Source organism: Nicotiana attenuata, chromosome 7 (assembly GCF_001879085.1).
Source record: "Nicotiana attenuata strain UT chromosome 7, NIATTr2, whole genome shotgun sequence".
Lineage (NCBI taxonomy): Eukaryota > Viridiplantae > Streptophyta > Magnoliopsida > Solanales > Solanaceae > Nicotiana > Nicotiana attenuata.
This window is the reverse complement of record NC_031995.1, coordinates 60,668,090-60,736,744: the sequence shown is the minus strand read 5'-3', so window position 1 is coordinate 60,736,744 and position 68,655 is coordinate 60,668,090. Positions and strand designations below refer to the sequence as shown.

General features: G+C 39.3%; 2 protein-coding genes and 1 long non-coding RNA gene across 4 annotated transcripts; all 3 read left to right on the top strand.

Moving 5' to 3' along the window:
- LOC109230084 (uncharacterized mitochondrial protein AtMg00810-like) lies at window positions 2,623–2,979 on the top strand. Its single transcript, XM_019395615.1, has one exon. It carries the CDS (start codon window positions 2,623–2,625, stop codon window positions 2,977–2,979), a length of 357 nt encoding a protein of 118 aa, XP_019251160.1.
- On the top strand, window positions 27,455–59,881 carry LOC109229185. Its single transcript, XM_019394532.1, has 8 exons — window positions 27,455–27,662; window positions 55,943–56,266; window positions 56,368–56,603; window positions 57,357–57,560; window positions 57,642–57,734; window positions 57,814–57,930; window positions 58,032–58,461; window positions 59,630–59,881. The coding sequence occupies exons 2-8, from the start codon at window positions 55,954–55,956 to the stop codon at window positions 59,677–59,679; spliced, it is 1,443 nt and encodes a 480-aa protein (XP_019250077.1). The 5' UTR covers window positions 27,455–27,662; window positions 55,943–55,953; the 3' UTR covers window positions 59,680–59,881.
- Window positions 28,003–36,227, top strand: LOC109229186. Of its 2 annotated transcripts, XR_002068518.1 has the most exons (3): window positions 28,003–28,596; window positions 35,138–35,207; window positions 35,921–36,227. It is a non-coding gene; the product is annotated as an uncharacterized LOC109229186 (long non-coding RNA). The 2 variants fall into 2 exon arrangements; XR_002068519.1 differs by lacking the exon at window positions 35,138–35,207.

Sequence of the window (68,655 nt, the reverse complement as noted above, 5' to 3'; positions counted from 1 at the left end):
ATTGATTAGGTTGAGTCATAAGAAAAATCCTTTGTAACCGTAGTGTGACAAAGTGGCTTGTGGTGGAAACATCACAAGTTAGTCAAAGCCTTTGTAACCGTAGTGTGATAAAGTGGCTTGTGGTGGAAATACCACAAGTTAGTCAAATTCTTTGTAACTAGGATAGTTATAGAGTGGCTTGTGATGAGAGCATCACAAGTTAGTTGAAATCTTTGCAATAGAGTTATTGTAAAGTGGCTTGTAATAGGGAGATTACAAGTTAGTGAAGTTAAAAGCCTACACGTGTAGGTCGTGATTTTTTGATCCCCTTGTGTGGGATTTTTCCACCTAAAAATCCACGACCTTATTTACATTCAGCTTTACTAGCATTCACTGCAGAACCCGATAAAGGACCAGGTACTCTGCTATTTGGTGGACTCACACAAACTTAACACTGTACTAAACTGATAAAGGACCAGATCCCTATACAGATTGGTTCATCAGTACTTTCAGAAGAAACACATAGAGAACCCGGTTCTCTATACAGTCTGGTGGACGCACAGTCTCTAACAAGTGGTATCAGAGCAGGTTTTTCCTATCGGGCTAACACCTAGGAAGGATTCTCATGGCTGCTCCACCAACTCTTGAAAGGAGAAAACCAAAGAAGGAAAAGTATCGGGTACTTAAAGCTGCTAACAATGATTCGAGTGAGGAAGATAGTTACATGGCTTATTCAGAAGGTGGTCAGAAGAAATGGAGAAGTGCTAGAAAGGGACAGCTCTAACAGATCAAAGAACAATGATCTTTGTTACAAGTGCGGAAAGGGTGGACACTTCATGAAAAATTGTCCTCTCTTGAAGCAAGAATTCTCCAAGAACTTCAAGAGAAAAAGATCAGCTGAATATGACTCAACCTTTGCATTGATGGCTCAGTCAGATGATGATGATGATGAAGAAGATGAAGACGATGAGGTAAACTTCAGGGATGTTCAGAGAAATCTGAAATGCTACTCTTCTAAGAAGCTGAGGTCTTTATCTAATGTCCTAATTGATGCCTATTATAGCCTTATAAACGATAAGGAGATCCTGACCGTACAACTAGGAGAGGCAGAGCAATCTAGAGATGATCTAGTAGTCTATGTAGTGGACTTAAATGAGACCATAGCTAATCTTGAACAAGAAAAGGAAGCCTTGAATAAAAGAATAACTAGTGTGGAAAATGAGAGAGACAATCTGATGGTAGTAGTTGTTGATCTAAAAGAAACAATAGAAGGCCTTAACAATGAGAAACACACCTTAGAAGAAAAAGTTGCATCTACTGAAGAGGAAAGGGATGACCTGTTAGTAATATGCACTGATCTAGAGAAAAACATTGAGGGACTCAATAGAGAACATAGGAATGTAAGTCTTGGGAAAGGGAAGGAAGTAGCCAGTGAGACGCACATCATGCTTGAAAAGGAGTTAACTGTTGTGAAAACCAGTCTCTGCAGTGAACTCGAGAGAAAACAGCAACTTCAAGCTGAATTGGAGAAAGTAAGAAATGATCTTGAAAAATCTCTGAAGTGGACCTGGTCCTCAGATGCTGTCACTGCCATGTATCTCAACAACAGTGGGAACAAGCAAGGCATCGGTTTCCAAAGGGAGAAAACTCCCTATAACCCGCACAGCAAGTATGTCACTGTACCTGATAACTGGCTATGTACCCACTGTGGGAACAATGGGCATTTTAAGGAAAATTACCAGGCCAGGGTTCAGTCTGCCCAGAAAAACAAAGTGTTTTCTGATGGAGTGACAACTGAAAAGGGACCAGGTACCACTCGCAAAAAGCGGATGTTGCCTGCATGGACTAGGAAATCCCTCATTCATCATTTTTATCATAACAAGGGACCCAAACTAGTTTGGGTTCCTAAATCTAAGCCTTGATTTGCATGAGCAGGGAACAGTGAGAGGAAGCAGACTGCGATGGACTATGGACATTGGATGCTTAAAGCACGCAGCTGAAAACATCATGAATCTCTTCTCACTGAAAGCCCTGCAGGAAGGGAAAGTATCCTTAAGAAGGAAGTAAAGGGTACATTCTTAAGTGAATGAAAAGGTAAAAGGTTTGTTTGCCACTCAAGTGGGAACGTGCACTATGTGAATGGCCTAAAAAGTGCAGTCACCAATCTGATAACCCGCCAAATGGTCTCAGTGGACAAAGGAAACAAGAACATCCACTCCAACTAAGTATGAATCTCCACAAGCTGGTGGCATGAGATGAGTGAAGTCGCAACCATGGCATGAAGGATTGCTATATGCAAACTTCTCACCTCCGAATAAATAAACTCAGCAGGACCTGGTCCGTGGTCTGCCAAACTCAAAGTGTCACCTGGACATGAGTTCACAAAATGAAGGAGACTGGCGAAAGACACCGCAACATCATCCTCTACGGCTCACAAAGAACCTAGGAAGGAACCTGCTCATTGATCAGATTTATGTGGATGACATCATATTTGGAGCTACAGCTAACTCATTATGTAAAGAAATGAGTACGATGGGGGGAACTGAATGTCTTCCTGGGTCTTCGAGTGAAGCAGTCCATAAAGGGAACGTGTATCAGTCAGAAATGCATCAAAGAACTTTTGAAAAGGTTTGACATGGAAGCATGGGAATCATTGGATATCTACTCTACCTTACTGCCAGAAGGTCAGACATTGTATTCCGTGTGGGATTACATGCAAGGTTCCAATCAAATCTTGAGGAATCTCATTTGAAGGCTGCCAAGAGAATTCTGAGATATTTTAAGGGCACACAGAACCTGGTTCTATACTATCCTTCAAGTGACAATTTCAACCTTATTGATTATGCTGATGCTGATTATGCAGGCTATCTGGTGGACAAGAAAAGCACATCTGGAATGGCTCATTTCCTTGGATCATGTTTTATCTCATGGGGTTCAAGGAAACAAAACTCAGTAGCTCTCTCAACAGCTGAAGCGGAATATGTTGCAGCTGCCTCGTGATGTGCTCATTCACTGTGGATCAAGCAACAATTGGAAGATTCTGGTATATACATTGATTGTGTACCGCTTCCATGTGACAACACCAGTGCTCTCAACATGGCAAAGAACCCGGTTCAGCACAAGAGAACCAAGCACATTGATGTCAGACACCATTTTCTCAGGGACAATGTGGAAAAGGGTCTTATTTGTATAAGATTTTGTTGCACAGAAGATCAAATTGCAGATATCTTCACCAAAGCTCTGAGCAGGGAACACTTTGAGAAACAAGATGGCACTGGGGTTACTTAAACCTAATTGAGAACCTGGTTCTGCTAACATGACTGTGATAGTCACACTAAGGTAAAATTGGCTAAAGTGTTTTCTGACTAGGCCTAACTCACATCTATACCGTAGGTAAACACGCATGATGATCATAGAAGCTAAAGGTACAGTGTTGAACTTCGGAGGAGAGCTGCAAAACCCTTTTACAAAACAGGTCAGGAACCTGGTTCCTGCACCACAAGTTAGTAGTAATGTGTTTTTCGCATGTTTGTTCAAAGAAAAAGATAGCAAAATTAATTCAACTGCCACATCATTCGACTTTTCAGACCAGCAGTTGTAAACCATTGTCTCTCTTTGCGCCTTTTACCACCTCTCTCAGCATGGCCAATGAATAATCGACTTTTTCTATTGCCATCAACATCACTCCCACATCTCCCCCTCCCTTAACACCATCACCAGAAACCCACTTCTTCAATATACCTGATACTACTGTACCCATACCGGTTTCCTCCTCATCTCCAGTCACCTCTACTCATCCATCAAAACCCTGTCACATCTCCATGTGTTGCAAACCCTACATCTCCTCTATTCCTGAATCTCAAGGGGAAGAAACCCCATTCTTAGGGGATGAAGGGACTCTGGTGCTTTTTGAGTCTCCGGTTCATGACACCGTCACAGAAGAACCTGTTGAAGAACCTGATTCTCTTTTAGCTGAAACAAACCAGGTGGTTGAAGAAGAAAGAGGCTTTTGAGTCCGCCCTGCAGAAGAGTAAGCAGAGTATTAAAAAACAAAGAAGAAGAGGTTGATGAAATAGGGGGAAGCTGTGGCTGATAAACACATTCCAACGGTTAAGGTATGAGACAAATTCTGGACTTAGGCAACTAGTGGAGAACCTGCGGGAGAAATTGCTTGACTAACAGTTGTCTGCAACTGCCCGCATGGACCTAGCTCTCAAAACCATTGCTGCCTCCTCTTCCAAGCCTCCTCTTCTAGTGCCCCCTAGGATCCTCTAAGTGGCCTCTGATGATTTTGTGGCTGTTGTTTTTCTTTTTTGTTTGTCTTTTTGTGATGGCATGTTGGATTTCACCGTTGCTGCTCCTATTTAAACAATCAAATTTCTTATCAATAAAACAGCTCTTCTTTTGCTTGTACAATGCTTGCTTTCCTTTTTGCTTCTCTTTTATATCATGTTGTGTGCACATATGTGGCATGAGTTAGCTTTGTTAGACTTCTTTATGCCTTTTTGTCTGATTGTGTCTTTTTATTGATGCCAAAAGGGGGAAGAATAGAGTCAGGGGGAACATATGCAGTTGCTGGTACCTTATCTGGTTAAGTCAAATAGTCTTCAATGTTAAAAGTTTGTCATCATCAAAAAGGGGGAAATTGATGGGCTTAAGATCTTTTAATCTATGTTTTGATGATCTAACAAACTTTCTGTATCGAACCAGATAAAAGACCAAGAATGATAGTAAAGTGTCAGGGGGAACATATGGGAAACATGTGTAAGTAAGGGCATAAAGTCAGGGGGACCTGTGGTCTCCTGTTATTCAATCTGGTTCTCTTAGCTCTAACTCCTCGTTTTCAATGCTAAGTTTGTCATCATCAAAAAGGGGAAAATTGATAGGTTTTCAATATCTTTGCCTCGTATTTTGATGATCTAACAAACTTAATGTCAAGAACCAGATAGGGAACATGACTCACTTGGATTACACTGCATCTAACGGATTCCAGCCAAATGTGAACTTGCTACAGCTTCAGGAGGTAGGAACCCAAACAAGGACCTGATACTCTTATGGGTTCCTCACTGCAGTACAAAGTCAATTGGACACAGCTGGAAACGAAAATTCTGCCGCACTGCACTATTTCCATCGCCCACTCATTCTCTGACCAATTAAAGTGCTCACGTCACTTCAAGTGATGTAATCAAGGTGTACCTACAATGAGTTTGTACAAAACACCATTCAGTTGACTCAACTCAAGACAATCTGGGCAGTGTGCACAAGAACCAGATCAGGAACCTGATCCCTTGGTGCTCTCCTGACAGAAGTACAAGTCAACTATACAGCTGGAAGCAACTGCAGAAAGTGACCGTCCGCAACTGTAAAAAGAGGAACACAACAGGGACCTGGTCCCTTAGAGTTCTCTGACAAAAGTACAAGTCAACTATACAGCTGGAACGCAACTGAGTGATTGTCCGCAACTGTACAAAGAGGAACACAATAGGGACCTGGTCCCTTAGGGTTCTCTGACAGAAGTGCAAGCCAACTACAGCCGGAAAGCAATTGCAGAAAGTGACTGCCTGCAACAGTGCAGCAGACAGTGCAGCAGCCCCTTTCCATTTAGATTTGACATCACCATTGAGATTGGACATCACTAAGGATGTCTTGTGTAGTATAAACCTTATGCAAAGTACAAGATTCAGGTTCAACACTTGCAAATATAAAAAATGAAAATTCTCTCAAGTGCTCAAGAACCTCTCTCAAGGACAAAGCTGCTTCAACCTCAAGGACCTGATCCAAGATCGAAGATATCTTAAGTCCTTAGGTTGTTGAGTCTTTGTTATGTGTTCTTTATTGTAATTCCTAGTTTGCTTTCTTAGAAGTGTTTTCTTACGAACAAACCAAAATTCGTAAACTTCTGAGTTTATGTTGTGACTAGGGATAGTCATAAGCAAAAGCCTTTGTAACCGTAGTGTGACAAAGTAGCTTGTGGTGGAAACATCACAAGTTAGTCAAAGCCTTTGTAACCGTAGTGTGACAAAGTGGCTTGTGGTGGAAATACCACAAGTTAGTCAAATTCTTTGTAACTAGGATAGTTATGGAGTGGCTTGTGATGAGAGCATCACAAGTTAGTTGAAGTCTTTGCAATAGGGTTATTGTAAAGTGGCTTGTAATAGGGAGATTGCAAGTTAGTGAAGTTAAAAGCCTACGTGTAGGTCGTGGTTTTTTGATCCCCTTGTGTGAGATTTTTCCACGTAAAAATCATCTGCCTTATTTACATTCAGCTTTACTAGCATTCAGAGCAGAACCCGATAAAGGACCAGGTACTCTACTATTTGGTGGTTTCACACAAACTTAGCAGTGTACCAAATTGATATAGGACCAGATCGCTTTACAGTTTGGTTCATCAGTATTTTCAGAGGAAACATATAGAGAACCCAGTTCTCTATACAGTCTGGTAGACGCACAGTCTCTAACAGGTTGGTGCTTTGCAATATCTAACATTAACGCGACCAGATATTTCTTATGCTGTTAATAGTGCTAGTCAACATCTGCAGTCCCCTCAACCTTATCATTTTTCAGCAGTCAAACACATTTTAAGGTATGTTGCTGGTACATTGCATCACGGTCTTTTGCTACGTCCTTCAAATTCTATCTCATTAACTGCTTACTCTGTTGTTGATTGGGCTGGTTGTCCTGATACTCGACGCTCTACCTCTGGTTCTCTTTTATTTTTTGGTAATAATCTAATTTCTTGGTCTTCTAAGAAGCAACACACCGTGTCTCGCTCTAGCACCGAGGCCGAATATCGTGCCATGGCACACACTGTTGCTGACATTCTTTGGGTTCAGCAGTTATTGCGTGATCTTCATATTTATCTTCCGGATCCTCCTCTTGTTTATTGTGACAATTAGGGCATTATACCTGACTGTGAATCCTATCTACCATTCACGGATGAAGCATTTAGCTGTTGATTTCCATTTTGTTCATGAACGGGTTGCTCCTCGTTCTATTTTGGTGCGCTATTTACCAACCGATCAACAATTTGCTGATATTCTTACTAAAGGTCTTGTTTCCCATAAGTTTAAACGTCTTAGAGACAATCTCCACATGCATCCATGTGTCGATTGAGGGGGCGTGTTAGAATAGGATTAGTATTATACTCTTACGCTAATATTTATTTATACTGCATTAGAGAGTTGTACAAATATGCTTGTATTCTTGTACAGTGGACAACTTATAAATACAAAACCCTTACCCTATTTAGGGTAAGCACGGCATTTGTACCAATTCTATCATTAAAAAGGCCAAACTGAATTACTTTAAGAATATATTTAAGAATATATAGTTATGTAAATTTTATACTATTAGTGCAATTTAATTCGTGTAATAAGTTATTACTACTTATCTATTTTATTTTCAGGTTACCTTATTAAGCATGTAATGGAAAATTACCTATTGTCAAAGGTATATTTAACCTAGTGGTGTAAAAAATTATATTCTTAAAGTGTACATAATTTAATTAATCTCTTTAGGTAAATGCATATCCTAATTTAACTTTCCTTTATAAAATTTTCTATAAGCTGTCCAAGGAGAATTAATTTGTGGGAGTTTAATTACTCTATGATTTTTCAATTGTATGTTTTTCTTCTTCTCCGAAAACCATTCCAATTCCGTGCAAAATAAGAAACAATGCAAGTCGAATACAATTAAGCATATTCATTTTGGAAACCCTTTTATTGAGTATTTTTTTAAGTAACAAACTTTTCCGAAAAAGCTGTCCCAAAGCTATTATTTTCACCGGGCCTTCTTCCACACGATACATGTAACTCTTTGCATGTTCTAAAAACAATTGCATATATAGAACAACCATCAGATTTTTTGGTGATATGTCAGAACATGACCGCGAGTTCTGACGTGCAAGCTTCAACTTTTAACCGCTATTAATTTTTGATGAACTTATTTCCACGAGATCAAAATTTAAATAATGGTACGAAAATAACCTACTTGTGCACGTCACCCTGCACTTTCAAACATATATGAACATGAGGGCAATATAAAGGTAAAAATAACGAGGTAGCCACTTTTAAGGTTACTAGACGAAGATTGTCTGTGCTATTGCGCGGGCCTAACATATTAAGCATTTTGCTTATTTTTTTTCTAGGTGTTCTGATGACAATGGAATAACTCCATCTATAGATAAAAAAACTGGAATATCATAACCAATAGGCTATTCGATGCATCATACAAAATGGTAGGATGGTACAATATCTGCAAAAGAAGACATAAAAAGAATCTACAATGCTACTCCTATCCATCAAGCATCAGTAGCGATTACAACCAGGTATTTTTGATGCAATACCCATAAAATATAGAAAATATGTATCTTAATGTAAAGCAACCCGTCTTTCCCTTTTGAGTATCAGCTACAGTGCCCAACTCAATAGTCGCTCTTATTATACCAGAAACAGAAGCAAGCAACAGATAACAAAAGAGAGGTTTTATAGTACCTTCAAAGACAAATAAAACCATAACGTATTGTCAAATATACAATTGTTTGTGGCAATTTAGAATTTTAAAACATAATATTGAGCACTCGATTTTCAATACCATTGATTAGGAGTGGCACATTTACTCCTTTAAGTTTTACAAAGACACGATATTAATAGCATACTTATTTTGATCCTAAAAGTTTGTTTCCACAAGCTAAGGCACCTGAAGGCATATTAAAGAATATCAAATATTGCAATATAGTATTTGTATTAATCTTTGCTCTATAACCCACCATTGATAGACAATCTTTTGTTTTTGAAGCAAAACCAATCTCAGCACCTTTCCCATGAACTGAACCTAATATGTTTGTGGTACATAGATAGGAAAAGCAAAAAAAAAAAAAACGAAAAAAAAACGTAAAAAAACGGTTTAACGTAAACCGTAAGGTTAGTTACTTAAACTAACAATAGAAATAATAGAATCGGTTAGACGAAAGTCTAGTAACTTAAAAGAAATGACACAACTAGAAACTCCGAAGGTAAAATAAANACAATCTTTTGTTTTTGAAGCAAAACCAATCTCAGCACCTTTCCCATGAACTGAACCTAATATGTTTGTGGTACATAGATAGGAAAAGCAAAAAAAAAAAAAAAAAAAAAAAAAAAAAAAAAGGTTTGTAACCAAAGGTGTTCTTAACTACATGAATAATGAATCGGTTGCGAAAGTCTGACTTAAAAGAAATGCACAACTGAAATCCAGGTAAATAAAAAGGAAGCAATTAATGATAAACTTCAGGTGAACAAATGGATAAAGTGGAAATGTAAATCCTTACATATAGACCAACTGATGCAGAGAACTAATTGATTCTGGAATTGGACCAAAGAAGCTGCAACCAACTAAGATTCTGCATGAAATGACCAGCTTCATGAAGTCAGGATTGACACTACGTACAAGTTGTGTATGCTTGAGTCGCCATTTAAATTCTCTTACATGGTTGTCAAATTCTTCAAATTTCCAATTGATGATGGAAGAGTTCCTTTCAGTCCAACATTATTCGAGAGATTCCTACACCAAATTCGTTACATAAATTAAATCAAAGTGATAAACCGTTTGAATAGGTAAATTTGGGTAAGAGGAGTGTTAGAAACTAATTAAAGATGTTCAAGCAGTGGATATCCTCTAATCCATATGGCAGAACTTATTCCTTTTATTTGAGAAAAAGGATTTATCTTTCATTTGATGCGTATACTCCTTAAAAATACATACAACAACCAGTTTGGGACGAGGAACGGATGAGGCCAGAATTAAACCATAGCAAAGAGAAAGACATTAATATTGCACTTGTTTATTTTTTAGCACTATCTGCGGAACTCTTAATGATTTTTACTTGAAACTACAGTTGTGCTTCAAATGAGGGTTGGAGAAAGAATTATAGGTAAACTAAAGATGATTTCAGAATCTTATCATCAATATCTGAAGAGTCAAGTTAGAAAAAACAGAAATAAAAACGTACAAAATTTGCAATGCAGTTAACGATGAAAGATCTCCAAACTGGTTGCCTTTCAAGCCCATGCCTAATAACTTTCTGTGGGTGGAAAGTTAAAGAAAAAATGCAAGGTAGAGCCAACTACAGAACAGTCAGAAATTTCAAATATCAAGGATGTACATTGATGTTATGCGCGAATCTGAGAAAGAAATTATAAATAGCTTCTGGTTGCCTTCCCAGTTACTACCGCAAAGTTCTGACCCCTCCCAATTTGGTGGCAAGTTATTCTAGCTAGATTTGAGAGCAAATAGTGCCTGCACAATGAAAGGAATTATAAATAGCCTCTACTGCTGTACTATTAAAAAAGCTAGATATTTCACATATTACTAATGTACTCTTAAAACTCAAGCTAAGAAAAGCACAAAACCTTTTTAGCAAAATAATTTTACAAGTACCCCAAGAGCATATTTCAACTTTTTTATTCTTAAGTTCTAAATTGGAAATAAATACATATTGGAAATAACATGAGATGGCAAAAAAGTTGATCCATTTCTGGACAAATCTTTGCATGAGGATTCATGACACCAGGAATATATGGATATAAGAAAGAACAATTCTCTTCACCCGTCATTTTCATTTCCGTAAAATGTAAAGGAACTGTAGATAAGCACAATAACAACAAAAAACACCAGAATATAGACAGTTTAACATCGAGTGCTTCCTTAAAACTCATAAGAAATGAAATAATGTATCTAAAAGCAATATCTGAAGCAAATCTAGAAAAAGCCAAAAAAAAAAAAAAAAAGACGAAGAAAAGGACATCAGCATGCACGAGCCGCTAAATTATTTAAACTTAAATTTTTTTATCGAACATGACAACTGTACTCCTCTCTTTTATTTTCTTTCCATGAAATAACATAAAGCACAACTCAAAACCTCAACTAACTTTGAGGAGGCAACCAATTCTACCGATGACTCATCTTAACTATAGATGTGTAATTGGGAGATGCTTTAGACCACTTTTTGGTCAATAGATCTTATGCGTCAGTATATTTATATTCATGTGTTCATCATGTATACCTACAAAAACATCACAATCCCTCCTCATTCTTATAACATCTTGAGAATCATTGCAGGAAGTTGCGAGAACATCTTCCATTTCTATCTTCAACATTCGCAGTCAGCAAGAAACACGACAATTAGCACAGGCAAAGACAATAATGTGTAGATGGGTGGAGTACTTCGTGTTGGAACTGCTAGTAAGCCATACCATATAATCATTTGGAATATGATAGTATCTAATTAATTTATTTCTTTCATTAAACAGGTTATTAGTCAAAATGAAGAAGCATTAGAAATATCAACGGATGGCCTGCAACTACACTGGAAAGCTTCTGAAATAACTTTTCTCCTCTTTTGTTCTATTTGTTCTTACCGAAAAGCATGACCCCTTTTGAGTGAACTCAAGGGAATACCTAGAAATAAAGGGAAATAGAAATTGAATCCCTAATATAATGCACAACAAAGAAATCAATAGCGATAACTTTGAGAGAGAGAAAAAAAAAAGCACCAATTGTTTAACCAAAAAGTCGTTAAACCTCTAGTTAAACCAATTAGTAGAGAGATAGAAGGTAAATCTTAGCCAAACGTAATCAACTCTAGATCGCAACATATTGAGTATAAAAATTGGAGAAGAACAAACTGATTTAATATTTCTTATAATGGCTATCATATATCAAGTGGGAATGGTAAGCTTACATCTGTGACAGGCTTGTATTACAATTGAAAGAGCATAAAAGAAGAAAAGGAAGCTGTTGATAGCTGAGAAATCTTCCCCTCACGGTTTCGTAATATTGCTCCTCCCTGTGATAGCCAGATCTGGATCCCCCCTGATGGTTTCATGTCCCCCTATATATATTGACAATGTCCCCTTTTATCCAACGGTCTTTGACCGGCGCGTTTTCCCATGACCGTCCTTTATTACTTGTCCAAGACAGTAAGCTTGTTCTGCGATATAAGCTTTCTAACAACCTGACCCCGGCAGGGACTGTGGGGCCCGTCGCCATTACGCCTCGTGGGCACGACCATGACGGGGTCGAACTCTTACCGTCTCTAGTCATCAGGGTCAGATTTTGACCCATACAATTAGTTCGTCCGCCCTTTGGGGTCGTCTTTTGGGCGAGCTCAATGGGCGGACCCTGTGTATTCAAGAATTTACGAGAAATGTGATCATTATGCGAGGACGGAGTCCTTATGGCGAGATGGCGGTGTGATGTTTTAAGAACTTTACCGAACCATTACGTCCATTAGGAGATGGATCGTCACGTCAATTCGGGATACCATGAATGCCCATTATGTGTCATTATGACGTACGTTCCCCAGGAACCGCATCGTTTCTCGGGCCTTTTCAGCTTTTGGCGGCTCTCGGGTTTCCCGCTCAGGGCATTTGTGTTCCTATATATGGGGAGAACCCACCATTCGATTGTTACGCTTTTCAATTTACTTGAGGAATTTTGCAAACTTCCACCTTCTTCCATATTCACACTTGTGCTTTCGTCAGAATTTGACGTGACCACCCTCTTTATTTCTTCATCACTCTTGTTTATCCCGATCAAGATAGATAAATGGCTGATACCTCTTCCCAGACTGACAGATTCGTCGAAGCTCCGGTTCCAGAAAATGATGTACCCCTTCTTGGAGAGGGAATGGAGGTGGCGGAAGATGAGGGGTTTCCGACTGTGGCTGAGATACTGCCCCGTCCGGGGAAATTATGGACCGACTTTAACAGCCTTGGCGGAGATGAAGCAGAACCTGTTCCCTCCACCATGGATGAAGCGGCAATTAAGGCGGTCAAGGCTAAGTGGGGAATCCCAAACCATATCGACATGATACCGGCAACAGGGGCGGACATCATACATTTGAACCGCCAGGGGTAATGCGCATTTTATGCGTATCCTTTTGTTTTCGGATATACGCTTCCTCTCCCCTCTCTAGTGATAGACTTCTGCCGCTTCTACGAGGTGTGCCCGGCTCAGCTCTCACCGTACGCGTACAAGCTCTTCCTCATGCTTATCAAGTATGCGGAGCTCGCCGGTCGAGGGATTATTTTGGGGCACATGCTTCATATTTTTGCCCCTCAATTTCTTCGGGGCACGATGATCCATATGCGCCATCGAGAAACCAAGAGTTTAGTAGTGAAGATGGAGGATAAGGCTAATCGTCGCTTCTGGGAAAGCTATTTTTACGTGCGGATAGAGCACCTTGTGGCGGACCCGGCAAGGTTCCATGAGATGTGGAACTTCGCTCGTAAGTTTTCCTCTATTTATTTTGCGATTTCTCTCAAGGCGGTCGCCGATCGTTCTTCTTTGGGTGATTTTGCTGACTTGTTTTCACTTTTGTAGCCGAGGGATTATCTCCCCCGCCAGTTGACGATATCCGTGAGTGGGTGGGCGCAATTCTTCCCTATACAAGGGGCATTCGCGAGTGGACGTCCATCCACGAGAAATATGGGCGTAAACCTCTTACTGGTGAGTCGGCCTGTTCTCTTTGCCTTATGGTTCGATCTTGTCATTATATGACTGTTTTTCTTTGTTAGCCTATCTTATGCTCTCTTTTGCTTAGGTTTTGGATCAAAAAAGTGTAAAAGTATTCCCGCAAACTGACTTAATGTGCTTGTCTGTAGGGTTTGGTCAAAATGAGGCAAGAAAGCCAAAATCAACTCATGAAGGAGTTAAAATTGCACAAGTTCAAAGCTGAGACAGAAACGCTGACCGCGATGGAAAAGCTCGGCCGCATAAAGTCCACCGCTGAAGCGGCCACAATTACGCGGTCCGCAGAAGTGAGGTTCAGAGAAGGTGTTTTGGAGACATCAGTGACCGCGGCCCACGATGAAAAAGCGCTGCTGCGGAATACCTGACGCGGCCGCGGAGATATTTTCGGTGGGAGCGTTGATCGAAGTCCAGAGACCCTACAAGTTGAGCCTGATTGAGGAGCGCGGTCCGCGTCCAAATTACGCGGTCGCGGTTGATGCTAACACAGAGGCGGCAACTTTTACGCTGCCCGCGAAATCAAGTCCAAACCAAGCACAAAAGTGAAGAAATGCGATCCGCGCTTGTTTTGCGCGGCCGCGAAAGGCTATACGCTGAGGCACTCAGTATTCCGCTCAAGCGGAACCTCCGTAGGGGTATTTTTGTCCAATTATTACAGTTGTGTATAAATAGATCTTTTTCACATTTTTAGGGATCTTTTTGTTGGAGGAGCTCGTGAACAGCCGTATTTTACCACTTATAGTAATTTTAGAGCAACTTTAGCTACTATTCTTTTATTCTTGTAATCAACTTTTATGGCTAATATTTTATCTCCATCTTTGATTTCTACCTTGATTATGAGTAGCTAAACTCATTAGCTAAGATTGTGACCCAACCCTAGTGTGGGTATTTAATGGGTCTTCAATTTTAGGGCTTAATTATTTATGGGTTAGTGATATTTAGCATGATTCATGCTTTAATTGTAGAATTGGTGGTTGCAAACACTGATTCATGCCTTTATGACTTAGACTCTTCTTGAGAAAGAGGGGCTAAGTCTAGGAAATTTAGGCTAACAAGGAATTGGGGTGCATTCAAGAGATTGATAGCCCCAATTAAAGGGTTAAACCTAGAGATAGTAATACCCGACTTGAGCCAATTTTGCTTGCATTATTTGAACACCCAATTGGGCTTGAAAAAGCCAATTAGGGCAAAGTCACTCAAACTACTGAGAGGTATAGAGTGAGTAATTATATAGTGGTGTAGGGTTGGAGCCGATTACTTTTTGGCGCCGTTGCCGGGGAGCTAAACGGTTTTGGCTATCTATCTGACTAGTTGTGTGTCTTGTTTTTCTTTCCTTCTATTTAACTAACTTGTGTGAGTTAATTGATTCAGGTACAACATGGCAAATAATGATCCTATTGGAAATGTTCTCCCGAGGGAGGAGGTAGATGATCATGGTGAAGATGAGGTACCTCTAGTACCTCAAGCTCAAAGAAGAGGCTGTCAAGCCAATGATAACATTCCAGACCCTCCCCCAGCTCCTCCGCGAGCAGCTCCTCGAGTGCTTCCAAATGAAGGTTACGCAAGTGCAATTGTACCACCCCGGATCCAGGTGGGCAATTTCCAGATTACAAATGTTATGTTGATCTTATTGGAGCAAAGAGGGTACTTCACAGGCGCTCCCCATCAGAATGCATATAAACATCTAAAGGGTTTTGTGGATACCTGCTGGGGAAGCAAACAGACAAATGTGTCGGAGGATGCATTGAGACTGAGATTGTTCCCTTTTTCACTTAGAGGGAAAGCTTTGGACTGGCTCGAAAGACTTCCCAACCATTCCATCACCACGTGGGATGAGTTGGCCGACAAGTTTATAGCCAAGTTTTTCTCGCCGGGGCATATGGCGACATTGACAGATGAGATCCTGGCCTTCAAACAGTAACCAAATGAACCACTTCATGAGATCTGGAAAAGGTATCAGACGATGGTGAAAGAATGTCCGAACAATGACGTGACCGAAGCAATGATCCAGCAAACATTCTACCGTGGCATCAACACTACCAATCAGTGTGTAGTGAACCAGCTACCAGGGGGAAACTTTATGAACACACCTTATGCTCAGGCGTGTGATATACTTGATGATATGGCAGATACTTCCTCGGCGTGGCAAAGTCGAGCTAATGTGCCACAAGGTGATCCCAATGTCATTCACCTGCACAAAGAGCTCCATGACCACGGCCAAGCAATAGCAGAGTTGACTACAACAATGAACCAGTTAGCCAAAGCTCAATTGCAACAAGTTCAAGCGCCAAGACAAGTGAACGCCATGGAAAGGGTAAATATGATGGTCAACAAGAGGCGACAAAGAGATCAACAAAGTCAAGGAAATCCGGATCAATATGAGCAGGGTAGTAGTGGTTTCAACTAAGATGATGGGTATGATGATCAAAGTGAAGAAGTTCAATATGTGAACAACTATCAAGGACAACGGGGCAATGCTCCGAATCAACAAAAACAATGGAGCTCCCGTGGAAATTGGGGGAATCAAAACCAACAAGGAAATTGGAACAGTGGTAACAACAACAACCAAAACAACTGGGGGAACAACAATCAGAATTGGGGCAACCAGGGAAACTGGGGAGGAAACAACAACCAAGGGGGTTGGAATAACGGTAATTAAGGGAATCGGGGACCGGGCTTTCAAAGCCTCCGATGTATCAACAACCAAACAACCCGCCTCCATTTCCATCTCAAGGTCCTAGCTCGTCAAACAATGAGATGGGAAGGATTGAGTTGATGTTTGAGCAAATGATGAAGAAGAATGTCGACTCTGATGCCCAGTTGGCGTCCCACAATAATTCTATCCGAAACTTGGAGGTCCAACTTGGCCAGATTTCGCAATCTTTGAACACTCTCCCTAAGGGGGCACTACCTAGTGACACGGTAGTAAACCTGAAGGGTGGAAACACTACCGTCCATGCAATGACGATGACCACAAGGAGCGGTAGAGGTGGTGAAGTAAGTACCTCCAAGCAAAAGGAAGTTGTGAGTGATGAGGTTGAAGTGCAAAATAATGATGATCCAATAGTTGATGAGCAAGTGAGTGAAGAGACTTTGAATGGTGAAGTGAGAATTGATATGCATGACAATGAGGAGGAGACTCAAGATGATGTGAACCCGTCTAGGGAACATGTGATAGACATATCGAAAACGGTAGTGCCCAAGGCTAAAGCTCCTTTGCCAAGGCCTCCTCCACCTTACCCTCAAAAACTTGCGAAGCAAAAGAATGAAAACTAATTCAAGAAGTTTATTGAGATGATGAAAAGCTTGTCGATCAATGTGCCCTTGGTGGAAGCTCTTGAGCAAATGCCTGGATTTGCCAAGTTTATGAAAGACTTGGTGACTAAAAAGAGATATATGGATTGTGAGACCATCAAAATGACTCATCAAGTGAGTGCAATTGTTCACTCGATGGCTCCAAAGCTTGAAGATCCCGGAGCATTTACCATTCCATGTACCATTAGGAGTGCGGATTTTGCAAAGGCCTTGTGTGATTTGGGAGCAAGTATAAATTTGATGCCTTACTCTGTATTCAAAACTTTGGGTATTGGTCAACCGAGAGCTACTTCAATGATATTGCAAATGGCAGATCGAACAATGAAGAGGCCGCTTGGTATTATTGATGATGTTCTTGTCCGGGTTGACAAGTTTATTTTGCCTGCGGATTTTGTGATTCTCGACTCCGAAGTCGACTATGAGGTACCTATAATATTGGGAAGGCCTTTCCTGGCAACAGGGAAGGCATTGGTCGATGTGGAAGCAGGGGAGCTCACCTTCCGGGTGGGTGACGAAAAAGTTATCTTCCACGTATGCAAATCAATGAGGCAGCCGAACAGCACTGAAGTTTGTTCTTTTGTGGATCTGGTGGCGGAGGTGATAGTTGATGACACGAGTGCCATGATCAATGTGGAGGACCCTTTGGAAGCTGTGTTGTTGAACCATGATGTGACTGAGGATGAAGGCTTGGTAGAGTATGTCAATGCCTTACAAGGAATGGGTTCTTACACATATGAACCCCGGAAACTTTCCTTGGATCTGGAGAACCGAAACAACAAAGCCCTCAATCGAGGAACCTCCCGTATTGGAGTTGAAGCCTTTGCCTTCACACCTCAGGTATGAATTCTTGGGCCCTTGTTCAACTTTACATGTCATTTATTCTCCGTGCTTAACTAACGTGCAGGTAGATGCCACCCTTGAGGTGCTCCAAAGAAGGAAGAAGGTAATTGGATGGACTCTAGCTGATATCCGGGGGATAAACCCTGCCTTTTACATGCACAAGATTATACTTGAGGATGATGCCAAACCCTCCATGGAATATCAAAGGAGTTTGAACGAGGCTATGCAAGAGGTTGTCAAGAAGGAAGTTATCAAGTGGCTAGATGCAGGGGTTGTGTACCCCATCTTAGATAGTTCATGGACTTCGCCGATACAATGTGTGCCGAAGAAGGGTGGTATGACTGTGGTCACAAATGAGCAAAATGAGTTAATCCCCACTAGGACTGTCACTGGATGGAGGGTATGCATGGACTACCGGAAGCTGAATAAAGTGACCCGCAAAGATCATTTTCCATTACCCTTTCTTGACCAAATATTGGATAGACTTGCCGGGCGTGCCTACTACTGCTTTTTGGATGGGTACTCATGTTACAACTAGATTTTGATTGCTCTGGAGGACCAAGAGAAAACCACTTTCACATGCCCATATGGGACCTTTGCATTCTCGCGAATGCCATTTGGTTTGTGTAATGCACCGGGCTACCTTCAAGCGGTGTATGATGGCTATCTTTACGGACATGGTGGAGGACTTCTTGGAAGTGTTCATGGATGATTTTAGTGTTGTGTGTGACTCCTTTGAAGAATGCTTGGGAAATCTTGACAAAGTGTTGGCCCGATGTGAAGAGACAAATCTAGTGCTTAATTAGGAAAAGTGCCACTTTATGGTCGAGAAGGGCATTGTCCTCGGCCATAAGATCTCAAAGAAGGTATCGAAGTGGATAAAGCGAAGATTGAAGTGATTTTAAAACTCCCTCCTCCTACTTCCGTCAAAGGGGTTAGGAGATTTCTTGGGCATGCGGGGTTCTACTGAAGGTTCATCAAGGACTTCTCCAAGGTGGTGAATCCCTTGTGCAAATTATTGGAAAAGGATTCAAGGTTTGTGTTTAATGAAGAGTGCATGCAAGCCTTTGAACTTCTCTAGTACAAACTGACAACCACTCCCATTATTACCGCACCCAATTGGAGCTTACCCTTTTCGCTTATGTGCGACGCAAGTGATGTTGCGGTAGGAGCGGTCTTGGGGTAAAGAGTTAACAAGATGTTTCACCCGGTATATTATGCAAGCAAAACTATGAATGATGCCCGGGTTAATTATACGGTGCCGGAAAAAGAGTTGCTAGCCATAGTGTTTGCCATGGAAAAGTTTAGGCCTTATCTCATGGGTGCCAAAGTGATTGTTCATACTGATCACACAGCACTTCGTTACTTAATGACAAAGAAGGATTCTAAGGCTCGGTTGATGAGATGGGTTCTATTGCTTCAAGAGTTTGACCTTGAAATTGTTGATCGAAAAGGGTGTGAAAACCAAGTGGCGGACCACTTGTCCCGCTTTAAGGAGGAGGGGAGGCCCCATGATGGCCTTGAAATTAATGATTCGTTCCCAGATGAACAACTCCTCTCCGTATCTTTGAATAGTATGCCCTGGTTCGCCGATGTTGCTAACTTTCTTGTGACCGACATTGTCCCGTGTGAGCTCTCTTCTAACCAAAGGAAAAAGCTTAAACGGGATAGCTTGGATTACTACTGGGACGAGCCTTATATTTTCAAGATTTGTAATGATGGTGTGATCTGGAGATGTGTTTCGGAAGAGGAGCAAATGAGTATTCTTGATGCTTGCCATTCCTCGCCCTACAGTGGTCATCATGGTGGGGCGAGAACTGCTTCAAAGGTGCTCGACTGTGGTTTTTATTGGCCTACATTGTATAAAGATGCTAGTGAGCTTGTGAAGAGATGTGATGAGTGTCAGAGAGCTGGTGGAATTTCCAAGAAGGATGAAATGCCTCTCACCACTATTCTTGAGATTGACATTTTTGACGTGTGGGGCATTGACTTCATGGGACCTTTTGTAAGTTCATGTGGTAACACGTACATTCTGGTTGCTGTTGATTATGTTTCTAAGTGGGTTGAATTTTTAGCTTTGCCTAACAATGAGGCACGAAGTGTAGTGGCTTTCTTGAAGAAAAATATTTTTACAAGGTTTTGCACTCCTAGGGCGATCATCAGTGATGGGGGTTCTCATTTTTGCAACAAGGCCTTCGATACTTTACTTTCCAAGTATGGTCTCAATAATAAAGTGTCAACCCCTTATCATCCCCAGGCTAGTGAGCAAGTTGAGGTCTCCAACAGGGAGATAAAGAGCATATTGTCAAAAACTGTCAATTCAAATAGGACTGATTGGTCAAGGAAACTGGATGATGCTTTGTGGGCTTACAGGACTACTTACAAGACTCCAATTGGTATGTCTCCATACCGGTTGGTATTTGGGAAAGCATGCCATCTTCGATTGAGTTAGAACATAAGGCCATGTGGGCGCTGAAGAAGTTAAATCTTCAGTGGGATGTTGCAGCAAATCTCCGGGTAGAGCAACTTAATGAACTAGATGAGTTCCGGTTTCATGCCTATTCCAGCTCGTCCTTGTATAAGGACAAGATGAAGTACTTAGATGACAAGTATGCCCGGAGCAAGGAATTCAAGGAAGGTGACTTGGTTCTTTTATTCAACTCTCGGTTACGACTGTTTTCGGGAAAGATCAAGTTAAAATAGAGTGGGCCTTTTGAAGTGGTACATGTAACTCCATTTGGTGCTCTTGATTTGAAGAATAAAAATGGTGAAGTTCTTAAAGTTAATGGACACTGAGTCATACACTATCTGGGAAAATTTGATGATAGCCACGTGATGGCAATGATCCATTTCAAGTGATTGATAATAACCTGCTTCGTGCCGCGACGTTAAATCATGCGCTTCTTGGGAGGCAACCCATATGTTTTTCTTTCTTTTTGATTTTCTTCTTAGTTTAGGCTTTGTTTTGGACTAACTGGTTGTGAAGTTTGTGTAGGAATTATTGTGCAATGCAGGACTGTTGCTGGAAGATTTTTGTCTAAAAGTGTGCGAATTACACTGACCGTGCTCCAAATTTCGCGGTCAGTGGAAGCTTTTCACGGGGGTGTAAATGGTCCACGGACGTGGACTTGAAAAGTCCAGAATAGCAACTCTCCGAAGTTGTATTCGCGTCTGCGGTGGAAATTTCGCGGTCCGCGTTGCTCTTTCGTGGACGCGCTTGTTTTTCCGCTCTCAGCGGTTCTTTCTTGGTAACAGCCCTTCAAAAAGGTAAAAGCGTGGACCGCGGTGGAATTTCGCGGCCGCGCCAGGAGGTCTGTGGGTCCCTGTATTTTTTAGTATAAATAGAAGGTCATTAGCCCTTTTACCCTTTTCGAACCCTAGACTACCTAAATCACTGTTCATGTTTTTGTTGGTCTCTCAATTGCACTTATTCAAGAGTTAGTTTTCTTCTACACATCTCACAACTTGTATGCTCAATTCATCGTATTGCTTTTATATATTTTGCTTTTCTTTTCTCTTAGTTTAAACTTCTTCTTTTTTCTAATTAGATTTGATTAATCCCCATAATATAGGCACAAATGTTAAAAAATCATGTGGGTACTTGTTATGCGTGCCTAATAGGGGATAGGGTTGTTTATTTTACCACCTAATTGCCGAATTTGTATGCAAGTGGAAACCCTAGAGTGCCCGTTCTTTTTGAATTCCATGGTCGCGACATTAATTTCGCGGTCAGCGTTCATATGTTGTGTTAGGTTAAAAATGATTTGCATTTCGCGGTCAAAGGTGGAATTTCCGCAGTTAGCGGCCTGCTTTATGCGGTCGCGCTTCTTTTTTTTGCGGATCGCAGACTTTAAGTTCAGAGAGTTTCTAAGTTGGGTCCGCGGCCGCGTTCGTTTTTCTGCGGACAGCGGTGCAGCTTTCGCGGTTGCGCCCAAATTTCCGCTCTCAGCGATGATCAAGCTTCAGAAACTGGGTAATCTGAACCCCAGTCCTTCGCGGCTGCGCCCCCTTTTTCCGCTATCAGCGGACCTTTGCTTTTAGAACACTGTCAACTTTTCATCTACTTTCCTTAGAAGATTCTTTTAACAACAATACTAATGAGTTTTCACTGATTGTGTATGCAGACAATGGTCTGATCTAGAGGCGCAGGTGATAAACAAAAAGGGAGGGTTGAATCCTCCCGAGGCAGGGGAAAAGGAGGACAAGGAAGGACCAAGTTACCACTAACGGTCAAGAAATCTATAAGGAAGCTGTGGAAAACCATCAAAGCTGCGGACAAAGCCGCATCCCATTCTACAGGTAGTGAGTATGTCCCTTACCGGGAAGTTTCGAAAGGCGACTCGATGCCAACCCATGTTCCCGCAGACTTTCTAGAGAAATTCCAGTTGCGAGACAAGCCCACACCCTCTTAGTCTGATGGCTCAGAGGACAGTAGTGAGGCTTCAGCATCAGAGTCCCCACCTGCTACACCTTTGGCCTCACCAGCGGACCCTATTGATGTTGATGCTGAGATCCCGGACGACGAGAGGGGTGGTGACACCCAGACGGGGGGGTTGTTGAGATCAAGGAACCCTGTGGTGTGGCAAGAAAGGTTTGTGAGTGAGAAAGCTTACCGTAAGTTTCGGGAGTGGTGGCCTCAAAGGTCACTTACACTTGAGAGGGTGTTTATTGAGCGAGATCTGCTACCCCACAACCCCAATGCCAAGAGGCAGTTCAACGAGAGAGTGGGATGGAAGTTCTTCACCAGCAACTTACCTGATGCCAATGAACATTTGGTCAAGGAATTCTATGCAAATGTCGCCCATATCAAAAATGGCACGTATTTGACCAAAGTCCGCAACAAGAAGATTGTGTTTGATGGCAAGACTTTAAATGACTGTGCTGGGTTTAATGACGAGGATAAGTCTCTGTATCTAGATAAGGTAGCTATGGATGAGTTAGCCCGCCCTTGGCTTGCATCAGTAATTGTTATTCCTGGGACTACTCCAGCTTGGCTGACACCTGGGGTCCCGATCTATAGGAACACTCTGAGCTTTGAAGCGAAGGGGTGGTCTACTTTTGTGTGCAACCATTTAGACCCTACTACAGATGACAATGAAATACTGGTCTCCCGGGCTATTATTGTGGGGGCTATCATGGCGGGGTACCCGATCAACATCCGGAATATTATGGCCAAGGTGATTAACAGAGCGGTTGGCAAAGATGAGAGTTCATATCCCTTCCCAAACTTTCTCACCATGTACCTAGAGGATCAGGAAGTAGAAGGAAGGTACTTTAGCACCAAAGTGAAACCAAAGAGGCCTCTTTCCTGGTACAGCCTGCAGGTCCCGGACAACCCCAAGTCTAAGGGCAAAGCCACCACTTCCACTGGCCAGTCTGAAGAGCCAGGGGTGGTGGCCATTGGTTTCGAGCCTTCCACTGCCATGCTACATCCGTCCTCCGGACCATCTGCTTCTATTCCTACTTCAGTGCCTTCTTCATCAGCATACCCTCTGACTGCACTGCGGGTTAATCAGACTCTATCCAGCATAAACAACTGGATGCAGGCAGCTACATCAAAGTTGTCTGTCCTATCTAGCACAGTGGCAGCTCAGTCAGCTCCGGCACAGCCTCAGGTGCCTACTTCAGTGGAGGAATCGCTAAAGGAGCTTCTAGACAACCAGAAGAAGCTCCTGGACAACTAGAAGCTTATCATGGATACTTTGGATGCATAAGGTAAAGCAATCAAGGACCTGGGCAAACAAACGAAGAAGCTGAAAAAAGACTCGGGCCTCAAAGGAGTCAGTAAAGCTGCTGAGGAAGGAGGTTGAGAAGATTGCATCAGCTGGAGACATCCAACTGGACTTCCTCTTGGAGGAGCAAGTTCCAGCAGCATAGGCACCACAGCAGGAGGCTGACAGAGAACGGGTGAGAAGAGGAGTGATTCCTCAAACTGAGGGTCTGGAAATTGAGTTGGAGGACCCCGAGGGAGGTGACTCAGGCCAGCCACAGGACCCAGCCAGTGACCCCATGCAGACAAAGGCATCATAGGGAGTTTTCTTTACTCTCTACCCTTCCCCTATTCTATTTTTGCTAATAGCATTGAGGACAATTCTACTTTTTATTTGGGGGGAGGGGGTGGCCTTATTTTGATGATGATTTGGATATTTTGGATACTTGGTTTGTAATAACCTTGATACTATTTTCCGTTATTTTCGTACTTTTTACTTTTGGTATGTATATAAAGTTACCTTTCCATGTATATATTCATTCCCCTTTTATGCATATTCGTCTCAATCCTCTATTGTACATATTCAGTTTACTTCCCGTAGTTTACTTTATAACTTCTTACTTTTACAAGTTTTCGTGATCAATAAGCCTTTGGTTTTCTTAATGCCACGGTTCTTTCCAAAGGTGGAATTTGTGTGAACCGGGTGGCTCTTCCCGATGATGGATGGCGTGATAACCTTCTTAAGGGTTTGAGTCCGTTTTTCTTTATGTTTTTGTGTAAATAGTAGTAATGAATAAAAGTGTCTCAAGCAAAGCTTCACTTGGGCCTAGCACATTTACCTTTGACCTTATGGCTAGAAACAAGTTGATTTGCAAAGAATGGTGCTAGTTGCGATCTTTAGACTCTTGTGTTGGCTAAACAATCATCGAGTGGTTTCTCGGAGCCATTTGTGTTGCTCAATCTTAGCTAGGATTGTTGTGGGCCCTCGACTCTTTCTCATTAGCAATCCAATATCTTGTGAGGTGAGTTTTTTTATTTATTTGCAAGTCAAAGTCCTCTGCCAATAAGTCTAGAACTTGCCCCGAGTGTTAGTCTAGGCGAAATTCTAAGTGTAGCTCGACTTGAGAAATGAACATAGGCTCTCCTTGATCCAACTTGAAACTTGAAAGCATCCATAGCCCACCAAATATGATATCCCTAGTCAACCCCGTTGAGCTGAAGCCCTTGTTCTTTCAATAACCTTCATACAAGCCTCTATCCGTTCTAAAATGACCCTCTCTTGGCACCCAATCTTTCCTTAGCACAATTGGCAAAAGCATAAGTTTGGGGGGAGAGACGAGGAATGAAAAAGTGATAAAAGGTACAAAATGAAGAAAAGGAAAGGCAAAAGAAAAAGAAAGAAAAGCCTAAAAGTCAAAAAGAAAGTGAATAAAATAGAAACATGAAGGGATTCAATGAAAGCAATGATGAAAGGCTTGGGATGAGTTGAAAAAGGAGAAAAATGATTATCATGAACAAGAAAGAGTGACGACGTGTCTCTCTAGTCCCCTAAGGAAGAAGAAAATGACTCAAGGAGTCAAGAAAGTGTGAGCCGGAATAAGAAAACTAAAGTGCTTAAGGAAATAGGAAACCTTTACAGACCGATATATCCTATCTTTAACCAAAAGCCTTCATTACATTCCCGTAAAAGCCCTATACGATTTCAAGTTGAATGAGCTTACATTAGTGGTGATTTACATAAGGGGCAAGCTTATGGTACTTAGAGCCAGACTTGTGACTTTCCTTTGAGAGAGATGAGCGTATTGTCCACAATTCTTGTTTTGAGTGATACAATGTAAAGTGAGGTTTGCTTATGGAGAGTAGAGGAGTAAGAGTTTGGGTTCCATAATGACCTATGTAGTAGAAAGAGTTTCCTTGATGAATTAAGTCAACTCTTGATGCGTTTGTGTCGCATTAGAGCTATTGTACTAAAATTGTGTGTTGTTAATAATGCATTTGAGTTGAGGGTAATTGTTAGTCTCAATTGATGCTTGATGAAGTCACCCTAGGACAGCTGAAAATTTTCTTTTCTTTTATCTTGTGGAGGTGGGAATTACTTTGTTTGCTTGAGGACAAGCAAAAGCTTAAGTTTGGGGGAGTTGATAACTATGTATTTTAGCCTATCTTATGTTCTCTTTTGCTTAGGTTTTGGATAAAAATGTGTAAAAGTATTCCCGAAAACTGACTTAATGTGCTTGTCTGCAGGGTTTGGTCAAAATGAGGCAAGAAAGCCGAAATCAACTCATGAAGGAGTTAAAATTGCACAAGTTCAAAGCTGGGGCAGAAGCGCTGACCGCGATGGAAAAGCGCGGCCGCATAAAGTCCACCGCTGAAGCGGCCACAATTACGCGGTCCGCGAAAGTGATGTTCAGAAAAGGTGTTTGGAGACATCAGTGACCGCGGCCGCGGAATACCTGACGCGGCCGCGACGACATTTCTGCTGGGAGCGTTGATCAAAGTTCAGAGACCCTGCAAGTTGAGCCTGACTGAGGAGCGCGGTCCGCGTCTAAATTACGCATCTGCGGTTAACGCAGAGGCATCAACTTTTACGTTGCCCGCGAAATCAAGTCCAAACCAATCACAAAAGTGAAGAAATGCGGTCCGCGGTTGTTTTGCGCGGCCGCGAAAGGCTATACGCTGAGGCGCTCAGTATTCCGCTCACAACGGAACCTCCATAGGGGTATTTTTGTCCAGTAATTTCAGCTGTGTATAAATAGATCTTTTTCACATTTTTAGGGATCTTTTTGTTGGAGGAGCTCGTGAACAACCATATTTTACCACTTAGAGTAATTTTAGAGCAGCTTTAGCTACTATTCTTAGATTTTATTCTTGTAATCAACTTTTATGGCTTATATTTTATCTCCATCTTTGATTTCTACCTTGATTATGAGTAGCTAAACCCATTAGCTAGGGTTGGGTATTTAATGGGTCTTCAATTTTAGGGCTTAATTATTTATGGGTTAGTGATATTTAGTGTTACATCCCGTACCTTAGCATTAGGATGTGCCGTAGTAAATCCACATGAGTTCGAAGGGATTATGTCTATTAGGAGGTTATAGAGGGTTTAAGATATTATTATTATGAGACCCTGTAAGTTACAACCTTGATACCGTTAGATATTATGTTAATGTGGTATTTTCTTTTAAGTGAAGTATTTTAGTAAAAGTTTTATAAGTATAATTTTGGATAGTTACCATTATTACTATTTTCGAATATGATAAATTATACACCTAATATAAGAAAGTTTATGAGATTTTCCTTATTGTAAAGATAGAAATTATTTTGAAAGGATAAAAATCTCAATAACATTAAAGAAGATTGAAAAATGAATAATTTCCCATCTAGCATGGAGTAACAATTAGCTGTTCCAAATTAATATCTAAAGCAAAACCAAAGCTCTTACCATTTTCAAATACAAAGAAGAAACAATAACCACTAACACGAAGAAAGAATAACCATTAACACGAAGAAACATCAACGTGTCTTCGGTCAATTAACTATTTAACCAGGAACCTGTGAATTTAATTAGTTGGCAAGCAATAATATTAATAACAGTTAATGTTGAAAATCACGGCTCATAATGTGAATCTCTGTGCTATAAGTTTTATATTACAAACTTCTTGCTATAACTTGCTCTTTATGCAATCATTGTTACTAATTGGTTATTGGAATACTATTACATAGTTTTAATATGCATCTAATAATCGTATATGTGTTAATTTTATATGGTACCACATCACCATGATAGTAAAGTATATTATAGTAATATGTATAAAGTGTATCAAAAATAAGTGAAATTTTAAGTAATTTGAGACAATTCTTAATTATGCGGGTAATTGGTTAATTACCGGGTAATAGAATATTACCTAATCACCTAATAAATGGATAAAGATTAAAATTTCATATCTCACCCCTACGTGGCAGCTCTCCCGTGCCAAGAGTGTGACTCATAACTTGGACTGAAAGGTGGCACTTAGTGGTTCTCTTTGTTTGCTCTAGTTTTGACATGTTGAACTTGGGCCTTTTCATATTGAAAAAGATGGGAAGACCCTTTATTGAAATCCTTACTCTTGGAACTTAGCTGAAAACCTGTTATTTCTTGACTCTCCTGTTGGAGTTGGTTGTTCCTGTTCAAACACTTCATCTGATCATCTCAACAATGGTTACGCTCGGACAGCTGCGGATTCCCTTGCATTTTTAGGGAAGTGGCTTGAACAATTTCCGGAGTATAAAGGAAGAGATTTTTATATTACAGGAGAGAGCTATGCTGGTAAAATTAATTTTCTAAGCTTTCTGTGAAATTTCTATTTCCAATCATTTTCTGGTTAGATGTATTCCGTGCAATATGATTAGATACTCTAGTCGATTGATGGTGACCAAATTTATTGGGTGCATTGCAGCAAAATAAGTAGCTGGTCATCAAGATGAAATTACCTCTCTTATCCTTACAGAGGAAATCTTAAGTATTTCAGGGATTCAATTGCTCGTGTATATATATATATATATATATATATATATATATATATATATATATAAAGTTGGGAATAGAAAAGATGATGTGGCACCTCTATAAGATTAGGATTGCCATTTATCTTTTTTCTCCTTTTTTTTTTGGCCTTTCTCTCATTTTTCTGTTCTATTCAATTTAATTCTTTTGGTTAGAAATCCAAAAGTCACAACTTTCCATTCAATTCAATTTAACCGTTCTAATTTATTCAATTCAAATCAACCATTGCAATTAATTAGGAATGTAAAACGTTTCTCTAATTTTAAAAAGTCAACATCCATAACTCACACCTCATCATTAGGGTTGTGACTTTTCAACTCTATAACCTCCAAATAATTAATGTGTCCCATTAAATTGCATATTTACATGCTCCGACTATTTTTACTTTCTACCAGTGATCCAATCAAGTCCACAAGAAGAGTGATCACAAAGTCATGGATTATTTCTCAAATTTTTCTTCTTTTACCTTTTTTTCATAAATCATTGATTTGATATGTTCAACATAAAAATATGTTTCGCTTACTTATTTTATTGTGGCCGAACAACTTGTGCTTGTATTACTGCATTGAGTTTCAATAGTGAGGCGTATAGTTGGCTGGCTTCTGCGAAGATTAATTTCAAGGAACACTCATGCTCCAATAGAAAATTTTCCGACTTTTACAATATATCAAGACCATCAACCATAGTGTTAATCAAGGTATGATTACTTAAACTATGAGAATATTTTTTTTACTGTGTTTTATCCCGTTAATTTTTGTGAAAGTAGCATTCCAAGGAACTAACACGAGCTTGGAACTGTCGGGAGTTTCTCACGATCCAAAGTAATCTAATTTACTCAAACAGCTTAATGATCTCAGAATTAAAACTTTTCAACATATAATAACTTGGCATAATCATATTTTTGGTTTGTGCTTGGAATAGGGAAAATGGAACCGGCACTTACAAGGCAGATATAAAATTATAAATGAAATATTACATGTAACAACGAATAATGTATGCAGGAAATCAAAATCTTTCTGAAAGATGAAGTAGGAAGCATCGAATTCGCACACGAAGAGAGAAAGGTACGAGAGAGATGGTATTAAAATTTGTGGAGAGGGGAAGTAATGTGATTTGAAAATTGAGCTATTTTAAGGCACGAAGAATTGAAAGGAAAAACAATTGAAAAGGCAAGAAAAGAAGAATAATGAAAAAGATAAAAATAATACTACTTGGTAGAAAAGAAATAAGAAATGATATGGACAGAGAGAGCAACTTACGTTGCCATTTATTTATTTGTTTTTTTCTCTCTTTCTGTTTGTAGTTTCCTTACTTTTTAATTTTTCCTGATATTCTCTTTTTATTTTATCGTTTCATTTATTTGACTAAAAGAAAATTCTATAATTTAAAAAGTTTTACTATCTAATAAACAAAACTATCAGGTGCTTATAAACATGTATCTTTAATATATAATTTGACTAAGAGAATTATGCATACACACAAAACACGTAATTTATGTGTGTATATATACATGTGTGTGAAAAGTTTGCCAACTATCTCTTTTTCCTTTTCCTTTATTTAAAAAAAAATGATAAAATGAGGTTCATCTAAGCTCTTATTCGAAGAGAGAAATCAGGTTTGTGATTTCAACTATATATAAATTAATTTCATATACACATACAAGATAAGTATTAATTTTTCTATCGCAACTGAAAATATAAAAATATTTTTTAATATTTTTTCTAAACTATGTCTTTGATAATCGCGCGAAGCGCGAACAAGTTTACTAGTTAATATATAGATGGAGTTGTAAATATCCTTTACTAGCTAACAACTCACTAATTAAAAAACTCACTAATTAATATCATTTGCTCGATGCCGTAATTGACAGTAGCGATTCAAGTACTGGTTTGTCTCACTTTCCTAAAGGGATTGTCAAGAGATCATATTGTCTTACTTCATTATGCATTGCATTCATTTATACATGTGCATTTATCCACGACTCAGACGGCGTTATATACGAGTATATATGTATATATATGTATATGGGATATGGGAAAAGGTTACGGCGTTATATACGCATCACCACCTGATTAGCTGGTATACGTTGATGATTTTGCCCACAGTGGCCGAGATAATATGATGGGATGCTCTCAGAGGCTTGATGAGTTATGAACACATGTACCTATGCACGACATGACATTCATACGCATATGCATGACACTATAAGTATTTCATGATTTACAGAGTTATCCAGACTTACAGTCATGCCTGCAGGTATAGACAATTAGTTTGACGAGCCCTCATAGTAGATGAGGTCAGCATTCAGCTAAGGACCGGTAAGACTCTACCTTATTCGGAGTGCAGCCGAGTCTATGAGTCATCGTGTCAGAGTTTTGTTACAGACTTATCGGTAGACAGGTACCCTGTCTCATTTAGTGTCAAAAAAAAATCTTAGAGGCTTTGTAGACAGAGGTTCATTTTGTACAATATGTCAGAGGCCTTGACGGCCCATATGTATTCATGTTTTAAGAAAAATGGTACAATGATACAATGTTGCCCACTTATAGTTATACATTACGAGCTGTGGCCATGTTGGCCCATGATAGTTTCAAAGAAGAAAAAAAATAAAGAATTGCAGAGTGGTTCGCTCGGGCCAGTACGGCACCGGGTGCCAGCCACGCCTCCCTAGGTTGGGGCGTGACAAAGTGGTATCAGAGCAGGTCGTGTCCTAAGGAGTCGACAAAGTCGTGCCTAGTAGAGTCTCACTTATGGGTGTGTTTCGCGCCACATTTATAATTGAGAGGCTATAGGGTATTTAGGAAATGTTACCCTTCTTTTGTTTTTAGATCGTACCATAGAGCTAAGTCGTAAGAGGTCACTATAAAGTTTCCACTGAATTTTGTATGCACTAAAGGCTCTATCACAATAGAGCTTTAAGGCGTAGATGTAATTTCTACTAATGTGGAAGGGAAGTTATGAAAGAAACAGAAGATACGATATATTATTGAAAGGTAAGTAACCTAAAGGTGAAGAAGAGCGCATGTCAAAATATTAACCCGTTTTAATTCGAGCGGAGTCGAATTTCTCCTTTTGGCGATGGCCGTTGGCCGTTGGCCGTAGGGGTGTTATTTCGAGCAAATGTCAAAATGTTAACACGCTATAATTCGAGTGGAATCGAATTCTCCTTTTGGCGATGGCCGTAGGCCGTAGGGGTGTTATTTCGAGCAAACGTCGAAATGTTAACGTGTTATAATTCGAGCGGATTCAAATTCTCCTTTTGGCGATGGCCGTTGGCCGTAGGGGTGTTATTTCGAGCAAATGTTGAAATGTTAACCCGTTGCGTCATTGTTATGTATATTTTTCGGGGAACTTTACGCGTCGCCGTACTGTTCGTGCGTGCGTCAGGGTGAGCCCCGGTGTGCTCGGTTTTTTTTTTTTTGGAGAATACCGGGCGTTCCCTGGGTGAGTCCTAGTTTGCTTAATTTTGCTTTTATTGGAGAGTTATTCTGCACTTTTCGGGTAAGTCTCAGTTTGCTTAACTTCGCTTCTATTGGAGTTGTTGTACACTTTCTAGGCGAGTCCCAGTTGGCTTAACTTCGCTTCTATTAAAGAGTTGCTTGTTTTTTTTAGTTGTTTTGTACCGAGCCATTTCTATTATTTAAGATATGCTGCGGGGTGGTATGCTACGAAACTATCTCAGGGGTGTTTTGGAGGCGGTGGTCCCTCGCTCGCTTGCTCGTGCGAGTACTCGCATTCATGTTTGAACCAACAAAAGAGTGAAGATAAACCAAATGAAATTTTCTGTTACCTCGCCCAACAAGTCAGTGAAAGAAGGAGCGACGTTGTAGGGTTACTCACTCCACTTGGTGCTCGAATGGTGGCCTTAGATTTGGCGGCCGTTTTCGGCTTCATCGTTGACAGCGCCTAGGCTTTTCATGGGTTGGGCCTACCTCACTCGCTGAAGTGTTGAAATCGAGTCTCGGTCGATCTCGTTCGATTTGCACAAATAACAAGGAACATGTCACACTTCGTTCATAGTCCATCTATGGCGTGTGAGGGAGTGTGCAAATAGGGTAGATACGTCAAATGGGGTTGCGGTCATGCCAGGCAACCGTGATCCCATTTTAGACGTGCATATGTCGTGCTAGACACATCGTTACAGGTGAGACGTGAGTTTTTCATAGACATTGGTTATAACTTCTATTTTATGCAGCAACCTGACTTAGATTGGTGCGGTCGTCTCGGAGGCTTACCTACCACTCTTTCGAGTTAGTGGTAGTGCCGAGAAGGTGAGGCCACGACAGCCTGGTAGCGATATTTTGCTGGTTCTGGATCTAAAGGAAACTAAAAAATTTGGCTAAAAAATTCCCACAGACGGCGCCAAATTGTTTAACCAAAAAGTCGTTAAACCTCTAGTTAAACCAATTAGTAGAGAGATAGAAGGTAAATCTTAGCCAAACGTAAGCGACTCTAGATCGCAACATATTGAGTATAAAAATTGGAGAAGAACAAAATGATTTAATATTTCTTTTAATGGCTATCATACATCAAGTGGAAAATGGTAAGCTTACATCTGTGACAAGCTTATATTACAATTGAAGGAGCATAAAAGAAGAAAAGGAAGCTGTTGATAGCTGGGACATCTTTCCCTCACGGTTTCGTAATATTTCTCCTCCCTGTGATAGCGAGATCTGGATCCCCCCTGATGGCTTCATGTCCCCTATATATATTGACAATGTCCCCTTTTATCCAACGGTCTTTGACCGGCGCACTTTTCCATGACTGTCCTTTATTACTTGTCCAAGACAACACACTTGTTCTGCGATATAAGCTTTCTAACGGGCTGACCCCAGCAGGGACCATGGGGCCCGTCGCCAATAACGTCCAACTGAACAAATCGAATCAGCAAATAAGAAATCCCTAAAAAGAAAAATAACAGCAAACTTAACATATCAACCATGTGGTTATCGTAATGAATCAAATATGGAACTACATAAAATCAGCATAAACCTCAATTTCTTATTAAAGTACTTTACATTCAAGAAATTTGGAGCAGGAGAAACCAAGAGAATACTAAACAATCGAAGAGAGAGAATTAATGGTGGCTATCAAGTGGCCCACGAAATTACTTATTTAGTCATTCTATGAACAAGACAAATCAGCTACCAAAGGGACATAACAGGAATTTACCTGATAGAGGAGCATTGTAAATACCAAATTGCCCTCCGTTGCCATGCAGAGATGTCGACGGAGAGGTGCTTCTGCGCTCTTCTATATAGTAGCCTGAGATGTATTTTTTTTTCAAAAGTGCTTTTTTAGTCATTCTCTGAACAAGACAGATCAGCTACTAAAGGGACATAACAGGAATTTACCTAATAGAGGAGCACTGTAAATACCAAATTGCCGTCCGTTGGCCCGCAGAGATGTTGACGGAGAGGCGCTTCTACGCTCTCCTATAATAGCATGAGATGTATTTTTTTCAAAAGTACTTTTGGTGAGAAGTAGTTTGTGTTTAGCTGATTTATTTAAAAATTACTTCTGAGCAACAATTAGTATTTGGTCTAACTTTTAAAAACTGCTTCTAAGTGTATTTTTCTCAAAAGTGCTTTTGGAGAGAAGCTTCTTTTTTCTGCTTCTCCAAAAGTGCTTCCGCTTCTCCTCAAAAGTATTTTTTTTCACTCTAAAAGCTTGCCAAACACTCTAACTTTGAAAAAAAAAAAGCGATGCTTTTGGCTTGGAGAAGTTTGGCCAAACAGACTACAAGAAGAATTATTTGAAATATAACTATCATTTGTAAGATAATTGAGAAATAGTTATAGCCTAAAAATACGAAAAGGTAGTTGAACAGTAGTCATACGGACTTCTAGAAGGTTTCCTAAAGTTTGATCTATCTGTAATGGTCTGGCCGGTCGTTTTGAGAGTTAGAGCTCCGATCCCCTATTAAGTGCTTTCCCTATATCTATTTCTGCTATTGTGACTTGACGGGATGATTCGTTTTGAGTTTCGGAGTGTTTTGCGACACATAGTCCCTAAATGGGAGCTTTAGTCTTAAGATTTGGACCGCAGTCGGAACTGTGTGAAGACGACTCCAGAATGGAGTTTCGTCAATTCCATTAGCTCTGTTGGATGATTTTGGGCTTAAGGGAATTTCTGGATTGTGTTTTGGAGGTTCGTAGCTTATTTATGCTTGAAATAGCGAAAGTAAATTTTGTAGAGATTCGGACCGGTAGTGGATTTTTGATATCGGGATCCGAATCCAATTTTGGAAGTTGGAGTAGGTCCGTAGTGTGAATTATGACTTGTGTGCAAATGTTGAGGTCAATCGGACGTGATTTGGTTAGTTTCGGCATCGGTTGTCGAATTTGGAAGTTTCAAGTTCGTTAAGGTTAAATCGGAGGTTGATTGATGTTTTTAGCGTTGTTTGATGTGATTTGAGCGCTCGACTAAGTTTGTATGGTGTTTTAAGATTGATTGGTATGTTTGGTTGAGGTCCCGGGGGCCTCGGGTGAGTTTCGGGTGCTTAACGGATTGGTTTGAGACTTATGCAATTTGCTGAAGTTGTTGTACCTGGTGTATTCGTGCCTGCGCACTTTGGGCCGCAGGAGCGGAGCCACAGAAGCGGCTAAGCATCCGTAGAAGTGGATTTTTTTGACCCTGTCCAGTTGGATCCGCAAATGCGATGAGGAGTCCGCAGAAGCGGAGGCGCAGAAGTGGTTGGGGACCGCAAAAGTGGGCTTGCAGGTGCGGCCCAGTGCTCGCAGATGCGGTCCCAGCCCACTTAAGTGAATTCCGCACCTGCGATGGAATTTCCGTAGGTGCGGCGCCGCAGGTGCGAAGAAGGGTCCGCAGGTGCGGTTTGACCGGCAGAAAAGGGCAAAATCGAGGGTTTGATTTCATTCTCCCTTTTTGGACCTAGAGAGCTCGGATTGAGGCGAAATTTCGAGGGATTTTCAGAGGAAGCTTATGGGTAACGATTCCTTACTCGATTTTGGTTGCATTTCATTAATCTATTGTTGTTTTCTTCATTTAATCAAGGGATTTGAGTGAGAAAGTTGAGAAAATGGGGAAAAAGTTCCTTTTGGCACGAGTGAACTCATGAGTGAATGGGTGTTCATAATTTGTGATTTTACCCGATTCCGAGACGTGGGCCCGGGGAAGATTTTGGGCGTTTTTCTATTTTCTTGCCTTAACTTTGATTTCATTAGCTAGATTAGTTACTTGTAGCTATATTTACGTTATGTAATTAATTTGGCTAGATTTGGGCCATCCAGAGTCGATTATTGGTGGAAAGAGCATCATGACGGATTGATTTGAGCTGAGTTCGAGGTAAGTGGCTTGCCTAACCTTGTGCGGGGGAACTCCCCTTAGGATTTTGGTATTGTTTGATATGTGAGCGCCGTGTACGTGAGGTGACGAGTACGTACACGAGTTATTTCCTGTAAAACTCCGTTTTTCCCACCAAGTCTTAACCTGTTTTTCCTTGTTGAAACTACACTAGTATATGTAATTACCTTGTTTAGATTCGAAAAGCATGCCTACGTGTTTTAACTGTTTATTTGAACTCCGTGCAGCATATTTTAGTGAAAATTACCTGTTTTCTTTGATATGAACTTAGTCTAAACTGTAGATTTCCTTGTTGAAACTGTTGTTTATATTGATTGAGCTGCATATTTACTTTGGGACTACGGAACGGTATTTCGGGAGATCCCCCCAACACTGCATATTTATTTTGGGACTACGGAACGGTATTACGGGAGACCCTCTTGCACATTTACGTTTAGGGCTATAGGACGGTATTCCGGGAGATCCCCATGTTGCTATTTACTGTGTTATGTGCCATTGGCTTCCATTGAGTTCTATTCCTGTTAGATTTCCGTACTTATTTTACTATAATATCCTTTCTGTCTTATTTCATTATATTTATACCAGTAGTGCCCTGACCTGATCTCGTCACTACTCGATCGAGGTTAGGCTTGGCACTTACTGGGTACCGTTGTGGTGTACTCATGCCCTTTCCTACACATGTTTTTCGTGTGCAGATCCAAGTACCGCTTATCAGCCACATTTCCAGTGAGGCGAGCCAACTGTAGAGACTTCAAGGTATATGAGCCGCGTCCGCAGACCTCGAAGTCCCTATCTATTCCACGCTATGTCAAACACTTCTTGTATTTTCTTCTTTTATTAGACTTTGGAGTATGGGAGTGTTGTTTCTTTCTTTAGCTTGTGACTTATGACATTCCGGGTTTCGGGAGAGTTTATGTACTGTTCGAAAGCGATTATTGTATATGCCGATCGACATCTCATTCATTTCTCTGTTTAAATTTACCTGATAGTTGATAGCTGTTATGTTTTTCGTTCCTTTTTCCGCAAATGTTAGGCTTACCTAGTCGTAGAGACTAGGTGCCGTCATGACGGTTCACGGAGGTAGAACTTGGGTCGTGACACTATCACACAAATTTTAGGAGTTTTTTTAGACTAGGAAAATTTTCGGGGCATTTGCATATATACCCATTTTTTGGAGCGACCACTGAATTTATACCTCATTGCACAAAATTTTGCAAAGTGTACCCGCTCGGATCTGAAGTAGTTCAATCTCTTTAGTGCAACTTCATAAATCAAATATGAAGTTCTCCTATCTTTCAATTGCAACTTCAGAAATTCAAATCTTAAGTAGTTCAAGCTCTTCAAAGCAACTTCAGATTTTGAACCTGAAGTTCTTCTATCTTTCACTTGCAACTTCAAAAATTCGAATCTTAAGTATTTCAGTTTTTCAGTACAACTTCTTATTCAAAATCAAAAATCTTGAGTAATTTAATTTTTCAATACAAATTCAAAATCAGATTCAAAATCTGAAATTCTGAAACATAAACTTATTCTTCGAATTTCAACAACCAAATGAGCTCAAATTTGAAACATGACTTTCAAATATCATAAAAAATAAATCCCAATCATCATATAGTTAAAACATCAACAAATTAACAAACTCATTTTGCAACTAAGAAGAAGAAGAAACCCTAAATACAAAGAAGAAGAAAGCAACTGTGAAGAAGAATAGAAAAATATATGTATATAAAGTTACTAAAAAATTAAATATCAGTTAAATATTTTTTAAAAAGTGAATATAGATTCAATCGGTGGCGCAAAATTAGGCGCCGCATGAAAAATTTACAAAATTCCTAAAAGATTGAATTGCCACAATTGAAACTTTAGTAAAATTTCATAACGCTCATGTGCCATTTCTTAAAAGACAATTTTAAGAATTAATTCAAATAGCCATTCATATAATCACTTAAACAAAAATTATTTTCGTCACGTACAATGTATGTATATATAATATGATATAATTAATATATAATATATATATACCCATTAATAAATTAACAATCCATACGGCTACTTGTATAAAGATATCTTTATTTTTTTGTCACGCTCGTAAACGTGGCCTTTTCGCCTCATCTAGTGCAACAGTTTCTTTTAAAGAAAAAAAAATACCTATGACAACGGTTCACCAAAATAGGCTTTCCCTCCGTTGGGTTTTCTCATCTAATTTCCCCTAATTCCAAGAACACTTTTCCCTCCCTCTTCCCCTAGGCATTTGCAATTGGTGTTGGTGATGCCTTCTCATCTTCAATTGCTCCCCCAATTCTTCATATCTAAACTTTTCAGTTAATCTCCATCTTAGTGGAACAATTTATCAGTAGTTGGCAGAATGAAAACAAAGAGAACATAGAGAACTCCCCACCGCAAATCTCTTTGCCTTACTTCTCTCCTCACCCTTTATTCGCTTCCGGGTAAATCAATTTTCCCCTTGTTCTTCTGTTTCTCGTTTCTCTATACATTTGGTGAATCTGTGTATTATAGCTTTTGTGTTTTATTTTTACTTTGTGTTTGTTTAAGATCGTCGAAATTGTTCTCTCTTGTAACTATCTTGTTCTGGTTTTATGGGTAATGCGTGATATAAGTAGATCTTACGATATAGTTCAAAGTTGTTTGGTTGTTTGCTTACATGTAATCGGTAATGAATGACTGAAACTTGACTCATTGCCTGCATGTAACTTGTTATGTGTGCAGTTGAGGTTTTATTTAGAAATGAATTGGCAAACAAACAAACTAATCTCCCAATGGTACTACATTTGTAGTCAGAAATATGGAAAATTTCTTTAATGCGTTTGATGATTATCATCTTCAATCCTATTAGGTTTAATAGATCAAATCAAGTTAACTGTCCTTTAAATTTCAAAATACTGATCTATCATAGCTAATCACCTTGATTACCCTTTAAAATTTCCACGGTTTATCAACTTGATACACTATAATTTTTTTAATTTATGCTGGTACATGCTCTAGTTTAAATGGAGTAACATGGTCAGTGGGGATTCATATAGACAATGCCAACTTGTTTGGAACTGAAGCATAGTAGTAGTAGTTGTGTTGTCATCATTGTTTATGCTAGTACTCTCTCTCTCTCTCTCTCTCTCTCTCTCTCTCTCTACCAAAATAAACTTGTTCCATAGCCCAAACTTTCCCTGTTTGTTTATATTCTAATTACAAATCTGTCAAATAAAACAGATCTGAGTGCTTGGATAAGTATATATTAGGCAGTATAATTCATGAATATCCAAGACTTTTGAATAATACTACTCCCATCAAACTAATTGAAGTCGTCTTCTGTCTGAACATCTAAAATAAACCTAAAAAAGTCAGAGTATGTAGGAGCCGACAGAAGGTCCTTGACGAAATTCTGGTGGTTTAAAGGAGTTTTGAAAGTTAAAAGCGTCTGAAAAGGTCTCTTTGTTTCCCTATTATTTAGCTTTTCAGTTTCACATGAACATGTTCTGGGTGAGCATGCTTGAGCTCAGGTACTGAAATATTTCTAGAGTTTCATTTATGCTCATTTGTTTGTGTCAGTGAATCCTTTATGCTTGTTAAAGGCTGTGTTGCTCAGATACGGATGCAGGTGTCCGATTCGGGTGTAGATCTAGAGGCTGGATTTGTCATCACATGGATTTTGGATTTGGGGGTATAGATTCAAGTGCGGATATGAGTGCTAGGATACAACTAATAAATTTAGTATAAGAATAATATATATGACAATTAGTTATTTAAGACTGTTGAAAAATAATTTATATGTCGATTAACAAGGTGATTTAAATCCATTAATTTAATTAAGTTAAATGAAAATGTCTATTGTATAATTATAAATTGCTATAAATATTGGATTTTATAAATATAGTAATACAACATATATAACATTTTAAACAGATAAAAGTAGTTATTCTATTAGAAATTACTTCAAATCTATCATTATATATTTATGCTTCTTTAGCTTTGTTAATAACTAGAAAGCAAAAAGTATTTGTGATAGAAATAACCGTGTTTTAATAACTAGATAGCAAAAAGTATTTGTGGTAGCAAAAAGCATTTTTGGTAAATATTAAACTCTTTGTAAAGACTACGTCATCAAAAAAGGTTTCTTTGTAAACACATAATATTTATTATGTTATATTGTGTAATAGCAAAGTTTTCTAGGTACTTTATGTGAATATAATTATATCAGAAACCAGAAATCAAACCAAATACCCTATCAACCTATACTTCTTAGCCATAAGTAAAGTCAAAGCATCCAAGTTAGGTTGACCAAATCAATGTTGTCAAAGGCTCATTTAAGGCGCGCTTAAGCCCTAAAGCTCAAAAAAGCTCAGGGAGGGCGCTACGCCTCACATAAGTTGCGCTTCAGTATAGGAAGGGCACCAAGACATGCCCCTTGTTGCCCATGAGTTCTATCTTGAATGGAGCAATGCTAGACTACAAATATAATCAGCAAATAAGTGTATTAGTTGTTAAGGAAAACAATATAAATGAATTTGTTACTTTTCTCTTGAATTACATATATATTTTTATTTTTTTCTTGCATTGCGCCTTTTTAACTAAAGCCCCTACTTAAATTGCGCTTCGCGCTTAAAGCCCCAATTGACCTAGAGCGCTTTTTCAAGCTTTTCGCCTTTGACAACACTGGACCAAATGCAGTGCAGATTGTACACCCACACCCAAATCATGTCGGATTAACACAGTTTTGACAAAGATTTTGAAGGATCCTAGCATCATAGGTTAAAAGCTACTTCAAGTGCTCATTGATTTTTATGTCTCTGTCCACATTATTTTATTCAACTGCAGTTCATATCGCATTTTCTACATAGCATTGTGTGACCTATGATATAATGAATTCCATTTCTGGCCAAGTTACTTTAGCTTTTATCATCTTTCTGTAAAACTCCCTGAATTTTAGAGGAACTGCAATAATTAGTGAAGATGATACAATCCCGTGAAGTTGACATGCGGAACTCTCACCATAGTTACTTCACGTCTGACATGATATTTCACTCTTGCTGTGGACGATTGCCTTTTAGTAAATCTGCATCTCATCTATGCTTCTATAATTCCCAGCAGATCTCTAAAGGAATAACCTGTAGGATGGCAGAGTGGGTTGAATTCTTGGCTTGAACAAGCCACCATTGCATTAAGATGTGTCTCCAGGTTCTGCCTACAGGTGGTATACCACAAGCATCTCCAAAGAATTTCCAGACTTGCCTAGATATGTAGCTGCTCCCAAAAGCATGTTCGATAGATTTGACTTGTGGGTTCAAGCAAAAAGAACCCTTAGATATTCCCAGAAATCCAAACTTAGTGATTATATCATCAGTAGGTAGCCTATCATTTTACTGCCTTCTAATAAATAACGATACCTTAACAGGCATCCTTGAAGGCTGTATCTTGCTGCTTCTCAAAATAATGCTCCTCATCTGTCTCAATATCTTCGAGGCACATTTACAATTGAAAACCTAGTGATTATATCATCAGTAGGTAGCCTATCATTTTACTGCCTTCTCATAAATAATGATACCTTAACAGGCACCCTTGAAGGCTGTATCTTGCTGCTTCTCAAAGTAATGCTCCTCATCTGTCTCAATATCTTCGAGGCAGATTTACAATTGAAATTACCTGTAACGGGACCGGGGGGGGGGGGGGGGGTCCTTACAAATATATCTTTAGTGTAAATACCCTTGAAAATATTTATCTCCTTTATGTCCCAGACTCCCAGTAAATGATAAATGATTAGGTGTATTTCCTGCAATTTAGTAATGGTCCAGTCATCTTCCTCAATGAATTCTTTCACCTTAATGTTACCAGGTTTAGGGTCAGTGTGAAGAAAGTGTGCAAGTGGGCCTAGGCCAGTCCAGTTGTCCCACCACTAAGAAATGTCACCCTTTGGGACTCTCCATGGAGTACTTGCTCCATTTTTTCTTTGACTTCCATTATCGTTCTCAGGTTCTCTAACAATGTGATTGACCATAGTCCCAAACCTTAGTTACAGGGTGTACTCTTTTGCAGTACTTTGCATGCAAAAGGTCTCCGCCAACCTATTTGGACTGTGTGAATTCTGTATTCCGTCTTCCTCTATATCTTGTGTTATATATGCATCTTGTGTTATATATGCTTCTTCCTCCGTGTGAACTAGTATCAGGAGCTCATAGAAAGGAAGATTATTCCTCGTATTTGCTAGAATTATGCACCACTTATACACTAAGGGCAAGGGGATGAATAGTGTATCGACCAATTTAAAATTTTCTACCACAATCTTATGTTTTCCTCATAACCTGGTTCTTAAACAGGTTCCTGCAATTCCTAACAACAACAACAACATACTCAGTATATTCCATAAGTGGGGTCTGGGGAGGGTCAGAACTGTAACAACTATAGGGGTACAAGCTATTGAGTCATACCATGAAAGTGTGGGAGAGGGCAGTGGAAGCGAGGGTGAGGAGTCTGGTGTCGATATCCGAGAATCAGTTTGGGTTCATGCCTGGTCGTTCCACTACGGAAGCGATCCATCTTATTCGGAGGTTGGTGGAACTGTACAGGGATAGGAGGAGGGATTTGCACATGGTGTTTATTGACCTAGAGAAAGCCTATGATAAGGTACCTAGGGAAGTTCTTTGGAGATGTCCGGAGGTGAAAGGTGTTCCGGTGGCGTATATTAGGGTGATTAAGGATATGTATGATGGAGCTAAGTCTCGGGTTAGGACAGTGGGGGGCGACTCGGAGCATTTTCCGGTTGTTATGGGACTTCACCAAGGATCTGCGATCAGCCCGTTCTTATTTGCCCTAATGATGGACGCACTAACACACCATATCCAAGGGGAGGTGCCATGGTGTATGTTATTCGCTGATGATATAGTACTGATTGATGAGACGCGAAGCGGTGTTAACGAGAGATTGAGGGTTTGGAGACAGACCCTTGAGTCTAAAGGTTTCAAGCTGAGCAGGACTAAGACTGAATACGTGGAGTTCAAGTTCAGCAGCATGCCGGGTGAAGCGGACGTGGACGTGAGGCTTGACTCGCAAGTCATTCCCAAGAAAGGGAGCTTCAAGTACCTGGGGTCGATTATTCAGGGGGATGGGGATATTGACGAGGATGTCTCGCACCGTGTAGGAGTGGGGTGGATGAAACGGAGGCTAGCGTCTGGTGTTCTGTGTGACAGGCCTGCGGAACTTAAAGGAAAGTTCTATAGAACGGTGGTTAGGCCGGTCATGTTGTATGGTGCAAAGTGCTGGCCAGTGAAGAATTCCCATATCCAGAAGATGAAAGTTGCAGAGATGAGGATGCTGAGATGGATGTGCGGATACACTAAGTTAGATAAGATTAGGAATGACGATATTTGGGGGAAGGTGGGCGTGGCTCCCATGGAAGACAAGATGCGGGAAAGCTAGGCTTAGATGGTTCGGGCACATGAGGAGGAGAAGCCTGGATGCACCGGTGAGGAGGTGTGAACGACTGGTCTTGACAGGTATGAGGAGAGGTAGAGGGCGTCCTAAGAAATATTGGGGAGAGGTGATCAGGCAGGACATGGTGCAGGTGCAGATTTCCGAGGACATGGCCCTTGATAGGAAGTTGTGGAGGTCGAGTTGTAGGTTAGGAGACAGGAGGCTAGTGTGATAGTGTCTTGCTTTAGGCTGCTAGGGGCTCCAGTTGTGTTCTTAATACTTCTTTAGGGTCGAAAAGTTAGGCTTTAGTAGGTTTAGCGGCCCTGTATGTACATATTATTCCCTTGCGTATGTAGTATGGTGCCTTTGTTGATGTTTAGTGTTAATACTTTGCTCTCTATTTTCTGGTTATTGCGTTGCTGGTGTTATATGTTAGGATTCCTTTGCTGCTACTAATACATTGTCTCTTTCTTTCTTGAGCCGAGGGTCTACCGGAAACAGCCTCTCTACTCCTCCGGAGTAGGGGTAAGGTCTGCGTACACACTTCCCTCCCCAGACCCCACATGTGGGATCTCACTGGGTTGTTGTTGTTGTTGTTGTTGGGGTCTGGGGAGGGTAGTGCGTATGCAGACTTTACCCCTATCTTATGCAGAAAGAGGCTGATTCTGGAAGACCCTCGGTTCAGGTAAGCACAGTAAACAACAGTAAAGAAATGCAATATATATATAAAGAAAAAATTAGGAAGGAAACTTAAGCAATAACTATAATTAAGCAAATTGAACCAGAAGCAATATCAGGTAATAATATGCAAAGAATGGACCACAACTAGTGTAATGCTATAATCATCGGAAATAAAGGGAAGTACGCTATACTATCTACTAACGTTCTATCCTAACTTCTATCTCCACAACTTTTTACCAATGGTCATGTCCTCAGTAAGCTGCAGAAGCGCCATATCATGCCTAATCGCCTCTCCCCAATACTTCTTAGAATTCCCTATACCCCTGCCTAGACCCCCTATGTGCAACCTCTTGCACCTCCTTACTGGCGCTTCCGGGCATCTCCTCTTCACATGCCCGTACCATCTTAGCCTCACTTCCCGTAGCTTATTCCCCATGGGGGCCACCTCCACCTTATCCCGAATAACCTCATTTCTAATCCTGTCTCTCCTAATATGCCCACATATCCATCTCAACATCCCCATTTCTGCTACCTTCAACTTCTGGACAAAGGAGTTCTTAACTGGCCAACAAAGCCGGTCTAACCACCACTCTGTAGAACGTACCTTTAAGTCTTGGTGGCACCTTCTTATCATACAATACATCGGAGGCAAGCGTCCATTTCATCTATCCTACTCTAATACAGTGTATGACATCCTCATCAATCTCTCCGTCACCTTGGATTACTGACCCAAGGTACTTGAAACTATCATGCTTGGGGATGACTTGAGAATTTAGGCTCACTCCCCCTCATCCTTATGAGTTATACCACTGAACTTGCACTCCATGTACTCAGTTTTGGTCATACTCAACCTGAATCCTTTACATTCCAGAGTCCGTCTCCAAACCTCCGGCCTAGTGTTAACGCCGCTTCACGTCTTGTCAATCAGCATTATGTCATCTGAAAATAACATGCACCAAGGCACCTCCCTCTGAATGTGCCGCGTCAATAGATTTATCGCCAAGGCAAATATGAACGGGCTAAGAGATGATCCTTAGCGCAACCCCATCATGACCAGGTAGTATCCCGACTCCCCTCCTAATGCCCTAACCCTGGTCTTAGCTCCACCATACATATCCTTAATCGCCTAATGTATGCTACAAGGACCCGTCTCGCCTCCAAGCACCTCCATAAAACCTCTCTTGGGACTTAGTCGTATGCTTTCTCCAAATGGATGAACACCATATGCAAGTTCCTCTTCCTCTTCCTCTTCCTATACTGTTCCACCAACCTCCTTATGAGATGAATGACTTCTGTGGTGGATCGCCCCGACATTGAAGCCGAAATGGTTCTTAGATATAGATACTCTTTGCTGCACCCTCATCTCCACCACCTTCTTCAGACTTTCATAGTATGGCTCAACAACTTGATATCTAGGGGTGTCAATGGTTTGGTTCGACCAGTTATTTTATAAAATTTGTACCATACCAATTTTTCGGTAGTTCCATTTTGTATAACCAAAATTAGACTTTATGAAACTGTCCTAATCATCTCGATTTCTCTTCGGTATTGGTATGATTCGGTTAATTTTTTGGTATTTCTTAAAAACGTCATGCAAGAGTCGCTAGTTAAGTTAGAATGCAATAAATGCGTACTTGCATAGGACTTTGGCAAAATTCGCAGGACATTTTTACTATTTTAAAAGTGATGAATAAAGGAACATGAAAGATGTCCAAGATAGAGATTCATCCCACTATTCTATGGTAGCGTAAAACAAATTAAGCAAATACAAAAGGAATATAAATCATACGAGTGGAAAGATACTAATCAAGTTGAGACTCAAAAATAGAGCTTATTAGAAGATTAGTATCCAACAAGAGAAATCTAAATCATACGAGAGGAAAGATATCCAATACCTTGTGTCTTGCTACTGAAGATCGCTGGAGTACCCAGTGACTTGCTACTTAAGATGTTTGAACTAATTTAGTTTCAATATGAGTAGTAGAATAGGTATGGAAGTTGGAACTTTGGATGTTGATTATTTGGTCACTTGTAGCCATGTTCATAATCCCAAGACCTAAGAAAAAACCTTAATGCTTTGTTAGTTTCAAACTTAGTATATAAAATATATTCTTATACATAAATTTATTTGGTACGGTTTGGTATTTTTTCGATTTATTTTTATAAAATTAAAAACTATGCTTTTATTCGGTATGATTATAAGTTTATATAAAAACCACGATTTTGCTAAAAGAAACTCAATAATCGGTTCGGTTCGGTCGGTTTAGTCGATTTTTAAGGATCCATTGACACCGCTATCGATACCCCTGTACTTATAGCAGCTTTGGATATCCCCTTGTTCATGTACAACGGAATCATCGTACTCCACCTTCATTCTTCGGGTATCTTGGAAGTCCTAAAGATAACATTAAACAGGTCGGCGACCCATTCCAAGCCTGTCCTGCCCGCACTCTTCCCAAACTCCACTGGAGTCTCATCGGGCCCGGTCACACTTACGCATAGCCCCTCTACCTCCTCGGCCTTAATACGTCTACAATACCGAAAATCACGGTGCCTCTCGGAGTGCTCCAGATCACCCAACGTAATGTCCCTATCCCCCTCCTCATTTAAGAGCTTATGGAAATATGCCTGCCACTTTTGTCTAATATGTGCCTTTTCTACCAAAACTCTTCCTTCCTTGTCTTTGATGCACTTCACTTGGTCCATGTCGCGGGTCTTCCTCGCTCTCATCTTGTCTAGCATGTACAACTTTTTGTTCTCGCCTTTGCCCTCAAGTTCTTCATACAAGCGTCCAAACGCCGTTGTCTTCGCTGTCGTTACCGCAAGCTTCACTTCCCTCTTAGCCGTCTTATACAACTCCTTGTTTGTCCTTTTATCCTCCTCGTCTCTGCTCCCTAGTCCCTGCCAACTTTAAATACACCGTCTTCTTGGGATCCACTTTCTTTTAGACCTCTCCATTCCATCACGAATCTCCTCTATGCCTCCCAAAGCAGCCCTTAGAGATGCCTAACACCTCTCTAGCTGCTTCCTTGATGCAATTCGCTGTCTTGATCCACATGCTACTATCATCCCTACAACTCGACCAAGCCCTTAGCTTTTCCCTCAATTGTCAAGTTTTGTCCTTAGACAACGCTTCCCATCTGATCTTAGCTTGACCATGTACAACCCTCTTCTTTCTCTCCCTCTTAATCGCTAAATCCATAACCAAGAACCTATATGCTGGGTCACAATGTTTTCGCTCGGGAGAACGTTGCAATTCGTGCGTACCCTTCTCGCATTTCCTGAGAAGTAAATAATCAATTTGGGTCTTGGCCGTCGTAATTTGGAAGGTGACCAAGGCCTCCTCCCTCTTCTGGAAACATGAGTTAGCTATCACCAAATCAAAGGCTTTAGCAAAATCCAACAACGAAGTCCTGCCCTCATTTCTAACTCCAAAATTGAAGCCGCCATACACATTGTCATAACCCTAGTAGAAGGTTCCTGTAACTAATAAATGCGAAAAATAAATAGGACATGGATTTTTACATGGAAAACCTCCTTGCTCAAGGGAGTAAACCACGACCCAACTCTATGATTTTCCTAACAAACTTCACTAAAACGAGTATTTTCAGGTTACAAAACTCTTTTATAACCTAAGAGACTAAATCTAGTCACTCAACAACCTACAATCAAACTGATCGTAGCTACTCACTCCAAACTAATTTTTAGGTGTCGTTTGGTAGAGTGCATTAGAAAAAATAATGCATGTATTAGCTTTGTGTATTAGTAATACCTTATTTGGTACACTTTTTGAACCTATGTATGACCAATACAAGCATTAGCTACACATCTTATTTGGTATTATCCTATGTATATCTTATACATGGGAAACCATGGTATTAGCAATACCAAAGTTATTAATACATGCGTAAGCTTAGTTAAAGACATAATTGCCCCTCGAATCCCTCAAAACCTATTCAAAATACTTTCCGCCATATTTTGTATATATTTATATTGTGATATTTCAATTAGTTTTTCCCCTTTAGCATTCTACTATTATCAAAATAATATCATATTTAATACTCCCTCCGTTCCAGTTTATGTGAACCTATTTCCTTTTTGGTCCGTTCCAAAAAGAATGAACCCTTTCTAAATTTGGTAACAATTTAGCTTAAACTTACAACTCTACCCTTAATGAGAAGCTTTTATAAGCACACAAATACTCTGGGCCCCATTTGGACTTGTTTAGGACCATAAATTTCAAAAGTCTTCATTTTTTTCTTAAACTACGTGCCCAGTCAAACAGGTTCACATAAATTGGAACGGAGGGAGTACTAAATTTGATTTTGAATTTGTTCAAAATATAAACTGAAGTTTTCTTTATTTGTTAAAAATCTACCTATTTTTTTTAATAATTGGTATTTTGTATTATATGTCATAGCAATTAAATTTTTCTTCTTATTTAACTTTAATATTTCAATTAGTTTTCTCTTTTAGTTTTGCTCTCCTATAAAAAAAGTTGGTTTAGAGAGAGAGAGAGTATAAAATGTGGAGGGTAATAAAACTGTTGCAATAAAAATAGTATACAAAGTTAAAGAATGTGGAGGGTATTTTTGTAAACAACCAATTTTTTTTTAGAAATTATGCAATACTTTAATAGAGCAAACCAAACAGTGGATAAGAAATAATCTCAGCATAAATAATCCTAACATTACTAATACATCATATTCAGCACTATTCTGATATCACCTACCAAATGACCCCTTAGTCTAGAACAAAAGATTCTCAAGAGTTCTTACAAATTGCTTCTAATACAAGCTAAGTAAGATCACAACTCAAGAGTTCTTACAAATTGCTTCTAATACAAGCTAAGTAAGATCACAACTCAAAACACTAATTATAAGATCAATACAAAACGAACTAAACTTGAATCAATTTCTGGAACTAGGTTTTCCAATTTGTCTTGCTCTTTGTTTTTGCAAAGTTGCTGCTCACAAAAAGGATCTCTCAGATTTATGCGTAGTTGCACCTGTGCAAAAACAAACTCGTACTATATATATAAATACATAGTAGATGGCCAGGGATAGAAGAGTGTTAACGAAGTTGAACCAAATCTCCTAGCCCTAGCAAATAAAGGAAGTAAAAAGATTTTTCTTCAATCTTCCAAGAAGTAGAATTTACTTCTATAAGTACTTTCTTAAATCTTGGTCGAAATTCTCTGACATTATCACGTGACTGCTAGGTCAGCATAGTCGAAATACATCTTCGTCGGGCGCGAAAGTGAATCCTATCCTCGCTAGGATTTTTTGCTGGGCAAAAACCGCCACCGGACCCAAGGTCTGAGACTCAGCAAGTAATATGTTTGTTGGTCATCAAAACTCAATTTCTAACGAATTCTCCCCTTTTTGATGATAGCAAACCAATGAACACGAAACCTCCATCAGAACATTCTGCCAATTTCATTTTTATTCATTTCCGTGCTCATACTTCCCCGTTTGGTATCATTGAAATGATAAAATAAGGTTAACTATCATTTTTTGAGAATATCTTTCTTATAGCCACTTAGGCTACACAATAGACAATCAAGTGAAAGACATTCAACACAGTCAATTTAAGGATGCTAGCCATCAAAAAACAGAAATATCAATGCAAGATAAGAATCACCAGGAAATGCTTTTAATTAGTTAAGGCATCATCATCAATCCACGAAAACCAAGTCATAACTATTAATCACATGGCCACAAAAACAAGTTTAACTGAATGGAAACTGCCTAAGGAACATTTGGTCTGGGGAAGTTTGGGACTCTGGTCAAGACTGGGCTGGATGGACAGGTATGGGACCAGATGTGACTGGATATGTGCAACTAGAGCAGTTTTAGATTTTTGGAATTCTGCTATTCTCTTGTCAAGTCCTCCTTCAGCTTTTGATTTACAGTCTTCATTCCGGCAATCTTTGCAGCTTGTATCTCCACCTGCTGTTGTAGTGCCTGCATTTGTTGTTGAAGTTCTGGAATTTTAGCATTGTCAAAAATACCATCAGGAACAGGTTCCTCTTTAGCCTCCTCTTTCCACTTGCTGACAGGAGCTCCAAATAAGTGATTACTTCAGACCAAAAGAAACCATACTTCCATACTTTCCTCTGTTTCCTGTCCTCCTGGCAATTGAAATCCAAGAGGTTGAGCCACATACAGTTCCTCCTTGAGGTAACTATTCAAGAATGTATTCTTCACATCCATCTAGTACAGTTTGAATTCCATATAAGCTGCAAAGGCAATCAACATCCGAATGCTTCCATCCTTGCCACTGGAGCAAAAGTCTCATCATAATCTATCCCTTCTTCCTGATTGTACCCCTGGACCACGCGTCTGGCCTTGTTTTTGTCATAGTTTTTGTTCATCCAGTTTATTTCTGAAGACCCGTTTTGTTTCAATGATTGTCCTATCCTTAGGTCTTGGGACCAAGTGCCTTACATTGCTTCTTTCAGATTGATGCAATTCCTCCTGTATAGCCATTGTCTAATCTGCATCCTGCAAGGCTTCATTAGAATTTTTGGCTCACTGATAGATAGAAACGCATTAAATGCATATAGATTTCTGAGAGATGATTTGGTCTAGATCCCTGAGTTGGAGTCAGAGATTATGTTCTCAATAGGATGAGAACTCTGATGTTTCCAAAGTTTTCTTTGAGGTTGCTGAATTTGTTCATTTAGGGGACCAGGAGGAGGAATCTGCTCATTTTGAGGACCAACAGGAGGAATAGGTTCTTCTAACCCATTCAAATGCATGAAGCCTTATTGTGGATAATTTGTGATCTTCAGCATTAGTAATGTTTTTTGTATGGAGCACCAAAGAGAAGTGGGCAAGCCCCGCTTGTAATGTGACACAAGTGACAAGTCTCTATATCTCTTTTTTGAGAAGGGACATATGCTCTCAATATCTTAACATAATCATAAAATGTATTACTTCGGTAGTCGAACATTTTGGTGTCCTAAGCATCTATTACTAAAAGATAAGAAATTGTTTGAAGGTAAGGAGCAAAGACCTAGACATAACTCCTTTATAAGATGTAGAAGTGCTTGAAGAGTTATATCAATTCAACTATGTCTTTGGAAAGGGCAAAGAAAGGTGTTTGGGACAATGAAAGGTGGTGGAAGTAAAGAAATGTGTTTTTGAACTGCTTTATTGGGCATATAACAAATTGAGGCGCCATCTTGATATGATGCACATGGAGAAAAATGTGTGACAATTTCTTGGACTTCTTTGTCCATAATTAGAAAATTCAAAGGATCGTCTAACTTCTCACTATAACTTATAAGAAATGGGGATGGAAAAGGAGTTTCAACTATTAGGAGGACATGATGGTGGAAATGTTTATTTGGTTAAAGTTTGTTTCTCCGCAAAACCAGAAGAGAAAAGGTTGTTTTGCACGATCCTAAAAAATGCCAAGTTACCACAAGGTTATGTCTCGATATATCACAATGTGTAAGTGAAGAAGATGAATTATCAACGGTGCAAGAGCCAACGATGGTCATCTTGCAATAGTGTTGCTTTGGCCTTGATTAGGTTGAGTTATTTCTTTAGAGCCATATGTAGTATGGAAAAGGTCAAGTTTACCCCTTACTATGCAAAATGTTCCGTTACGCTATTTGGTCATTTCAACCCCTACCGTTATACTCACTCAAATATACCCCTTAATTTGAAGGACTGCCACATGTCCTCACAAGATTAAAATGACCCATCCCCTTTTTTACCAGATTCATTTCCCCTCTACTCTTAGACCGATCCAAAATCACCCTTTCTAAAAAAAATCCTAAACGATTTTAACTTCATTTCACCACTCCCCTATTTATTTCACAATTTCTGGAGCTTCTTCCCAGACGAAGGATTGCTTCCATGTTCGCAGTCTGTTCTCTATTGGTGTAGAATCTTAATCCTATCTGCCCGTGTTTGTAGGTCCATATGATGTCAAGCTTGCTGGCAAAATGCAAGTGAAACTTCTTACCAGACATCACTCTAAACATGAATTTGGTCATATATTGTGCCTAATTCTTTTGAAATTGAAGAAAATCTTTTCTCTTTTCATTATTAAGTATTAACTTTCTGGCTCCAATTGTCCTTACTGTTGAATGCTACTATCCTCCCTAAAATCTTTTTATACTGTCAATTGCCTTGTTAAATCTCCATTAATTAATTGATATTCAACTTTCTCAAATTTGGTTTTGTTATATGAATTAACTTTCTTGGGCTGGCAATTGATCAATTAATTTTGTTGTATGAATTAACTTTTCCATGGCTTATGTCCCATTAATTTCTGGAGTTTCTTCCCCATCTTGATCAATTCCTACCTTAGTTCATATCTTAACTAGGATAGAAACACGAGAAATTGAGTCGTTTATATGAGAAAAAGCAGAGGAATTGTGACGGTTTTTCATTGAAAAGAAAAAAGAGCATAATGGAAGTGGCCTCATAGTTGAAGAAATTGAAGACAATGAAAGTGCCAAGAAATTGTCCCATAAGCTTCCATAGCTATTTCTACTTGTTACAGATGAAGGGGAAAGGTGAAATGAGGTTAAAATCATTTAGGGCCTTTTTTCAAAAGGAGGTGACTTTGGGTCGGGTTATGGGTAGAGGGGAAATAAATCGGGTAAAAAAAGGGAACGAGTCATTAATTGTGTGAGGGCACGCAATAGTCTGTCCAATTGAGAAATATATTTGAATGATAGTATAACAATGAGGGCCGAGATGACCAAATAGTGTAAAGGAATATTTAAAAACCCTTTTTAATAGTACGGTAAATTTGACCTTTTTCCATATGTGGTAAGGTTACAAGGCGAAGAGATTATAATAAATTGCTGTCATAAATCATTGTAGTACTATGTCACCTTGAAATAATATTTCCTTGATATAATGGTATATTTGCCTATCCATTTCGTAAATAAACTAGGCTTGGGCGTCGACTCATTTTTGTTGGATAGAGTTTGACCTTTTGTTCGAGATACCTACATGATGGAGTAAAGAGACTGAAGACAAGATTCAGTATGTACCAAGCTGATGATGAGGCATCATTTAAAAAAGGGATATGATTTTTCACTTATATTCCGTAAGACAGGCTATCCAATTGGAAATTGGAAGAAAAGGAAGAGGCAAGGCTTTTATCATGGACTCACGTTTAAAGTTTGGAACACACTGATTATGTTCAATAGTGGAGATGAGCAAGTGGAGAAGCTTATCACGTCATATAAAATATGTGATCTTCATTTTAAGTTTCATATATATTTGCCTAATGAAACTTGGGAAATTCATGCTTGTGTTGGGAGCTTAAGAATTTAATGGATGGTGGTATTAGATCAACTGCATAGGCAAGAGCAGAAAATCATATTCGGGAATCCAACAACTGGTTTAGGGAGAAAGTTAACAAGGTAATAGTGCCCACTCATTACTATGGTTAGTTAAGTGGCTTTAGATTGTGGCAAAAAGATGTGTTCAAAGGAGATCCAGGATTTGATGACTACGGGTAACATTGTCTTTAATGCAAGCGTTACCACTAGTCAAGGAGATTGAATTAGGGCATACATTTGGTTTGTTCGATCTATTTTGAATTAATTCGAGTCGGTTCAATCCATTGTAAAATTAATTCGGTTTGATATACAAAATTTTTGGTGCATAAACAAATACGCGATCACCTAACTGAAATTGTTTGTCCAGGAAGAACTTACATTATATGGATAAAAAAGAGAAATGATTAAAATCATTTTCAAATAAAAATTTGGAGATCTAGACAAATAAACAACAACAACACAACAACCTAGTAAAATCCCACAAGTGGGGTCTGGGGAGGGTAGAGTGTATGTAGACCTTACCCCTATCCCGAAGGAGTAGAGAGGCTGTTTCCGGAGACCCTCAACTCAAAAAGATGAACAAAGACAATAAATTTGTACCAGCAACAACAACAAGAGAGAAAATATCAACATCTTAAGAGATAGAAAATAGGTGGAAAGGCAATAACAAAAACCGGTACTAATTACACAGAACCATGGAAATGGAAAATTAGAGTGAACAAAACAAACGCCACTAGCAGTCCAAGACAGAAAACTATCAGACGAGCCCCACCCCCGGTACTCGACTACCCCCTAACCTTCAACCCTAATGCTCGACCACCACACCTTCCTATTAAGAGCCATGTCTTCGGAGATCTGAAGTCGCGCCATGTCCTGCCTGATCACCTCGCCCCAATACTTCTTAGGCCGCCCTCTACCTCTTCTCATGCATGTCAAAGCCAACCGCTCACACCTCCTAACCGGGGCATCTAGGCTTCTCCTCCGCACGTGCCCTAACCATCTGAGCCTCGCTTCGCTCATCTTGTCGTCAATGAGAGCCACATTCACCTTCTCCTGAATATCCTCATTCATAATCTTATCCAGCTAGATCTAGACAAATAAAATGAAAGGAAATATACAATTTGAATCAATAATAAAAACGAGGTTGTCCCTTCCCTGGATCCCGCGCATAGCGGGAACGAGCTTATTGTATCGGGCTGCCCTTTTAATAAAAACGGAGTTGTACAAAGATAGAGGAAATACAAAGAAAGAACAAAAGAAATTAAGGAAAAGAGAAGAAAAGAAAGAAAAGGAACAAGTAAGGCGACGATGAAAGTAAAAACGGCTTTCAATTCAATGAGTCTCGATCCTGGGCCTTGTGACTAGAAACATGACACTTTAACAGTTGCACCCATGGTCGCTTTGTAACTTGGGGTGCCACCGTTTACTTATATAGGCTTTTTGCGGGAAATACCAGTACATACATGAAGATTCTACTCGAGAGTCTAGGTGGCGATGCACCCCTTCTCATCTACACAGATCCGCTCCTGATTATGTTGCATATCTCATTATGGATAACGATTTTATGGAATGAAACAGGATAGCCTGTGCAAGACTCCGAATGGTGGAGTAACTTTATAAGCAACAACTGATAGATTTTCTGTTGCTAGGGGCCAAAACCCGACTGATGGGGAATGTCTTCCATTTAAGATGTCATTGAGATTGATTATTGGAGCACTTCGGTGTTGTAATTTCTAGGTGTGATTGGTTTCGTAAGAAACTAAATGAATATGGGTCAGCTATGGTATGCTTCAACAAATTTTATACTGGCATCTCAAGTGCATCAAGCTTTTTATGCGAAGGATCCAATTGAGAATGGGAGTTATTATGCAAGGAATAAAGACCCTGGAGATTTGTATGATTTGGGGGAAGAAAATTGTTCCAATATTAGCGACATTTTGGAGGGAGTATGAGGAAACTAGTTCAGGTAGATCACTCGATGTTGACGCGAGATGGTCGAGAGAAGATATACCTGGTGATGTCATTGACATGCTATCTCATGCACTACATTCCTAAGATACAGCTACAGAGATATCTAAAGAGAAATCTGCATTTTAATTGAGGCTGACAACTGACAGAGGAACTTTTGAACATATTTTGTGTATATTTTGAGAGGCATTGAAGTTTGTACATGTGTAGCAAAAGAATAGGATCATGAATTATGACTTGGTTAGTCCTTTGTCCATTAAGATCTTGGCTGTGGTGCCTTATAACTATTGAATTTCTAGTGTCTTTTGATGCATGTTCTTCATCTTTTTCTATTTCCACACGCTATTTGTCTAAAATGTTCTTTTATCTTTTGGGGGAAACATGCGAATAGAAGGAGAGAAACGAATATGTGCAAACCCTTGGTAAAATTTGAATAATATACACTTATACAGTTGCCACCTTACTTACTGTTAAACCAGGAAAACAATTTGTTTTCTAGCCAGTGTTGTGATAAACTAAATGGAGCTTCCTCTAGTTTGTGAAAGACAGAAGGAATGAGCATTTTCTTGCAGTGAGAAAAATCAAGAGATTTGCGTTGAGAGTGACAAGTTCTCGATTTAACAGCGATCGGCTGCTTATCAGATGTTGTCTGGATTTCTTTGTTTCAGTGCCTGAGTAATTTTGAATGTTTTTTTTTCCTTATTAACTTTTCTACAGAAGTTGGATAAGCTGTACTTCCGTTCATTCTTGAGTTATATGTTAACTTGAACATCCAGTTGTGCATATTTCAGTAAACTTGAATCTGATTTGACTAGTTAAGAAAAATAATATCTTTAACTTTCTGTAGCTTGACTTATCCAAAAAAAAAAAAAAACTGTCTGTAGCTTGAAGATGACAGTTTCTTCTCCTTCACTGTCTCCTAGCACCTCTCTTCTGCTAGGAAATAGAATTAGAAGGTACTATTTCCAAGTGACAGCAACTTAGTATGCTACCCACACTCAAAACTTGCTTTGATTTCAGCAGGAAAGCTTTTTTGTAGGATAACTGACTGACCAACACTTCTAGTTTGCTCTTCTTTGCTTTTTTATATTTATAATTAAAAAGATTGTGGATTTCAGGATTTTTCTATGAGTTGCTTTGCTGGCTTTGTGAGATCATGGTATCTAAATTTGGTTTGGCTAAATCGTGTTCTCTCTTCATATATGAAATGTTTTTAGAATTGGATTGCCTGCTTTTCTTTATCAAATTAGAAATGCATAGCTTTATTAACAATTAAATGACAAATGATGGGTAAATGTATTGATGATATTTAGTGCCTTTTATGGTGACACAGAGAATTGGAGAATGATGAGTCAAGAGGGGCCTTCAAAACAAAATAAAAGATTAAGAAACTCCTCGTACATTAAAGATGGACCAGTTGCAGCTATAGTAAGGAGAAAGCGCTCAATGGCAGTACAAAAAATTATTCAAACTTTACGGTCAAGTAAAGAGCATTTGTCAAATTCAATCGAAGGACAACAGCTAGAGGCATCTGAACATCCATCGGTAGAAGCTCATATACAAACAGAAGCATGTCCATATGTAGAACAACCAGTAGAACGACAAGCACAAATGGATTCAACCACTATTGCAGCAAATGAACAGTCTGATGAACAAGGCAAGAGCATATAGATTGTATGTAGAGTTATCGACTTTGTATTTAATTCATTAACTCAACTAACATTAACAATTTGGTGATTATCTTTGGTTCTACCACAGGTCCTACTCAAAAAAGGAAAAGAGGTAGAACAAAGATGTATACTGTGCATGGGCGACAGGAGCGTCAACTGATAGTATTGAATGAGTTCAATCAACCAATTGGTCCCAGTAAAGCTGTTGTAAAAGAGTTGGGTAGTTTCCTTGGCACATTGGCAAGGAATGCAACACTTTGCCCTCTTGATAAATTTGACTGGAGGAAAATGGACACAAAAGATGATTTGTGGAAATATACCAAGGTTTGCAATCTCTTCTCCTTATCTAACCACACACCTTGCTTATTCTTGGTTTATAGATGTTCAATCTTCTTCTCATTTTAATGACGCTGTGAGAAAAAGTACCTTACCAAAAAAGAAACAATTACACTGAAAAAAAACTGTGTTTGTAGCCCCTTCGCTATGCCGTTTTACTCCGGCTTTCTGCTTCAAGATAGCATCCTCAATAGTTGAATTAACTCTGCATTTGCTTTGTTTAACAAACCTCTATCGTTGTGAATTCTTTCTAGCTTAAGAAAAAACTTCCATTGTCCTTAATGTTGTCTGAAATCACATTTTCCTCCATTAGTTTCACCTTTTTCTCCAGTTCTGAGGCATCTATAGTTAGATCTCCAAAAGCAACTCAAGACCAAGATCTTAATTGCTTGCTGACCTTTTTAAGTTTCTGGTAGAACTTCCACATAGGATTTCCAACAGTCGTTTAAGCCACATTCTTCCACTCATTCTATAAGGGACATCGGCCATTCTTTCATGAATGTTCATGATCAGATTAAAGTATCCTCGTTACCATCCATGATGGCACTAATTGTTGTGATCTCTCTAATCTGTCCCACAGTGAGGTACTGAAGTAAGCTTTAATGGCAAGCTTGCAGATGTTCCAGAACCTCAATTTAAGGATCCTCTTAAATACTGGAAGTCTAAGTCAGTTATGCGCATGTGTATAGGTTTCTGTATATGGCATTATATCGTACTAAACACAACAAAACCAATTTGTAGGAAAAATATGATATTCCTGATGCTGCAAAAACATGGGCTTTGGAAGCAATTCACACTGCATGGAGAAGGTATAAGAGTCAATTGAAGAAAGATCATTATGATACGTATGTCAATGATGAAATTCGAATAAAAAAGCGGCCTGCATATGTTCCAGAATCTCAATTTAAGGGTCTTCTTAAATATTGGAACTCCGAAGCAGTCCAGGTGAGATATTTTTCAAAAGTCCAATTTGTACATATACCTAATGCATTGTTTCAACATATTAATTAAATCATTTACTTGCAGAAAATGTCCAAAATCAATACTGAGAATCGGAAAAAATGGAAGAATCCTCATACTTCTGGAAAAACAAGTTTTGCTGTAATCCGTAATGAATTGGTATGTTACTATATTTATCAATAAAAATAAACTTGCTTTACTTTTAAAAAGGTTTCTGATATCCATTTTATGAAACAAGGAAAAAGAGAAGGAAACTTTAGAGGGTATATCGCTTGAGGAACTATTTGTGGCTACAAGGAAAAGGAAGCCTGGTCGATCGTACAAGGAGCCAGACGAAGATACAATTAGTAAAATTGTACGAATTTTATCTAATTGCAAGTTTACTTTGAGGAGTTATTTTTGCTTGGCAAATTATTTTTTATTTGTTTAAATTCTCTCTTATTGAATTTTTTGCAGGCTGAAATGAAAAAAATAGAATCAAAGCAAAGTGGAGAAGGAAGTCAATCTGTAAATGCTTTTGCATCCGTCATGGGAGCTGAACATCCGGGACGTCTGAGATTATATGGACGAGGGGTTACGAAAACGTCTTTGAAAGGTAAAGTGGGACATGTTGAACCTGCTTTAAACATTACTGATGATCTATTGCAGAAGATGGCAGAGAGGATGGAGGAAAAGCTCCAAAAAAAATTCGAGGAACAGAAGGAAGCTATAAGGCAAAAAATTGTTGCAGATGTCCTTGCAAAACTTCAGCATTTGATCCCAACATTGCAAGTTGATCCTAACATGCTAGCAACCATATCTACTCGTTCACCTGGAGAAGCTTGCTCTGCAACACGTACTCAACCAATCCATAAGCCACCTATTGGTACCAATCATTGCAGACTAGGTAATTCACATAAACTCAAGCAGAACTATGGAATTATAATGATGGGTTTGTTGGTTACGTTGCACAATAATTTTGTCTTCTACTTCCACCCGTTAGAACAGCTATAAGACCGACAGTTGTATGGTATTGAATGTTGGGCTGCTAAAGTCTAACATATCCACAAGTTGATTGTTGTAGAGATGCGGATGCTAACATGGATATGTGGTCGTACAAGGTGAAAAACGACCATATTCGCCAGAAGGTGCAAGTAGCACGCATTGAGGATAAAACGAGAGAAAGCCGCTTGAGATGGTTTGATCAGGTCTTTCATCGAATCCGGTCCGTGTGAAACTATGATGAGTGAAGGGTGTTAAAAGAGGACGGGGTAGACTTAAAATCACATGGAAGGAAGTTGTCTCGAAAGACCTACAAATCTTTGGAATCAAATATAGACTTAGCTAAAGATAGGGTACAATGAAGAAAAAGATCCATGTAGGTGATATCTACTAGACGGGAATAGGTTTTAGGCTTGCTAGAGATATGAGTTAAGGTTAAAGAAAGAACTGAGGATTCATATAGCCGATCTCAACTTGTTTGCGACTGAGGCATAGTTGTGTTGTACTTCCAGCAGCAGTTGGAAGTTGAAACTGTATATGCATCGTCTTGTGGATTTAGTAAGGAGATTCAGAACTAAGTTTAGGAGCTAATTATCAAGTAATTATTACTTGATTTCATGCTCGCCGTCTTGCTTATGGAGGCTATACTTTTGAGTTGTTTCCTTTTTGAACACCTTTAGTTGTCAACTTTTGGTAAATTTTATCATTTCTATGGCATATAGATAGATGTTGGGCAAGTCTTATATTCTTACAAGTACTGAGATAATTATGTTGTGTGCGTATGGTATTGCTTGTAACACATAGAATATTGTTGTATTGATGTGATGAATGGATATGAATCTGATTATTGGAGATGAATATGTGTTGTAACCGAGAATGTGATGGTTTTATGGGATAGGGTTGTGCCCATTTACAAGGAAACTGCCGGAATTTCTGTTGATTAATTGGGTTTGCTAGGATGAGTAAATTTATCTACGCTATGGTCTAGTTTTAAGTCATGACTTTAATATGTATATTGAAATTATATTTTGCCGAAATTTTTTGTTAACTCATTTATTTATTATTTTTTGTAGGTGGATCAAATGAGCAAATGATAGGTGAAAGCAGTGAAGACACTATCTAGAGTTATGAGATTGTTATTACTAGAACTAGTGGGTTCTTCGTCGTATGCAATAATATGTTCACGCTACCTGGTTTTCTGAAACTTATCGAATATATGAGCTTGAATTAATGTTTCTTGTCAATGGATGGTGAAGATGAATCTGACTTGCTTTTGCTAGCTATAGTTGTAGAAGCCCTCTTAAAAATATGGTCGTTTGGCATTATTGTGATTTATTCCTTCGGGGGTTAGCTCAATTGGCAAAGATTGAGGGATTTGTGTCTTAGGTTACAGGTTAGAGTCCTGTGTTAAGTGAACTATGGTATTTAAGTGGAAAAGGGTAGAGAGGAGCCAGGGTCGGCCCTTCCCTAAAGCAGCTAAAACAACTGCTTAGGCCCCATATTTATGGGGTCTTCATTTTTTTAAACACCTAATAGGTTATATATAAGTAAAAAATATTTTGTCGGGTGAAAATCTTTGATTTTTTTCTTTAACAAATATAGGGGAGAAGGATTTGTAATTGCTATGATTCTTGCGATTTGAAATGAATATCGAAGCTGAATTTCGTAAGAAATGCGTGGTATACTGGAAGAAACAATTTGATGGGAATATTGATAATGAAATCTCAAATCACTCTAAGAATCCTTTAGAGCTGATTACCTTTTATACAAGGCTATTCTTTTTTATTTTTATTTTTTTTTTTATTTTTTTTTTATTTTATTTCAAAAGAGATTTGAACAATTTGAAGTACATGAAAATATTTTTGATTTTCTATTTAGCGCTAAAAAATTGGGATAACTAGATGATGAAAATTTAATAACAATATTGCCTTAATTAATTTTGAATATTTCTTAAAGCATAATAATCTATCCGATATTGATGGTTTACATTTATTTTCTTAATTATATGTTTTTAAAAAATAGTACAATTAGAAGATAACAGTTTAATTTATATACTCAATAAAATAAAAGATTTGATTATTTTTCAAATGGCTATATTGCTTATAGAATAATGTTAATAACTCCTGCTGCGGTTGATACATCGAATAGAAGTTTTTCAAAAGTAAAATTGATAAAATCTTATCTAAGATCAATGTCTCAAGAGGTTAAATGAATTAGCTATACTATCAATTGAGAAAGACTTATTACGAAAAATTGATTATACGAAAATTATTAATAATTTTGCATCTAAAAAATAAGCTAGAAAATAAACTCTAAATAAAAAGATATTTGTAGACAATAAATTTGCGTCGAGAAAATAAAATCAAGACCGAAAAATATTGCAACAATCGTAGTATTTTATTTTGAATATTTGAGTGTTACAATCTCTATGAATCCTCCGATTCTTCTTTTCAATGGTAAATAAATTCAAGGGCCTTTGAGCTTGATCTTGAATTTGTAGTTGTCGCCACGAACGATGATCTTGTTCTTGAGCTTGAGCTTGAGTTTGGTTGCTTAAACTTGATCTTGATTTGTTCTTCGTTCTTGAGCTTGAACTTGATTTCTTGAACTTGAACTAGATTGCTTGAAGTTTGAAGCTTGTAGAGAAATTTGCGACGTTTGATCCACGAGCTCTCTCTTGCTTCTTGTTATAACTTCTGGTCCTCTTTCTGAGTTATGAAGACCCCTATTTATAGTTGTGGAAGGGAGGAGTTGTGATAAGAACAAACTCTTTCCGGCCAATCAAATTGAGGTGTGACATGACCGCATTTGATTGGCCAGAACATGTCACTTGCACACGTGGCACGATTTCATTGGCCTTTTAGTGTGACTTGGCATGCCTTGTCATTTTGACACGTGGCATGGTCCTATTGGCTCTTCCGCTTGACTTGGCGCGCCACGTCATTTTGACACGTGGCACCAAATTGGGCCTCTAGGAAGACGTCATCATGGGCTTAATGAAGTGGGCTTATCACTTTAGCCCAATTAAATGGGCTAGCCCAATGGATTAAGACTTATTTATTTAACCCATATGTGTTGGACTTATATAATTAGTTCAATTATATTAGCCCATAATATTTATTTGGACCAATACATCTTGAATTTAAAATATAGTCCAAATTATTTTACATATTCAAAATTCTAATAAAATTTATATGCTTACAAATGCCCCCTACTTCAAGTATTGTCGGAGCATAAACTTGATTGTTAACGACAAGGCCTTGAAGTATCAGTGAAGTCCCAAACACGGGTGTCAAACTAGAGCTTCGAACGGAATAATTTCCACAACTAACTTGCACTTTGCCTTAAAAGTATTAAGGATAATTCATATTTGAACAAGACAAAACTGTAATGATTGAAGTTTATAGTCTATATGTTGTAATCTCATTACATTCACGTAATTACTGTCCGAAACGAATTCGTTGGCAACTTATATTCTTCGCAAGGTAGTCTTCTTTGTCTCTAATAAGGATTCCAGGAGATAAACATGCGTCCTCGATTTTCTTTCCATGTTGGAAACTAATTGCTGTTGCCGCCTTTACTAGTCAAGTTCTTGTAGAAAACTAATTATAGCAATGTCCCACATCGAAATCTCACTTCCCAATCAGCTTCATAGGAGATCTATATAAACCCCATGCTCAAATTTGTTGAGCATCAATTCGCAGTATTTGCAAGCCATTTGAGTCTATTTTTTTTTTTACTCGCAAGCATTAACGCGAAGGTAATTTCTTCTTCTTTTCTTGTGCTTTTCTTGTTTTGTTGTCTTTTTTTTTTTGTAGGTCAAACAAGAAAGGTATAGACGGTTAAATCCACAACATTTATAGNCGTTCGCGTAGGAGGAAATCAGGGCCTTGTGAAGTTGTTCAATGCGTTCGCGTAGGTAGTAGTTTCTGATGGTTCGCGTTCGCGTGCTGGGAGCCGCGTTCGCGTAGATTTAAATTTTGGTCAACAGAGGATTTGGCAGCAACTTCATATTTGTTCTTAATGGTTCCTTCAATGAACTCCTTCAGTTGATCGATTGGAATCATTCCTTCAGATGAAAAAGGGATAGCCTTAGTGGATGCTGCCTGTCTTGGAGGAGAGTCACTCTCTAGAACTTCTGGGAGCTTGCCGGGTGCATGGGTGGATTCCTCTTCCATCAAGATTCCCACCCTGTCTGTTAGCTTATCAATTCTAGCCTCTTGATTTTGCATGCATTTGGTCAAGCCAGCGATTGCTTCCGTCAAGTTTGCCAACTGCTCCTCTACGGATGAAGTATTTGTCACCATAGCTTGCATGATTTTCGTGGACGACGGAGAGTAGCATGGATTTTCACACAGATTGATCCTTGATCGGCTCACGCTATGTGGTGTAAGTGGGGAGGATCCATCACTTGAAGCATCATCATCTTCCTTCATAGCAGAGTGCTTGGATCCGGAGAGGTCAAGCAGAGCAAGAGTTTTCTTGATCTTTTCAACAACATCGCTTCCTCCTTCAGATGCGTTTGTGGAAGATCTTGCTCCTTTTGAGGATGAAGATCCGAAAACAGGGGTTAACGCGGACGACACTTGGGGTGTTTGTTGTCCTAAAGAGCTTGCTTTGCTCCTCGTAACTGGTCCGAAGCTTCCAAAGGTAACACCGAGGATGTTTTCCACATCAGCATAGAACCTGGAGTTAGTAGCCTTGTTGGAAGTTGAACCGGAGTTGATTTTCTTTGAAGCCATTTCAATGTTCTTGGACTTTGGTGATTGAAAAGTTGAGATGAGAGGTAGAGATGGTCCCATTGGGCGTGCCAGAATTTGTAGACAATAAATTCGCGTCGAGAAAATAAAATCAAGACCGAAAAATATTGCAACAATCGTAGTATTTTATTTTGAATATTTGAGTGTTACAATCTCTATGAATCCTCCGATTCTTCTTTTCAATGGTAAATAAATTCAAGGGCCTTTGAGCTTGATCTTGAATTTGTAGTTGTCGCCACGAACGATGATCTTGTTCTTGAGCTTGAGCTTGAGTTTGGTTGCTTGAACTTGATCTTGATTTGTTCTTCGTTCTTGAGCTTGAACTTGATTTCTTGAACTTGAACTAGATTGCTTGAAGTTTGAAACTTGTAGAGAAATTTGCGGCGTTTGATCCACGAGCTCTCTCTTGCTTCTTGTTATAACTTCTGGTCCTCTTTCTGAGTTATGAAGACCCCTATTTATAGTTGTGGAAGGGAGGAGTCATGATAAGAACAAAATCTTTCCGAACAATCAAATTGAAGGGTGACATGGCCGCATTTGATTGGCCAGAACATGTCACTTGCACACGTGGCGCGATTTCAATGGCCTTTTAGTGTGACTTGGCATGCCTTGTCATTTTGACACGTGGCATGATCCTATTGGCTCTTCCGCTTGATTTGGCGCGCCACGTCATTTGACACGTGGCACCAAACTGGGCCTCTAGGAAGATGACATCTTGGGTTTAACGAAGTGGGCTTATCACTTTAGCCCAATTAAGTGGACTAGCCCAATGGATTAAGACTTATTTATTTAATCCATATATATTGGACTTATATAATTAATTCATTTATATTAGCCCATAATATTTATTTGGACCAATATATCTTGAATTTAAAATATAGACCAAGTTATTTTATGGATTTAAATCCGATAAATTTTGTATGCCTACAAATGCCCCTTACTTCAAGACTCGTCGAATATTAATCTTCCGAGACTAGGCTTGAAGTACTTGTGATAGTTTCTCTTTCGCTTTATCTATTTAATTTGAAGCCTTGCTTCATTTGAGTATTTGGCAGCATACGAAAATGCTGCAAGGCCACAAGTGTTTGAGTGGCAACCACTAGGCTATGTAAGATCATGATTCATTTATTAGCCACTTTAGTATGTCACATTCCTCTCTCCATCACGTTAACATCTTGTACATTTGTCTTCCATTTAGAAAGGAATCTCATATCCTTCCTTTAAGGATGTAAACATCCAATCAAATTTCTATATGAATATACATCCTTAGTTTAAGGAAATGGTCTTGCTGACCATTTATTCAATTCGTCAAAAGAAGAAAATTCACGACGGAATCACGTACTGTTAAAACTTTCCATACTTATCCGAATTAATTCGAAATTAGAACCCCTTTTGGATTATCACTTCTAACGAACTTCCTCCTTTTCCAATCCTAACTGTCATAGTATTAGGATTTGCATATCCTTTTTGACGTCAAACAGTAATAATCCTTCTCAAGAACTAATTGTAGATCAATTTGACTCCACTTAGGAGATCAAATTCTTCGGTTAAATCTGCAGTCCCACATCGAATTACATATCATTAACGCCTCTCTCCGTAATTTATATAAACCCATGTGTTTGTATCAATTCACAGTATTTGCAAGCCACTTGAGTCTACTTTTGACGACTTGGAAGCATTAACGAGAAGGTAATTTCTTCTTCTTTTCTTGTGATTTTCTTCTTTTGTCATTTTTTTTGTAGGTCAAGCGAGAAAGATATGTTCTTGTTCAACGAGATGATCCATGCATGAAGAAGACAATCTTGGGGTGTGAGGGGATGAGTACTCATTAACCGTTAACCGTCTAAGCCAAAGATTTATTTTATCTTAGGCAAAGAACATCACACCGTTTATGCCTAAGATTTATTATCTGAAGCGAAGACCATTACACTGTCTGAGCCAATAACTTCATCTTGTTTAACTTCATTTTATCTGAGGCATAGACCTTTACCCTGTCCGGGCTAGATTTATTTTGTCTGAAGCGAAGACCATTACACCGTCTAAGCTAATGACTTCATCTTGTTTGAAGATTTAACTTCATTTTATCTAAGGCATAGACCATTACACCGTCTGGGCCAAAGATTCATTTCGTCTGAAGCGAAGACCATTACACCGTCTAAGCTAATGACTTTATCTTGTTTGAAGATTAACTTCATTTTATCTAAGGCATAGACCATTACACCGTCTGGGCCAAAGATTTATTTTGTCTGAAGCAAAGACCATTACACCGTCTAAGCTAATGACTTCATCTTGTTTGAAGATTTAACTTCATTTTATCTAAGCCCCATTTTCGGTTACGACAAATCTACACTCCGACAAGACTTGAAGTATTGGCTGACTATTAAATTTGTCGCATGCCAGATTAGAATGCAAGTATCACCTATGCAATTTGTTACATGTATATCCATTCAATTACTTGAACAACGTAATAACTGAGCAAGGACAAAGGCACAACCATGCAAACTATCATTTTAATATACATTGCAACTGCCAATGACATTTATATTTCCTAGTAAGAAACGAATTCTCTCTTATGGTAATAATTAGATACATTTCACGTGAAAGATCCTTAATCCCAATAACAATCTGAGTTGCTTTAGCATTCCTGTATTGCCGCCGAGATTAGACTCCTTCTTCGAAGAAACATTGCAGTAGCTGAATCCTATGCGGAAAACAATTGTAAAACATATGATCCCACATCGGACTTTACTCTTTTAAGTCATCTCTTCCATGCTATATAAGGCTGCATGCACTGCCTACGTTGAACATCGATTTACATTGTTCTTAAATCAGAAGAAGTACGACAGTGCCGAGGTAACTTCTTTTTCTTTCTTTTGCGTCTTTTTTTTTCATCCTTTTTTGTAGGTCAAACAAGGAGGGTCGTCAAGTGCTAAGTTGACGAGCAACTCCATGACGTCCCATCGAAGGATAAATCCGTAACAACTTAAAGACGGTTAAATCCACAATAATTTATAGACGGGCGGATCTTGCAACAACTTATAGACAGATCAGTTTGCAACAACTTATAGACGGATAAATCTATAACAACTTATAGACGGACACATCCACTTCAATATATAGACGGACAAATCCGCATCAACATATAGATGGACAAATCCACAAAGAGGCCAACTTAAGGTGCAAAGGGACTTATATGTCCACCTTAAGATTGGAACGTTATAGTTCCTTTTAAGGACAAACCCACGAAGAGGCCAACTTAAGGTGCAAAGGGACTTATATGTCCACCTTAAGATTGGAAAGTTATAAAGCTTCAACTTGAAGACGACATTGACTTGAACACTTGGAAAACTTTGCAGATTTGGCGGACTTTGCAGACTTCAACTCGAAGATTCAGAGGGCTTAAATATTTCAACTTGAAGATCGGCGAATTTGAAGACTTCAACTTGAAGACTGACGGACTTGAAGACTTCAACTTTGAGACTTGGAGGGCCTAAATATTTCAACTTGAAGATCGGCGAATTTGAAGACTTCAACTTGAAGACCGACGGAGTTGAAGATTTCAATTTACCATAGAGGGTTGCCCCCTTTTAAATCAAATGAGATCAAAGTTCCACAAGAGGATGGCATTTCAGCTTGATTTTGCATTCCTCCATACTTCACTCGGACAACAATTGGGGCAATATGTATCTTTTGAACTTATGCGACTGAACTTAGAATGAAACTCTAAGCTGCCTGCGTACCTCGGTGAAGAGGATCAAGTCATACCGTAGTTCAGACTGAGTAGATTTTTTTTTACGTCCTAACTTTTGCCTAGGCCGCCTCTTTCGAGATTTTCAACCTAGCGGACTTTTGTTTTGGGCCGTACACAGTTTATACTCTTGCGGGCCAGGAGTGTAGCAACATGCAGTTTAGGCTCGTGCGTCAAGGAGCGTTACGACTTGCAGTTTAGGCTCATGCGTCAAGGAGCATAGCGACTTGCAACTTAAGCTCGTATTTTAAGGAGCTTTGCAACTTGAAGATTTTGCTCAAATTTGAAGAGCTTCATGACATGCAGTTTAGGCTCGTGCGTCCAGGAGTGTTGCAACTTGAAGGTTTAGCTTACAATTTGAAGCTCCGCTCGAATTTGAAGATCTTCATAACTTGAAGATTTAGCTTTGAAGAGCTTTGCAACTTGAACACTTTGCTCGAATTTGAAGAACTTTACAACTTGAAGACTTTGCCAAATTTGAAGAGGTTTACGTCTTGAATATTGACTCGAAATTTGGAAACTTTGCGATTTGAAGTCCTTGCTCGACTTTGAAGAGCTTTCGACTTGAGTCTTTGCTCGTATTTGAAAAGCTTTGCGACTTAAACACTTTGCCCAAATTGAAGAGCTTTACAACTTGAAGACTTTGCTCGAATTTGAAGAGCTTTACGCCTTAAAGGTTTAGTTCAAAGTTGGGGAGCTTCGTGACATACAATATATACTCATGTACCACGAAGCATTATAACTTGCAGTTTATGCTTGTGCGTTGAGGAGCATTATAACTTGCAGTTTAGGCTCATGCGTTAAGGAGCATTACGACTTGCAGTTTAGGCTTATGCGTCAAGGAGCATAGCAACATGCATGGACTCTTCAATTTCATCTTCGAATGAATATTTGCCCCCATTTTGAGCATCGTCTGCTTCTATTTCATCATGAGGCTCAAAGTCAGGAAACCTTTGATCTCCACTTGTAGCCATACTCAATTCCATATCATGTGCACGAGTTGCTACTTCTTCAAATGTTTTGGGTTTTATGCCTTGTAAGATATAGCAAAGACTCCAATGTATGCCTTGAATGCACATTTCGATGCCAGAAGTTTCGCTAAGGCGATCTTTATAGTTGAGGCTTGCATTCCTCCAACGATTGATAAAGTCGATAACTGGTTCACTCTTTCGTTGACGAGTATTTGTAAGTTCTACCATACTCACAGCGATTGAGGAACTCTTGCTCTAGTTGATCCCAGCTATCAACAGATCCAGCCTCAAGGTCCGTGTACCAAAAAGCATTTCCTTTTAATGAGCGGACAAACTGCTTGACGAGGTAATCTCCATAAGTCCTAGCATTGTTGCACGTCTCCACGAAGTGAGCCACATGTTGCTTTGGGTTACCTTTACCATCAAACTGTTGAAACTTTGGAGGTTGATAGCCAGAATGCATCTTCAACATATCGACCCTTGAAGTGTACGGTTTTGCATACGTAAGGGAGGATTTGGCAGCAACTTCATATTTGTTCTTAATGGTTCCTTCAATGAACTCCTTCAGTTGATTGATTGGAATCATTCCTTCAGATGAAACAGGGATAGCCTTAGTGGAT

Coding starts and splice junctions, on each gene's coding strand:
- LOC109230084 (XM_019395615.1), top strand. CDS start 2,623: ATGGGAATCATTGGATATCTACTCTACCTTACTGCCAGAAGGTCAGAC.
- LOC109229185 (XM_019394532.1), top strand. CDS start 55,954: ATGATGAGTCAAGAGGGGCCTTCAAAACAAAATAAAAGATTAAGAAAC. Junction 57,735..57,813: donor CTGTAATCCGTAATGAATTG/GTATGTTACTAT, acceptor TTATGAAACAAG/GAAAAAGAGAAGGAAACTTT. Junction 57,931..58,031: donor AAGATACAATTAGTAAAATT/GTACGAATTTTA, acceptor AATTTTTTGCAG/GCTGAAATGAAAAAAATAGA.